The sequence below is a fragment of the Pyxicephalus adspersus genome, chromosome 2 (assembly GCF_032062135.1).
Source record: "Pyxicephalus adspersus chromosome 2, UCB_Pads_2.0, whole genome shotgun sequence".
NCBI lineage: Eukaryota > Metazoa > Chordata > Amphibia > Anura > Pyxicephalidae > Pyxicephalus > Pyxicephalus adspersus.
Genome location: NC_092859.1, coordinates 4,510,686 through 4,582,774, shown reverse-complemented (window position 1 = coordinate 4,582,774; position 72,089 = coordinate 4,510,686). Strand labels below are relative to the sequence as shown.

Below are 72,089 nucleotides of genomic sequence, written 5' to 3'. Positions count from 1 at the left end.
GGGATTGCTAATACGAGTCAACATTGATTGCATTTTTTAAGTGGCTGAGATTTATAGGAGAAAGAGTACATATCCATATAAAGTGCCATCATTTTTTAGAAAGAATAATACTTTTAATTTCATTCAATAGCATCTTCAATGGTCCAGAAAAACAGGAACCTAACAATGTCCTAAAAAAGAGTGCTTGGAGGTTACCTAGAGGACATGATGACTCTGCTCCATTGGTCTCCATTGGTCTTTAAATCAGGATAGAAACTGGGACCCAAAAAGTGGTTGCTGCTCAGCTAGAGGACACTACGACTCTGATCAATTGACTTTTAAAGCAGGATACCAAGTGGGTCCCAAGGAAAAGCTGGATGTTGCCTGGAGAAAATGAGGATTCTGCTCCATTGGCCTTATAAAAGGATATTAGCTGAATCTTAGAAAGTGGTTTGGGGCTTACCTAGAAGATACAAAGATTTTGTTGCATTGGCCTTAAAAAAGGTTCCAGCTGGGTCCCAGAGAATGCTTGGAGGTTACCTAGAGGACACAAGGACTCTTCTAAATTGGTCTTAAAAGAAGGACAACAACTAGGTCCCAGAAAGTGGTTGGAGCAAAAAAAAAAATTTTAAAAAACAAAAAAAAAAAACAACCTCTGAGCCGTGTGCCAAGTTTTCCCATGAACCAGAAATTGATAGCCCAGTCCTTGTTCTATTAAAAGTGTGGACGTACAGCAGCCACATTATCAAAAGGTCTAGTCTTTACCATTATGTTTATAGGAAAACCTGTAACATAGGAAAATGTGTAAAATGCTAACCATGTAATGCCACACCACGCCACAAATAAGCCCACTTAAAATACACCAAACAACATTAAGCTTTAAAACTTCTATAAAAAAAAGGATTTAGAGTGGTGAGTCTACATTTGAACATTATGGTACCAGCACAGGTTGTATGTTCTTTACTTTTTGTGCCCTCTCCCTGGTAAAGTGACAAGGTGGCTACTTCTAAAACTTGCCATTGAGTGACTATGCCATATAATATATATTAAGTATTAAATCTACAGTCTTACCTAAGTTCCAAAAATAATCCATAAAGTGTTATTTCAATGAGAGGGCTGTTCTGTTTGTATTTTTATCAATGAAATTTGGCTTAATTAGTAAAAAAATCTTTACAATTACCTACCCTATGATTTGATGGTAATAAATGAAAATCAACCAAGGACATCCACAGTCTACAGATCTCAACTATTTCCAATCATTTTATAGTTTAAGAGATAAATTATTACGTCCCAATGGACTATCACTGGCTCCTCTGTGTATATTATTCCTCTATGAAGCTTGGTAACTTAGGTGTATATTTATCTCTAATGATTCTTCTGTAAGAGTAAGTCTCTGAGGTAACTCAAACACAAACCTCAATAACACACAATACAATAACAATATTCCTCTGTGTATAATCTTCCTCTATGAAGCTTGGTAACATAGGTGTATATTTATCTCTAATGATTCTCCTGTAAGAGTAAGTCTCTGAGGTAACTTAAACACAAACCTCAATAACACACAATACAATATCAATTTATAATAATAATGTGTGACATTTATGTGCCGCAGATTAATTTCTTAAGGAAATGATGGGGTTCACTTATTATGGTGGTAACAAACCTATGAATACTCCGTCTATAAAGAGTTCACACAGTCTATCCATTGCACGTCATAGTTTGATCCTTTTCTGGACCACTCCACATTGTTTAATAAAACATTTGTAGATTAGAGAAGTGCTAAGGAAGTGCTGCAATGGAAATGGAACCCATTGGCTCCTGGGCCAATACTAATATGATATGCCAGGATGGGGTCCCTGAGTGGAGATATTCCTTGGGACAGATATTAGTTTATAAACCACAATCAGTGAATTATGTCAAGCAGTTTATAACCACAAACTTTTTATTCTGGCCTACTGTACAACCTAACACTAACCTCCTTGTGGTTCTATGGTGTCTTTCAATGTCTGCCAATTAATGTGGCCCCATAGCATATCCTACATGGGTCACATTTTTTAGCCAACCTATCCCCAGGCCAACATATTCTTGTCACAGGCCAATATGTCTCAGGAACAAATGAAAATATTTTACAGTTTACGCAAGACTAAACATGTGATAACTTTCCCACCTCCATTCTATCATAGGGTTCCACCATCTTCCTTCTTCTTTACTTTTCAAAGACGATCTTTGACCAGCTTGATTGGTTGTGCTGGGATGGCATAACGGATGAGGAGAAAGCATGTGGGAGCTTAGTAATTCCCAGAATGCACAAGAGAAGGAAGATTGTCTTACGCAACTCAGCAAAATTTGATGGGGGAGGAGCTATAAGTCAGGTAAGAGCAAATATTGCAGAAGGGACATCACCTGTCCCATTCTGTAATGACCACCTGACTGAATCGCCCATGTTAAAAGTGGGACTTTAGTTCCACTTGAGGAGCCAGTCAGCTCCCAAAAATGTAGCAAAATTGCTTATCACCTAACTTTATTTAGTTATATCCCATGTGAATATCAACACATACTTTCAGGATAATTGACTAAGGTGTCAACTTGCCTAGCATTGATTGAGGTGCAACTTGGAGCATTTACGGAAAGTCCAAAGACCCGAAAACCTGAAGAAAATGGCTTACTAACTGATTAGTGCTGTAAGGTTAGGCCAACAACCAATCAATAACAGGAATTCTATGTTCAGTACAATGAGAGAAACAATCGGACATTAAGGTTGAATAAGCTACATTGTAAATAGAATGTTCTTGTGTGGGTCAAGTAAAGAACAGCAAAATTTAGAGTGAACCCAATTTGGTTTTAAAAGTTACAATAGGATTTATTTCCCAAATGATTACATTGTTCCTTTCTACTATCCTGGCCTACATCCTCTTGTGAGGATGGGTGAATATAAAAAGAGATGTTTTTCCAGGCCACAAATACCAATCTCTAATCTCATCATAGCATTCAAAACATTTGAAATATCTCCAACCTGAAAATCATTCTAGTAACATCTTGCACCTTTAACGTGACACTTCCACTGCACCTAGCTAAAAACCTAAATTGAAAAATTCCTGAAAAACTGTAAGACCAAACCAGGGGGAAATTTTCCCTCTGCAAAATCTTTCAATCTCTTCACAAAAAAATTATATAAATTGATGCAAAATTTAAATTTACATATGGGGACAAACCTGGTATATTATTTTTCATGCTTCAGATCACAGCAATTGCTATTCCACACTCATTTCCATTCTCCCTGTTCCCTTCTCACTAAAGTTTTGTGAACTACTTCCCAGGGTCAACTGACCAAATACAAACAAATGAGGAGAATAAACTTGCCAAATAATAAAACATTATTGTGTAAGACCGGGGTCAGTACAAGTATTCCCCAGACACCCCCAATCTATCGCTGCAGTCTTTGCCTATAGCAGCCCCCGCTCAGCCTCAGGAGACTGGTTGCGTCTCCCAGTACTCGGACTTGGTGCGTAAGGGATGGTGTCTGAAGATAGGCCGTCAGCTGACCCGGAGCCCACTAATACAGAGTACAGAATGTCAGGAAATCCAAAAGCAAGCCGAGGTCAAAACACAGGAAATCAGTCCACCAAGCAAAGTACAAAGGGAAGGGTACAAACAGAGTCGGGGTCACAAGCAGAGGTCGGTCCAGGCAGAGTTCAACGAATAGTCAGGAACAGGCACAGGCCAGTGACAGAATACTAAAAAATCACTCCAACACAGGTAAGCCCAGCAGATGCTATAAAGTCCCAGCAGCCAATAGTAGTGCAGGATTGAGTCAGGAGCTGATCAGCCTCTGGAATCCCCTTCAGCTGTGCACAGCCTACCAATGGATGATAGGAATGCTATAAATCCATCAGGCTGCACAGCTAAAGGGAAGGAGGGGCTGCTGCTATCTTAGTTCTCCTGGCTGTTGCAAATGACATCGCTGGACAGAACAGTGTTTTATATTGCGATGGCACACATCAATGAAATGGTCCATGATTCATCAATGAAATCCGCGCTCGCTGGTCGCGCGTACTTTCGCGCTTCCAGCGAGCCGGTTTCTCCCGGTCCAAAGTCGAGTACGCTCGTACACTCGCCTCCTCACTGCCAGCCCAATCAAACAATTTGGCCACAAACACAATAACCATAGCATTAAAATTGACTTCAAAATTGCAAAATAGACATTTAAACATTCAAAGTAAAAAAAAGTAAAAAAAGAAGCTATTATGCTAAATAGTAAGCAAAGTAACAAATGCAGCAACATAGATTAGGATAACAAACAAAACAAAAGCCCCTCCAAAAAAAGAAAAAGACAAAAGGAAAAAGCAAGTTAAAACACACCCTTATATATGCACAAACTTAAGCGCACAGGTTATGGAAATTCACTTGCAATTAGCACTTGCACAATCTGTCAAAATTGGCTGTTTGTTTTTTGTTTTTGCACTGCGACATGTCATTATCATTGATTGATATGATCCTTTAGATAGGTACACCAGTAAACAGATCTTCTAATAGTTAAAAAAATAAAATAAAGTTGAGTTTGGGAGGATTTAATATTAAAAGTATTTTCTATATATATATATTTGTGTATATTGCTATATATATATATATATATATATATATGTTTGCGCTGGTTCGTGAGCTGAAAATCCAGGCGTGAGTGGTACAGAAGGTCCTGTGAAATACTTCATCTGTGAGCGGATGCGTGTATCTGGTGAGTAGAAAATCCTTATCTTTGGGGGTATATGTATTTGTGCTGCAGATGTGTACTGTATTTTTGAATACTAGGCCTGTTTAGCTGTTCGGTGTAGCCGGCAAGGTAAAGGACTGATCATCCTTTGGTAACTGATATACCCTTGTAGATCTAAAGGATAAAACCAGACATCTTTGAGGAAAAACTGTGGGTGAGATAGTTATATTTTACTCACGGGGAAAGGAAATGGCCTTTCTGTCCAATAAGAGATCCCTCTGGCCTGGATCTGTGATTCGAATAGGAATCGTTGTGTGAGGGTTGGAATTCAGTTGTGTTAAGGGGGATACACAGAGTGTTTGTGTGTCTGGAACTCCTTAGTGGACTAGAGTCCAGGTTTTAAAGTTGAAACAGCTGTTTGGTTGTCTAGCTAGTTGTGTAGTTGTATGTAGGTGTGGTTACTTTCTTGTGTGTCTTTAGGTAACTAGATAAAGTCTATTGTTAACCAACATTTAGCACTGTGTGCCTAATTAACATAACAATGGACATAGTGGCACGCTTTGTTCAGAAGTACGCCTCTACAGACTACAAGTCTCTGGCAGGAGATGCTTTAACACATCAGTTCAATGATCTTGTGGTTCAATGTAATGAGCGTAATGAATGTTTGAAGAGTAAGCCAAAATCTAAGAAAGGAAAGAAAATAAGAATGGCAAATGTGTTGAGAATGTTACTGAAAATGAAAGAGATATCAGAAGAGAAAGAGATTCAGTGGTATACGGAAAGAAATCAGTTAAGAGAACAGCTGGAGAATTGTAACAAGAATGTCTCTATAGTGGATCCAAATGGTAAGCCTAGTGAATGTGAATGTGAAGAGCTGAAGGAAGATTTTACCAGCTTGTGGAATGTAATAATGAATTGCATGATAGGTTGGATGAATGTGAAGTGAGATGCAGACTTAGAGAGCAATCTATTGCTGCCTTAGAACAGAAAGAGACTGGAAAGGAACCGGTTATTGCATCACTTAAGAAAGAGTTGGAGGATTCTAAAACCCAACTATGGCAAAAAGAGCAGGATATGTTATCCTGGAAAGCACAAACTGTTAGTCAAGTTGTGAATCAGTGCTATGATAACAGGGATGCCTGGGCCAATTTGACACAGGAGCAAAGGGACAGGATGATGATGGAACAACAACCAATATTTTCAGCTGATGGTCCGGAGGGATCACCAAACCAAAGTTCTTCTCTCTTTACTCCAGTGTCAGATAGGGTAGGCCAACGAGTAGAATCATTGAGAATGAATTCTAATAGCCATTCCACAACACTCTCTATACAAGATAAACAATATGCTTTTTCCTTACTTTTATGCCTTTTTCCCCCTCTCACCTCAACAATCTTTGGGCTATTACTACTGTATATTTAAGGACTTTTTATGACCTTATTACTTAAGTTAATTGCAGTCATGCGTCATGTCCCTTCTAAGGCATTAAGGTTATGTATTTATAGGAAGAATATTATAATGAGTCATCCCAACCAAGATGTTGGCACCCATTTGAAGCTTCAGGGCTTTTGGGCTTTTGGTCTACACAAGGTAGACTTTTACAGGTGAAAACCTTGTACGAAATAAATGAATACATATACCCTTACAGATGTATTTAACTTTTAATGGATAGCCCAGTGATAGGGTCTCTTTACTAGGGTTGATGTTTGAATTCAGGTTGTCCTTATATTCGACCCGAATATGGCTGTTCCAATTCGGATAGACCTGACCCGAAAAACACGGGATTCGACAGCAAAAATTCGGGAGAAAAAAAGTTTAAAAAAAATTAAAATTAATCTTAAATGAATTTAATTTGTATATGTTTTATTTTAACTTTTTTTTTTATTTTTTACAGGTTATCCGACAATGAAATTATGAATCATAATGTCATTGTGGGATTCCCGGACCGTGGGAACTTGCAGGTACCTTCAATTAGCTGTAACCGCAGGCAATACGAGAGCAATAGAGGTTGAATGGAGATACGTATCTCCATTCATCACCTCTACTGCTCTGTGATTGGCTGAGAAATAGGAGACCCTGATGACAGCTCAAGCATCATCAGGATTTCCCTTTCCTCAGCCAATCAGGGAGCAGAGCAATCAGCGGAGCTTTACTATGCTGACAGCTCTGCTCCCCTGATTACTCCCGCAGCCCTAGAGGAGCTGTGACATGTAAAACAGATACAGAACACATGTCACAGCTCCTTTAGGGGTGCGGGAGTGATCAGGGGAGCAGAGCTGTCAGCATAGTAAAACTCTGCTGATTGCTCCTATTTTCCTCCTATTGACTTTAATGGTGTTCGACTTTGACATTCGACCACTCGAATAATTTTGCTCTATTCGAGCGAATAGCTGACGAATCGAATAGTGAGCTAGTCGACCAACACTACTCTTTACTTTTACTTTTTGTCTTTTTATTTTTTAAAGATTTAGACCAGCTGTTCTGAGCCAAGTTTCCTCTGGGAGGAGCATGATTCTGAGGAGCAAGGAAAAGAGGCCAGTATACCTGAGCTTTTACCAGTTTTAAAGGAACCTGCCCCATGCTTAGCAGAAGAACAAGATAGGGATGATTTCATCAAGGACGTAAAAGGACGAATTAGGTAAAAAGTTGAAGACGCTCCACCGAGGTATGTATTACAAAATAATCTTTTATTGAGGGATACTGCAGAGGGTCTTGGGTTTGTTGTACCGGCCCAACATCAGAGGGATTTAGCCCGGGAGAATCATAGGTTGGCAGGACACATGGGTATTCAGGGTACCTTAAAACTTATTCTAACTAAATACTGGTGGGAAAAGATTAACAACACGGTCACACAGGTGGTACAGGAATGTTTAATCTGTGCAGAGATGAATCCTAGACCAAAAGGGCAGAAACCAGTATTGGCAAGAGTACCGTTAACCGAAGGACCCTGGGAAAATCTGCAGATAGATTTTGTGGGTCCGTTACCAAGTGCCCCTGGGGGATACAGGTACCTGTTGGTTGTAGTTGATGTATTTTCAAAATGGGTGGAAGCTCTGCCTCTAAGGAAAGACTCGGCTACAGCTACGGCTAAGGCATTCTAGACAGCGGTGCTGTCAAGATGGGGATTCCCCAAAGTCCTAGAGTCAGACAGGGGAACTCACTTTACGGGTAAGGTCCTAAAAAGAGTTTGTGAGATCCTAGGTGTAGAGCAGAGATTCCATGTACCGTACCATCCCCAATCATCGGGTATTGTGGAAAGGATGAATCGGTCACTGAAAGATAGATTGAGAAAGATGGTTTGGCAATCAGGAAAGAGTTGGCTAACCCACTTACCTTCCATTCTAATGGCCATTAGAGGTGCAACAGCCAAAGGCACATCATTACCTCCTTATCAGTTAATGACAGGGAGAAGGATGAATCTCCTCCATCCAGCCGACCCAATGCTTAGTACACCTCTGAGGGAGAGCGGGGAGAGAGATAAGTTTCAGGTCCAGCTACAGGAGCAGGTACAGAAATATTTGCACTTTGCTGCAGCTAATATGGCTCCTAGAGAGAAAGATCAACCTGATAGGCCTCCCAGTAGTTTGAAGGTTGGGGACAAGGTCATGGTAAAGAACTTTGGTCCAAAGTCTTCATTTTTTAGGGGAACAGTGACTTTTAATGCAAGCTCGCCAGTGTAAAGCTGCCGGAGATGCGCGGCTCCGGCCGCGACCTCATTCAGTTGCTGAATTGCGTGACGGCTTCCGATTTCGGATCGCGAATACGAATGCGCGAGCGAGCGTACGATTTTGCTTGATGAATTAGGGCCATTGAGTGAAACTGTCATGTCTCCCATAAGGATTTGGGATTTTCTGAAAATCAATTATTTTAATATCCCATTCTCAAACTTCCCATGGGTTCAATTGGATGCAGCAACTACACAGATGAAAATCAGTCCTCGCATTGGAACCAGCGTATCTAACTTTTATACACTGAATGCCATAACATTTCTTTTAATACACTGACCTCTCATATCTAATCTTAAAATTACTGTACAAAGGCTTTCTATCCAGTTGAGGCCTTCCCACCTCACCTTGGGTTCACCAATTTACATCTAAAGGTAAGTTAGTATGAAGATATCTCATAACTGTATCTGACACCCTCACATGGTTTTAAATGCAGATCAAAAAATATATGTTCCAGTGTTTTGAACATCTGGACTTTTAAAATGAAGTCATGTAAGCCTCTTCCTTTAGCAATCAAACCATGTAAGCCTCTTCCACCAATATTGGTATTTTGGCTAGTAAAATGTATATACATGTTTACACAAATTGTAAATCTGTTTAAAACTCTCCATCGAAAAAGCAAAGTTATGTGGCATATCATTCTCTGAATACCAAAATGCGTCAACAACCAGGATTTCTCTTTTCATTTATAATATTGCTCTAAATGAAAATGAATTTGTACCAAACTATCAGCCTTTGATATAATGATGTGAACCTTTTGACATTTTATTTACATTTTCAATTGTAACCATTTTCAATTGTAATGAGTAAATCTGGTTACAAATGAACAAACATGCATACATTAATGTGTTCAACATAACATTTTATACAAGTTCTTTTTATTTAAATCAAAACTGCAAAACATTCAAGAAAAATTGTTGAATATAGCTGAAAACATAGCACGTACTCTAACAGCTACAATAGGAAAAAAGTAATATTGTGGACTTCTGTCCTAAAGAACCTAATCAGGTTTCCCTCTATTTTGGATCTTGATCATGTTCATGAACTAAAAAACAAATACCTAGATTTGATATTTTTAGTTCAATTAACTTTCAATGTTAATATTTGTGTGGATTGTGTTTAGATATAAATACCAAATGTCATTGAAAACAAGCATCGATATGATCAACAGAACATTGGTCAGAAATTTCTGCTTCTGTGTTTTGAGGGACATCAACATACAAGAGCTGTCCTGTTTATGCTCATTCCCCTTGTTTATGTAACAACTATTTTTGGTAACCTGCTTATCATTGGATTCATTGGGACAAACCAAAATCTCCATTCTCCGATGAACGCTTTTCTTTGCAACCTTGCTGTCTCTGATATTATGTTCACCACTAATGATGTTCCCAACGTGTTGGCCATTATTCCGGAAGGGAAAAGGATGATCTTATACAATAGTTGCATCACTCATCTCTTCTTCCATGGTCTGTTGGGTTGTCATTTACTTAAGGTTATGTCTTATGATCGGTATCTTGCTATTTGCAATCCTCTGCGTTATGCCCGAATTATGGGTGTTATGCTTCCAAGATGTATTATTCTTGTGTGGCTTTACAGTTTTGTTTTAATATTTTTACCCATTGTTTTATTTCCACAACTATGTTTTTGTGGTCCCAATGTCATAGATCACTTTTTTTGTGACCTAGCTCCCCTTTTAGCACATGTTCAAACACCTTTATTGTTAAAACAGAGGCTCTTGTATTCTCAATGTATGTAATGTTTCTCTCTTTTTCTCCTTTTTCATCATATGTCCATATCCTACTTACCATCCTCTGTATCCCTTCCACCTCTGGCCAGCAGAAAACCTTCTCAACTTGTAGTGCCCACCTGTTTGTTGTATGTACATACTTCTTGTCCATTAGCAGCATTTACAGCAACCCATCAAATAATTATCCTTCCAACATCAACAAGTTACAGTCTTTGTTGTATATTATGGTGCCTCAATTGTTCAACCCAATTATATATGCTCTGAGAAATAAAGAGATTCAATCTGCACTACAAAAGTTAAAAACTACTCTCAAAACATAAACCTTTGGAGCCAATGGAGAACCAGTCTACGCTTCAAGTTTCATGGTACAGACAGGAAGGAAAATGACCAAATAAATGGACAGTCTGCCTACAAGCGGTGATTTTGATGTAGGTGAAACCCTGAAATGTTGTGTTATCCATTGCCTTGTTATATGTCTTCAGAGTAAAATCTAACAGCTATGTTCCTGTCCATCTGAAAATTTTAGAATGATTTCAGCAATGGCAGCTCCCTCATCTCTCAGTGGTTGGTCTGCTTTATGTAGTCACAGCCTAAAATTGACCACTGAGTGGTGGTGTGAAACTGATCCTATCCTAGTAAAGCAATGAACCATTGACTTAAAGTGAATATTTTACTAAGTGGTTATGTAAGCTGGCATTGTTGACCTGTTTTTAAAAAAAGACAAGCACCCATATAATGAGAAAGATAATACTTTGTGTCTGTAATAACTGTCTGAGCTTACTGTACAGGACCACAATGATGGGTCCTAAACAGGAGGTATGTTTCCCCTTTCATTAAAGGGCATGGGCAACGTAGGGTTGGACTCCTAAATGGACTCCTAAATGGGGATAAAGGTACTGAGTGGGCCTTTCCCTTCCACCTGGGTACACAGCTGAATTTAACTCCAGCGAGACAGGAGGTCTTGGCCATAAAAAGCACATTTGTACTGTTTGTTTGCATGCTGCAATTATACATTAATCATGGATGCTAAGTCTTTTGCTGAGAGCTGTATTTCTTCTGCCCTAAGGCTACTTATTGAATTGTGGACTATTGAAAATTATTTGTAAATTGGACTGTACAGGACTATGGAACTCTAAAAGCTTAAGACTCCGATTGCAAGCTGATGTATGTTAAATTTAAGTTTCTTGATCGCATTTGTAGATTGTATTGTTTTCATCCAAATAAATGAACCTGTATTTAACAAACTGTGTTCTGAGTGCTACCTGTGGTTGCCGATCCCTTCTAATATCACACTATCTAAAGGTATGTATAAACTTAAAACATTCAGAGCAGCAACTGTAGAGAAAATAAACTTTTTGGTCAAGACTGTGTAATACTCAACTTACCACAAGACATAGAGGGCAGGTGTGTATATATAATATATATATATATATATATATATATATTAATATATATATAGTGTGACAGAGTGGCACTAAGAGTGGCAGGAAAGTGCATTAAAGGCTCCATGGAAAGTAAAGGGAGAATGTTTGGATATGTTTTTTAGAAAGAAACCTTGTTCTTTAGGGCCCTGGAGCCGGCCAAGGGAGAGAAAGCGCGGGTACCTTGGCCCAACCCAATCTGTTACCATGAGAAACCCCCAGTAATATACCACAATATATATATTTATAATTACATTTACTAAAGTTTAGCTTTAATTTGTCTGTTTTGCTTTTTTTTTGTTTTTCTCAGCTTGTTATGTGACATCTCCAATTCAATGACATCTCCAATTAAAAATAACATCAATTTCTTGAAATATATTATGCCCATGAGGAATTAGGTAGCATTTGTTTCTCTTTTGGGAAAAGATCTAATTGAGCTATACCTTCTATAAATAGGGCATGTCTTGAGCATGAATGAAATCATACATCTGCAGATAAGAAATTCTCTTTGCCTGCACAGCCGGTATTGTCATGGAGGTTATGTTCTTTGGAGCATTTGTTAATGGTATTGTCATGATTTTATTTATCCAATATCTATGCTTGGCCCAACAAGATAAGAGATTATAAAATGCCAATCATGCTGCAGTGGATCAAATTTACACATACAATATTATATCTTGAGAGACTATTTTAGCATGTTAAAACTAAACTGCAGGTAGATATAAATGATATAAATTATTGCTGCTTTTCAATTAACAATACATCATTACATTTTTATATACACGTTTGTAATCCCATAAGTCGGAAGCACACAGAGCTAATTAATTGTACCCATGTGTGAACAAGAAGAATGCCAAAAAAAGCAGTGAACATAGAGACAGAGAGAAAAGTCTGCCTCTTCTCCATCGAATGTCTTGACTAGTGTTTCTCAACCATTCTAACAACCCCTTTTAGATGTCCTTCATGTTCCAGGGAACCCCTGCTATTATTACTATATACACAGCAAACAGTACCTTGGCTTGGTGGTCAGTAGGAAGATTGCTTCTTACATTGCTGGCCATTGGGAAGGCTGCCACACTCACAAATAGCCCAAAAGATCATTGCAATCTGTAAAACTGACCTGACAACCACAAACAGCTTATTGCTCAAGGAACTCCTCAGAAACCACTGGAGGAACCCTAGGGTTCCTTGGAGCCCTGATTGAGAAACACTGGTCTATCCAAAATAGACCGGAGATGGGACAAGACCTGTAAGTGTTAGTGAAGCTCAACAAATAAAAATGAGGTCTCCTAATCATGCAAACGCTGTACAAATCTCATGCCGGGGTGGACAACAACTCCCCATTTAAAATATGTAGCTAATAATATGATGTTTGTTTTGGTGTAAAGTTCAAGTGTCCACAAACCTTTGGCTATATTGCATATAATAATTTTTTGTGAGTTGCTGCTGGTTTTACAATAGAACTAAACTCATATTTACAAAGGAATAGTTTTCCTGTAGAGCGGTGCAATTAAAACCGAATAGCATTTTTATACTATATAGTACAAAAGTGATCCTTTAATTAGAGATGGGTTAATAGTAGGAGTTTGCTTCAGGCTATTCAAATTCAGACCCCTCTAACTTTGACTTGCCTGAAGGAATCCCATACAAAAAACATATCTCTAAGTGGAAAATAATTCTTGTTGGACCTAGGGGCTTGGCTTTCCTTTTCCCTTCATTTATTGTGTAATGACTGTACTCTCCATTGTCCCCTCAGTATTACCTCCATAAAACTTCTGCTTGGTTATAGTTCTCCTGCTCAGGTAAAGGAGATTGAACTGACATAGAATGAGAAGACAGTTACCTGACACTTTCAGCCGATGAGCAGCATAGCAAGTAGAAACATTGCCAAGGTCATGACTTTGACTTTTGCCCAGGTTGCCTTGTAGTTAGTCCAAACTTACCTCCACAGCCCCAAGTCCTAAAAAATTACAGCCTTGTACACAATATATACTATAAGTTATGAACTCTGCAATTATTAGACAGTAATAGAAGTTTTGTGTTGAAGGACATGTGAAACTATTTTTCCGATAAAATGAATAATCACAACCAGACAAGGATTACAGAAATTCTTCTTCTAGGCTTTCAGAACACTCGGCATCTGAAAGTATTTTTCTTTATTGTTTTCCTTCTAATATACATTGTGACGTTAACTGGGAATTTTGTGATTGTATTACTGGTGGCAGTTCACCGTCGACTCCACATCCCTATGTATTTCTTTCTTAGCCTTCTGTCTTCTTCTGAAATAATTTCCACCACCAACATTGTGCCGAAAATGTTATCCATTATTGTGAATGATGGTGACTCAATTTCCTTTGGTGGCTGTTTAACTCAGTTTTATATCTTCTCAGCTTCAACCAACTCTGAATGTTTTCTTCTTACTGCAATGTCATTTGACCGATACTTGGCCATTTGTAACCCATTGAGATACATATCCATTATGGACTTCAAACTTCAACTCAACCTGGCAATATGGTCTTGGCTGACTGGCCTTATGGTAACTTTTCTAATCACTATTCTGGTTAATAATTTGCAGTTCTGTGGACCCAATGTGATAGACCATTTTTTCTGTGATCTGGCCCCCATATTACAGCTTTCTTGCTCGGACACAACTGTAGTGAAAACTCAGGCCTTCATATTTTCAGTTCCTGTTATTGTTTTGCCATTTATATTCATTTTCTTTACCTATATTTCCATATCGTTTGCCATCTTGAGGCTATCATCACCTGACAAGCGACAGAAAGCCTTCTCCACTTGTAGTTCCCACCTGGCTGTTGTATGCATGTATTATGGGACTCTAATAAGTGTATATCTGTTTCCACAGAAAGGTGAATCTCCCAGTATGAGTAAAGTTCTTTCTTTATTATATATAATAGTGACCCCACTTTTCAATCCAATCATATACAGTTTAAGAAATCAAGAAATTCAAGCTGCTCTAAGGAGGTCTTTATGTAAATCAACGAATGACATAAATAAAGTTATGCAGTAGTTCGACTTGGTATCCAGTAAATGTTTAAAATGCAACACAACCCACTGAATAAGTATGAAACCTGAATATGAATTCCTAACCCATGGACTTGTTCTAGGTTAAGGATTCTTTGCTTTATAAATAGACTCATAAGTATGAGACCAAAACACTGATGATGTACACTTTGGATTCTCATGTTTTTTTAGACACTACCCTATAAAATGTATGTAAAGCCAAAACATTCTTTTTGTTTCCAAATGGTTATTTTTACACTTGTCACAGTGGCTACCGTCTTCAGCACAAAAGGTGATGTAAAATCCAACTTTTTGCATAATCACAAGAACATCACATAATCACAAGAACAACAGAAAAACCCATTCTGGTGACATTTGTCTAAGATGGGATGCCCTGTGGAGATTCCTCTTTGCTTACATTCACAATAAATTATTAGGGAGGTAAATTCTCCAAAATAATGGCAAGTTCTACTTCTTCTGAGTATCCCCACTGTAGGTTTTCTCTTCTTCTGTTTCTGTGATAACTCAAAAATTAGGGATTTCCCCCATGACAATGGCCCTCAGGACAAATGTTAATAAAGACAACAATTAAAATGTGAAAGGGTTCTAATCAATTCCCATGATGCTTTAACAATGATTTATATACACTTTAAAGTTACACCTCTTTATTAATTTTGGCTCTATACATACTTAGGAAACAGCCAAAAATAACTGACCATACACAAAACTTCTACACTCACTTTTTGTTTTAATTAGCCATTTGGCATTTAACCTGTATGCATATTGATATGTGATATCTCTGTCCAATGGGTAAAAAAATAGGCCTTTCAAAATTGGGGCTTAATGTAAAAATATAGAAAAATAGGACCTTTGTGCTATCGCTCTCCCTTATCAACATAGTCAATACAAGCATGTGACCCTCAGGAAAAAAGCTCATCTCTCGATAGAATCTTCTCCTGAGTCCTTCTGATCACTGCTTCTACAGACCTTTTAACAGACCAAGATTCGGATATTGAGAAACCCTTTTTGAACTCAGTTGCTAAAGTGATCATGGTAAAATTCCAAGAACTGTAAGCATCACTAAGAGGGGGAACAGACATTGCTCTGCTCCTAGTGAAGAAGAACTAGGGAGACCTCATTCTCCTCCTGTCTTGAGCTGCAAGCTTTATAAAGTCAATGACAAAGTGGCTCTAAAGCTAAAACTAGGACTCCTACACATTGTTGCCTAAAAACTCCAGGAACGTAGGGATAGACCTTTGTTTTAAAGACAGTGACCTGGAAGACTACTTACCTATTACAAAGGCACAGGTCCCATTTGCTCAGTTATTTTTATGGACAAGTTGGGGAATCCCAAGAATCATTGGAGACACAACAACTCAAGATTCCATAAACAGTGCAGAAGGCCCAATACATTGTCCTTGATACTGCAAAAGAACCATTTCCAAGTAGGCTGTTGCCCAATAATTGGACTTGGAAAAGTCAAAAATATTGTAGGCCTATTGTTTTCGGAAAAAGCTAAAATATACTGCTCTTCTCCAACAGTAAAAAAACAAAACAAGAAGCATTCCCTATTCTGAAAATATTCAACTTAGATGGTAAGAGTGAAAAGCTAATAGATTCTGTGGAGTCCACATCATATGCATCTTTCATCTCAAAATTTCTGAGACACTGCTTCTTCATACCAAGATTCATCACCCTCCTGATAAGATAAGGAATAGACATGGACAATCAATCAGCTGTGGACAGGGGTTAAAGTAAGTCTCTGTAAAATTATGGACAGCATGGTGGCTCAGTGGTTAGCACTCTGGCCTTTGTCGTACTATGTCACAAGTTAGTACCCCGGCCAGGAAACTACCTGCAAGAAGTTTGTATGTTCCCCATGTGTCTTTGTGAGTTTCCTATGCGTACTCGGGTTTCTTCCCACATTCAAAAAAACATGCAATGAGGTTAATTGGCTTTCCCTCAAAAATTGTCCTTAGACTGTGTTTATGACATATGTCTATGGTAGGGACATTAGATTGTGAGCCCCTTTGAGACCTTATTGGTGGCCCACACTTGCAGCAATTTAGTAACCTTGTTTTGTTGGAATGTTTTCCTCTACTTTAACTTTCCTCTTCTTTCTACCCTAACTTTTTCAGTTTAGGAGATCATGCTGATCTCCTAAACTGACGAGTGACAAGTAACATGACGAGTGATTGCTGCATATGGTTAGTAAGGTTAGTCATTGTGTGAATATTAAATGTGTTTTAATCTTTAGACTCAAAACCTTGCTACTTTATTAAAATTAAATAAACTGTTTAGGTTCCAAATGTAGATTTTTTTTCTAATAAAATGTTCACAATGGTAAATAGGTAAATATATTTTACATAACACAGGTATTTGTATATATATAGCTACTGTCTGCCCCAAACCTGTCTAGGAAGTATAAGAAAAATCTCTTTAAATAAATATAAAAACAATAATTATTTATTATTAGTAATTATTGGAATACTTCCTGGACTGTTATAGACAAAATACAGAGTGTGACATTTGAACTGAACAACATGATAGCCTGTCAACGGGAGCAAATATGGCGAGAATTTTAGATGTGGCAATACATCTAGCCACTTACTAGTAAATTAAAGTAAAACTAGTAAAAAACACTCTTTTTTCTTTCTAAGTTACTCATAATAGAGTTGGACACTAAGTATATTGACCGCTATTTAAACAGAGTTCACCTAAACTGTGATTGTAGGTGAGAGGTAACAATTAATTGAGAAAATAGTATTACAATAAATTCGACCACAGAGAAGTGCATTTATCTCTCTCCTGACACTTTTGCCAATAAGGCTAGTAAGGAAAAGTAGAAACCAATGTTGAGGGATATAGTAGGTGTGATGAACGCCCTCTCTGCCGGCACCCCTACACATGGACTTTCCAGCACGCTCAGCAACAGTCCATGCACCAGCAGGCAGAAGAGGGGCCGTCACGGGGCAAGGGTAACCATTCTTGTAACCCTTGCCAAACACACCATCACAGGTAGACTGCCACCACATGCTTACACGGAAGCACTCACCGTTACCCTTGACAACCGCAGTTGTGCTTCTGCTTCTTTAATGTCACCCACTACCACTCCAGACAGGGGTATCTCGGAAATCACAATGTTTATAGTAGCATTTTGGGTTAACAAGTTACACTATTTCTACTTAGAGCATTCAGAGATTCAGCTTACACTTTTTATAGTGTTTATTAAGTAAAAACATACAAAAACAAAGAGCATAAACACATTATAGAAAAATAAAGACTAATCTAAGAACAATAGCAGCAGCATAAAATAAAATGGAAAACTGTGAAATATTACTTAGGTAGAGTTGGTTTTTCTGGTCCAGCTTGCTGTGTAAAGTCCAAGTTATTAGTCACTGGGCTCCCTGCAGTGCTCAATGTGTCAGTGCCGTTGTCCCTAGCAACAAATGATGTCAGTGAGAGCTCCCTCTGCTTGGCTTACATGGCTTTTTCTAGGCCAACAAAAGAGGTGGGACTAATGCAAGAATCCAATGACAGACAAGTGGGGAGTTCACAGAGACCAAACTAGGCATGTCTGAGACTTATGGTTCACCAGGACAGGCTAACTATGGATTCCAGGCTTTCCTGAGGCCTAGGAGACTAGGTCTTGGTCTCGAAATGCTCACCATAACATTCCAGCTACAAATCAGTCAACTACTACTTTATAAAGAATGGTATTTTGGAAATACAAAGATTTTTAATAAATGTGTTTCAGAATACATCTCAGAGTTTAATCACGGTCACTCTGCTAGCCTTATCTGAGTTTTATGATACCTAGAGACACAAAACTCTTTTACAATGGGTGTCATAAACAAGAGAATGCAGGTTGTCAGATCAAGAACTATCTGATAAGGGGAAAATTATGACCCTGGTTTGTTAGAGAGACAATTTCCAACAAAGACATTTTAAAGGAGGACCATTTGTTATATTTAAAGGGAAAATCAAGACCTAATATTACAGTAGAACCTTTATTTTCTATTTGCAGATGCTCCAATTATAATCCTGGGTTCTCTTGGTCAAATGGGGAAATAGATGGATGTGCTGTGCTACGCTCAAATTACCAATAATACCATTTTCTCAATTATTTGTTACTAGGGATGAGCGAGCAAGATTTGTAAGTTCGATCTCGCGGCGAATTGGGCCTTTCTCGCTTGCTGAACATTTAAGCTAGAAAGGTCTTGTGATTCGCCATGAGGTCATGTTCTCGACGAACAAACGAGGGCAAAAGCAGGGGGCAGTAACAGTGACTATTTCCGGCGGGAATGGTGCGGCTGGGAGTGAATCATTTGTTCCCATGATGCACAGCAAGGCCCAGCAGCCCAATCAGGAGAAACCTGAGAACAGGTCAATATAAAGCGGTTGAGGGAGGGGTTAGTCGCTCAATCTTATGTTCTGTGTAAAGGATAGAAGTAGGGACAGACGTGAATTGTGACAGGGACAGGTTAGGAGCATTCCTACAGTTTTTTGATGCTACCTGTTACTATGTACCAAAGAAGCCAGATGCCAGTTACCAGTGCGGTCCCCACTCGGTCTCAGGGACTCCTGCTGTTGCTGCTCCCGCCTCCTAGTGCTCTATTCACTAAAATTGTATTACACACTTCTGGGTGGGTGGCATTGTCAATGCACTACACCCAGTTCTTTATGTCAGTTACCAATGCGAAGCCTGCTCCTTCTCAGGGCCCACCGCCTCCTCCTCCTCTTGCTGCTGCCGCCTGTCAGTAAACTATTCACTAAAATTGAACACTTCTGGGTGGCATTGATGATGCACTACACCCAGTTTTAGATGCCAAATACCAATGCGGTCCTTGCTCTGTCTCAGGGCCCACTGCCTCTACCTCCTGCTGCTGTCGCCTGTCAGTACTCCATTCACTAACAGTGAAAACTTCTGGGTGGCATTTACGAACCACTACACCCAGCTCTCCATGAATCTTACCAATGAAGTCTACCTGGCTGACCTGAGGCCACAGACTGCTACTGCTCTCGCTGACCCACGCTCCGTCTCTTGTCCTCCATCCTTTTGCCTAATGTCATTGTGCTACTTCTCCACAACTTTATGGGTGTCATTCTTAACACATCTCATCCAGGTCATGATGCAAGCTTGCAATTATTACTATTATTATTATTAATATTATTGTTAATAAACAGGACTTATATATTGTAAACAAATTATGCAGCTAAATAAATTAAATGGGGGTTCGTACATTAAATAGCAATGCATTCTTCTGCTGTTTTGACACCAGAGACTTTTGCTAGTGGGTTGCGTTCACCCTTTCTCAATGTCCTAATGTTTATGCTGCCTTCTGTAGGCTGTCCATCACGCAAAAATCCTATTTGCCTGCAATCACTTTGCCTGCCATTTTCTGGAAAACCACAACTTTATGGGTTGCATTCCTAAAACATGTCGTCCAGGTCATGATGCCAGCTAGCAATTAATATTATAATTATTATTATTATTATTATTATTAATAAACAAGATTTATATAGCGTTAACATATTATGCAGTGCTGGTTTCATTAAATAGAAATGCGTACATTAAATAGCAATGCGTTCACGTGCTGTTTTGATGGCAGAGACTGTTGCTAGTGTATTGAGTTCACCCTTTCTCAATGTCCTAATGCTTATGCTCCCTTCTGGATGCTGTCCATCACACAAAAATCGTATTTGCCTGCTGTCTCTTTGCCTGCCATTTTCTGGAAAACCACAAGGTCTTTTGTATTTTTTGGATTTTTCCCTTGTTGCCACTGTTCTCCTACACTTACCTAGCAAATTTAGAGGTTCTAACATGTATAGGGGCTTTGCTATTAATGTTTAAAGTCATCCCATTGCGAAAACGGTTCGACGAAATTTCACCGACTTATAGGAAAGTTTGGGGAAATTTTTGTGAGACTGTCAGAGGCCTTCTCGCTCATCCTTAATTGTTACCTCTCACCTACATTCAAAGTTTAGGTGAACTCTGGTCATATGGCAAGTTGGTGGCGGTTCTTACTTTCTTGCAGTAGTGTTAAATGTATTTTACTAATTTTACCAGTGGTTATACAAATCTCAGTTGTCTGATCTTGAGACAGAAACTTTTTCATAATGCTTTACTGTTACACTTGACTGATGTTACTTTTTGTTGTGTGATGTCTGAGTTCAGGAGTCATCAAGTCAACCTGAAGATTCGAACCCTGAGCAGGAACTCCACAGATACTTGGCTCATACCACTGGCAATGATTAACTGACGTGTGTACATTGCCTGGGTCAAACATTTACGCTTGTCTAACGTGTGTCCAATGGTTCGCAACATCATTTATCAATCTGCCATACTAGATGAAAATGATGATTAGGGATTGTGGGCATGCTGTGGGTTGGGTTGGAAACCAAAGAGAGAAGACAGCAAGAGATCAGGGGGCATGATACAAAAGCCAGTTGAGATCACTACTGTTTCCTTTTACAAATAGTGTTCCCATTTTTCTCCTTCTGGTGATCATTCCCTGATGGCCCTTCATTTTCATGTATCTCTCAAAAAACAGAATATTGCTCCACAAAGTTCTTTATTTGTTATAAACATACTTTAAAACAATTGTCACTCACATCCATCAGTGCAAGCAATAGAATAATCCTAAGAAATCACTGATGTGCTAATATCAATGTGCATGCATGAGGAAAGCCACTTCTGTGCAAGGCCGAGATCAGGCATGTGCAGAAGAAGCGGCCTGCAGGGGAATTTTTTTTTTACTTTATTTTAAAGAGTGAATTACTCTTTATTGAAAAAAAAAACAAAATGGGGATTGGCCTGCTTTAAGGCAGCTCAATTACTATGAAAGAGCTTCCAACATGACAGCACTGCAGTCTGTTGGCTTTCATCCATTATCATTGCCCAGCTGAAAATCAATAATAATCAATATACTACTGAACAACTAGGTGTAATCTCCAGAACTAGGTACAATCTCCAGAATATTACCCATTTTTTAATTTGTTCTCGTCTCTGAGCGAGTCTCTGAGTGAGAACTTAAAGTGGCGACAGCCAAAGCTCAGCCTGCTGCTCCTTTTGCCTGTATCCCGGGTGTAATTCTTGGTATTAGTTCCTATTCTGTATGTATAGACTCTGCACAGTACTACTTCTCTTGTCATGTACCCTGGGTGAAATTCTTGGTATCGGTTCTTTTTCTGTATGTATAGACTCTGCACAGTACTATTTCTCTTTTCCTGTATCCCAGGTGTAATTCTCGGAATAGGTTCTTATTCTGTATGTATGGGCTCTGCACAGTACCCCTTCTCTTGTCATGTACCCTGGGTGAAATTCTTGTTATCCGTTCGTATTCTGTATATATGGACTCTGCACAGTACCTCTTCTCCTTTTTACAAGTTAAGTTGGAGTTTGCCACTGCCATGGGTTCAGGGGAAATGCTGAATTAATGAAATTTCTTGTAAACTAATGCAGGTATACAGCAGAATAAACTATTTATAACCATAATGAACTCTCTACTCAGATGACTTAGAAGGGTCAATATGGAGCATTTGGATCAGCCAATTCCCTCAATATGAGGTCAAAGTCATATGAGCACATGCCACCAGTGAAACACATTTTAAAGTATATTATTTTTCCATAATAGAGTGTTTTTATGTTTATCTTTGATTTATTGTAAAACAATATGCTTTTTCCTTACTTTTATGCCTTTTTCCCCCTCTCACCTCAACAATCTTTGGGCTATTACTACTGTATATTTAAGGACTTTTTATCGACTAGTGAGCTAGTCGACCAACACTACTCTTTACTTTTACTTTTTGTCTTTTTATTTTTTAAAGATTTAGACCAGCTGTTCTGAGCCAAGTTTCCTCAGGGAGTTTCTAGGGGGTTTCTGTGGTTGATCCTGTTTGATGCCTGCAAAGTTGTGGAGCCAACACTACTTGGTAGGGCCAACTGATGATGCCAATGATGTTTTAACTTGTCTATAAAGATGGCGTACTGGCCACCACTGTTAGGGGGCACTTTTTGCATTGGCCACTAATGCACGAGGTTTTGTTTCCATAAACCCTTGCTAAAACCAGTTTCTTAAGTATCAAAGGTTTGTGCCCAAGAGTGGTTACCTCCCTTCAAACAATTATCATTTTTGGATATTGCCCACCCTTAAAGACTAAAATACATACAAAAAAGGAAATTTACTCATACTCTTCAGTTCTCCTGTCATGCATAACAATCAAGAGACGTTGTCCATTGGTGGAGTGGATAACATGATAACAATTCATGGAAATACAAAAAAATGCAGAAAGCGTTTAGCTGAAAAAGGAACCCTCAGGGGAGGTAGGTACAGATAAAGGTCACTTTGGGACAAAATATTGTAATGTTCTGTTTGCAACCCTGACATTTACCTTTCTATACCTCCCCTGAGGAAGCATAGCTTTCTCTGCTTCTATTTGAAAATCTTTAGCAAAGGTTTTATTGATACCTAAATGTTATTTCATGGGTTCCTCAGGGGTATAAAAAATTGAGAAATACTGGTGTATACCTTTCATCACTTTTCAGATGGCTGTGAGTGGGAGGTCAATGAGCTGTGACTGTGGGTGACTGACCTACCACTTGATGATGCCTTCATCCATGTTGCCATCTTAAAAGAGACCAAAACTGCTTTGTAGACCCACCTGCGTAAATCTAATGATGATTATCCTTGTCTATAAAGTTGATATTCTACCCTCGACTGTAACAAAAAGACTTTCCACTGGCCACCAATGCAAAAGTTTTTTTTTATATAACCTAATAAATTGGTTTTAACAGGAGTTCCTTGAGATGTAAAAGAAATGTCAAGGGTTCCTCAGAGGTAAAACAGTTTATAGCACCCATCATCAACCAATGTTCCACAGAACTCCAGGAATCCTGTAAAGGTTTCTAGAGGTTTCTCAAACTTTGTCTAGTTGACTTCCCTCTTGATGATGCCTGCAAAGTTCTGAGGCTAATGCCACTTTGTAGAGCCATCTGCATGACCCTAATGAAGTTTTTAGTTGTCTATAAGGGTGGTATTCTGGACACCATTGTAAGGAAGGGGGGCATTCCTTCTACTGGCAACCGATTTAGGAGGCTTTTTCCAATTAACCTCCAATAAATTGATTTTACCTGGGGTATTCTGTGACATAATATGTATTTTAAGGGTTCTCCAGAGGGAATGAGGTTGAGAAAGGCGGGTTTAGATCCATGATCATTTTTAACATTTTTAGGCAACCATCTTTAAATGATCTCAGGATTTGTGTTGTCTAAAATGATGGTATTCTAGCCAACATTGTAAATAGAGGGGGCCACCAATTTAATTGACTTTTTTTTTAAATTTACATCTCAAGAAACAACTTTGAACTCCAAAAAAAAGGTTTTAGCAGTGATTCCAAGGGTTCATTAGAGTTAAAAAAATTAATAGATGGTCTAAACCATATCTGGTCTTTTGTGTTCCCACTTGGGGATGTCTTAGATAAAAGCGGTAAAAGAGGACACTGCTAAACCATGAAATTATCATTATTTTGGCGCCATTTATATTAAAATGTATGGATAACTAAAAAGTAAATTGTTGCCCTTTAATATTCTTTAGGTAATTTAGATCTAAAAATAAATCAAGCTATTATACCTCAGGCCTTTTATTTTTTTTTTACAGTTTGGCGCTCGTCCAACACTAGGTAATGAAGGTAATATATGCACAAACACGTCTTTCCAAGTAACAGCCAATTACAGAACATTGGGCGTAACTAACTCTTTAATTCTGTCTGATCACAGTGTTGTCTGGGATAATAATACAGACAGGACAAAGGTTTCAGGAATTGTTCTAAAAAATCATTATAGATATGTCTGATATGAATTGGTAACACTTGGAAATCCTCCCAATGAGTATGAGGAAGCACAGTGTCATTCTCTGTGCATTGAGCATTGTGTGCTTGATTGGGGTAAGTCTAAATTTCAGTATATAACTTCCAATCTAATAGAACTGTTTGCTTCACTTTAGTTTATGAAATCTTATTTACCCCCAAAAAATATTTATATAATTTTAATAATTTATAAATAATATACGTTGGAATATGCTGGTAAAACTGTTCTGTCTCTAGACAGTCTTTTCTGTGTCTCTGTGTCTCAGTGACTCTGTTAGGGAGATCTCTGTGCTTAAATTTCATGTCTGTATACCTGCTGCGCTCAGTATTAGGGGTTCCCCTGTCCCTGAGTCTGTACACCTTCTGTGTGCAATATGAGGGTTCCCAACATCATCACACTGCATTTTTAGGTCTGCAGATCAATCGTGCTTGTTTTGAGGGCTTTCTGCCATCACTGCACATCCTGTTACTGGATCTGTCAGTTAGTTACAGCCAGCATTCTGTAACTGGCTCACACTGACGTTGTATTCTGTTCCTTTGATGACAATTGCTGATTTGTATTTTTACTTATGTTTATTCTGTATTATTACAATGTTGCTCGGGATAATAATACAGACAGGGGGAAGACCTTCGGGGTTTGTTCCACAATGTTGCCATGGGTCAGGTTCCTCGGTCTGTACAACAGCTATGCACAATATAAATGGTTCCCACCATCCTTGTACTGAGTTCTTGTATCTGTACACCCACTGTGCCCATTATAAAGGGTTCCAACTATTCATGCACCATGTTTCCAGGTCTTTACACGACTTGTCTATTATGAGGGGATCCCCACCTTCCCTGCACTAGGGTCCTGGGTCTTTCCCCTGTCTTTGCCTTTATGAAAGGGTCCACACCATCCCTGAACTGATTTTCTGGATCTGTATATATGCTTTACATATTATAAGAGGCTGTGCACATTTTCAGGGGTTTCCACTAACCCTGCACTGCGTTCCTAAGTCTGTATATATGCATTGCCCAAGAGATTCCCACAATCCCTAAACTGATTTCCTGGGTCTACATACATGCTTTCAGAATTTTCAGTGTCTTCTAAAATCACTGAGTGGAAAAGTCGTCTATCCAGTGGTGTCCTGCTCTCATTTGTCCCTGGCAGACTCCGTTGTCCTGCTAGAATCCTGAAAGGCACTTGAGAGGGGAGAAGGGTTGAACCCATGTGCCCTCTTTCCTGATTGGCTGAAGGACGATGAACAATTGATCCAATGAAACTTTAAACATCACAGGGATGGGTTAAGGGGTACCCCTGTACTCACTCATCAGGGTCAGGGGGTGATATCAGGGGCCCACCTATTTAAGAGCACTTTCATATTCCAAGCCCTCCACCCATAGACCCCCACAGCATTGGACGAGAGGGACTTTTTCACACAATGCGGTTCATTCTTTTTTTTATTTATTTATTTGTATTTTTCGGTCAACGACTGGTGTATTTAAAAACATTTCTGTCCTAGAATTTGTCCTAAAGTGAAACTTTCTTAAAAAAAAATATCACTTACCTTTACCTGTGAAATGCCATTGATCCCTCTACAAACCGAATCCAGCAAATCCAACAAATCACTCCACTTCCTTTTGTATCCAGTGCTCGCCCTCTGTTCAGGGTCGCCATTTTTTTTCCTCATGGTTCTTCCCACGTAACCTGAACTCGCAATGTTCCGGAGTGGGATTAGGTGTAACACCTGTAAATTTCACTTAAAGCATTGTAAGAGTAAAGAGTAAAGTAAGTCAAATGTGGTGTGGATCCCTGTCTAAATTTCAGTACATACCTTCTGTTCACAGCTATTAAAACCAGTTCATATGAGTTATTGGGGAAAAACATACCTTACATTGACAGTTGCTGGTAAAAATACCCCCATACAAACTTCAAAAAAACTTAATAGTGTCATGCTACTTGGTCTTTCAATAGATGCTGGCATACAAACTATTCAAGCATCATAAAATAGGTGGTCAATCAGCTACATCTTAAGGATCCCCAGGCAACCTCTAGTGCAGGGTCTATCAATCAGGGCTCCTTTAGAGGTTTGTAGGGGTTCCTTGAGTTCCTTGAGTAATGTGTGCCTCTGAAGTCAGTTTGCCTGACACCAACAATCTTTTAGGCTATCACTGAGCTTTCTGCATGGGTCGAGAAAGGCTGCTCTTCCACAGAACCTTGGTTGAGAATGGCTGGCCTAGTTTTTATTTTTTCTTGTGAATATACATTGACGTTCCAGCATCTTCTTTTGTGTGATATAAAGTTATCCTTTAGTACCATAATTGTAAATACTTTGGACCAGTGTTTTGACCAGTGTTACTTTTATAACATGGGGGAAACCCCTTAAAATAATGTCTAGGTCTTCAGGAAACCCCTTCTAAAATGACTATTTACACAGCTCACAGTATACTGGCTTAGTGGTCATTGGGAACAATTCCTACTACATGGATAGCTAGTAGGAAGAATTCTACCCTAACAGGTACAAAATAAAAAAAATCATAGGTGTCAGTGGTATCTGATCTGACAAAAGCACAAACTACTCATTGCTCAAGGAACCCCTAGTAACCTCTGGAGGAACCCTAGTCAGGAAACACTGCTACAGGAAACTAAAAGGTTTGACTGTTCTGGCTGCTGGTTAGTGTTCCTATTGACTTGAAGTTGTCAGGGACCCCTCCTTCCCTAATTAGAAGGGCACCCCTTCTTCCCTAAAAAACACCAGGCAATAAGTAAACTTATAATCATCTCCCTTGATAAAAGGCTTAGATCCAGTAGCCAAGGTTACTGTGGTGCGTAGGGATTAGCCCAATTAAAAAAGAATCTCGAAAGGTTTATTTTCAAAATTAGTTGTCAAGCCCCTAAACTTGCTAATGTCAATAAATTTGCTAAGCAAGCCAAGGGGACCCATGGGATTATACCATAGGTGATAATATAGCTTTAAATAAAAACATATAGGTTTCTACATAAATCAAAGTCATCACATGGCCCTTAAACTGATTTTGTTGAAAATTGAACATTGGACAAAATAGACAATCACCAACCGATTCTTAGGGATGAGTGTTTTCACTGGCTGGTGGCTGTTAGGGATCATCCCCCATTTGGCTTGAAACCCTTCAATAGCAGTGGGCAGAAGTGTTAGTGGTACTGTACATAATGGGAAGCAGCTGCCCATTGTACCCAAAATAAGTAACCATGTACTCATTTTGGGTACTAAATGTTTGAATAAACATCAGAGTTTTTGCTTCTATTGGAGTCAAAAGTCAACTATTTGTGCTAATTATTAACATTCTTTCATAAATTTTCCATTCCAGTTTCTTTCCAATATTTTATGGAGAAAATTTTTCATCCCAATGGACAGTCATCCAGTTGCATTGATAAGTACCTCCACACCAACATTTACCTTTACAAGTCTTTGCAATGAAGAGCTTAATAACCTCCTGAAGATAATTGAATGGCCTTTGGCTCCAGCTAATGTATCCTTGGAACTTTCTACCCACCCAAAGACTTCTAATTTTTTTATAATAAATCCTCAGACTACTTACATGGTTGGTGAATCACTGAGGGTTTTAATTATAGCTAAGGACCACAAGGGTCGGCTAAAGAACTATGGTGGGGATTTATTTCATGTAAAGCTTCATTCACCTAGTCTGAAAGCTGGAGTGAGTGGTTCTGTAAAGGACAATTATAATGGTTCCTATACGGCTACATTTATTTTTCAGTGGCCTGGAGAAACTATGATCTCTATACGACTAATGCATTCCAGTGAAGCCATCAGAATTTTGTATGAAAAGAGGGATGAGCGCCCAGATAAGGTAAATGTAATGGGGACGGGCAACATGTTTCCAGGAAAAAGGGAACTGACTGTTCTATGCTACTGAAAGGGGATGAATATTTTTTGTTGTTGGTAAAATTACATTCATTAAAGGTGAAAAACAAAGTACTCGCTCTGTGGACTATTCACCAAAGATTGACATTGCCTAGACAAATATAAATCTGCATATGTGCTATATGTCAATGCTATATACCAGTTTACATGCCCCTCAGCTTTGGGCATTGCTTTGCGGGCCTACAATTTTTGATGGACTCAGGAGAGTCCTCCCCCCCAAAGCCCACCCAATGTTAACGGCATGCTCAGACCCGCTTTAGGATCAAGTGATCCTGCACAATTTCCCACGGCTAGCACTTTGCCTGCTGCCCTGTCACTCACACCAGAGCATTGGCTAATATAGTTATAGTGAGCAGTGCAATCTAAAGATACTGGTACTAGTTCTGCTTACTGTCATCCCTGTTTATTCTCTTTGGAACTGCGACATGAAGCTTCTCCTGAAAGGCAGTGGTTCCCTGGCATGTGAAAGCTGTAAATTCACCGTACCCTCACCTGTGAAAACATAGCCTAAGAGGCACATGGCTGCTGGAATTTTCCTAATAGCTGGGGGAACAATTATAACCCTGGAAACACTACATTTAGGTTCAATGCTACCCATAAGCTAACCCTGTGAGTCAATGGGCAAGACTGGCAAGAACATGTTCATTTGCTGAGGTATAACTGGGGTGAAAAGTGCAGGAAAAAAAATTTTCATTTCAGATGTATGAAAAATGTGCCCAAATTTTGCTTAGGTAAGTCTGAGATTTAGTTTTTGTTGGGTAAATTTAGTTGAAAATAGACAAAATCACATTTTAAAGAGGGAGTGCTGGAAGCAAATCTGGGTCAGAAAATATGGCTGAACCTCTGAATCAGCCAGCACGAAAGATTGACCCCCAATCAAATGTTTTTTCTATTTTTCCTGGAAATTCACATTATTTTATTTGCGGTTAATTTTGACCCACAGGTTTTCTTTAAAGGCTACTTTGAGAAAAATGGCACTCGTGAAGTGGTGGAATGCAATTTTGATCTGCCTGGGCAGGACGTTTGTGAATATTATGATCAGCGCAATGAAGAAAAGTGGGTGTGTCAACGGCCAAAGAGGCTTCCTTGTCACTCATATCGAGATCACTCATCTGGAGGAAATCGCAAAATCCTAACCCAAGAGGAGGAACAGTTTTTCTCAATGTAATTTTTTGTTCTATCTATTTTTACTTTGTTCCTGAATCAATATGTGGTTGTGCCCACTATATAAGAATATTTTTATAAAACCCACTGCTTTGATGTCTCTGTGTTCCTCATGGATGCCAATTTTGGCATTTAACCCTGGGCCTCCATTCTGGAGACTTTCATTGTTGTTACCTTCCTCCCCTTTTTTGTACCCTATGGGATTAAGGTGGAGCATTTTTTGGCATTTTAGCCCTGAGTACCATCACTTTTTCTACATTGATATTTTGGGAGATGCTTATTTCCTGGCCTGTTTATTATATAGGGCAAGTTCCATTATAATGTTTGGAACAGACAGGCAGCAATGATATCAAAACTTTTCTACGTGATATACAAAGATTTACAATTAAGATTTTATCAAATGATTGAATTTACTTGATTGTAATATGTGTTTCATACAGCTTTATGTTCTTTGGTCTGATGAAGCAGACTTTTGCTCAACGAAACACATCACGATTAGATACTGTTAATACTGTTAACCGTTCATGAATATATATAACTACATGGATGTCTGTTTTCATTCTTGTTGTGTATGTTTTTGGTTTAATTAGTTGTAGTTGATTGTAGTTTTTAACTGATGTGAATTACCGTATATATATTTAAAAATGATCCGCTTTTTGGTGCCAAAATCATTTACTATTTAATAAAATCCAACTACAATGAATCCTTGGTGGTAGTCCTGCACTCTCACCATGTCTTAAGAATGTCGGATCTTACCCTTTCCCAACAAAAATGTGGTTGTTTTCAGCCAAAGAGGTAAAGTCTGCAATTAGCCAAGCAGGCATGACCAAAAACCATGATTTCTAGGTGCTTGTGGTGGTAGGCATGCACTCACCATGGCTAAAGAATTACTCTTTACCAACAATTATGTACTTAGTCATGGCTGCTCATGCTAAAGCTCTTTGGCTGGGAACATAAAAACAAATAGGAATTTTACAGTATCAGTAAACTCACACATAGATGTCACTTGTACATTGAGCACCATTAGTGACCAAAACAATTGACTTCTGTCTTCATGTCTTCTTCATGCCATCATTTCAGCTTCTGACCCTTATTTGATTTGGCCTTGGCAGGTCACTGATTGACAAAGAAATCCCATCAAGCATTGGGCCACTTAATGTTTTACCTCTGAAGAATGCCACGAATGGTAGGTGTTTTTAATCCAAACTATTTTTTTTTTCTAATGCAGGTTATTAGCTTAGCTATATGAGGCCATATTTCCACTCTTATAGCTGAATCCTGTAGTTTTTTTGAACAACCTACCTAGTAAAATATGTTTAGGTCGTCACTGAAAACTGATATTTTTATCCTCTAGATATAAAAGTTGCGTGTATCCCTGGACTTACAAGCCCAATCCCCGCAGGATTTTATTATCAAGATGTGTGGAAGTCTCTGGTCTGCTCCAATGAACCATTTGATGATCATACTAAAGCAGCAAAATGTCTTGCTGGAAAGATGGTCTATATGTTCGGAGACTCGACCTTGAGACAGTGGTGGGAATACCTAGTGAATTTTATACCAGGTATGTAACACATAAAAACTTTTATATGTCTTCTAAGTTTTGTGGTAACTTTCCCCTTCCATTTCTGTTCTAGTGACTATAATGAATTTGTGCACGTAAATACGGTCAAATCTCCAATAGGAGTAAGCAATAAAAAGTTAACGTTGGTATCAGCCCTCCTGCACACTGCAAGTGTTTTCTAAATATTCCCTAGATATACATTTAACCTTAATTTTAATTTTCGTTTTACTTCCAAAATTTAGCTCTGAAGGAAATCAATCTTCATGTGGTTCACAATCCAGGCCCACTTTTAGCCTCGGATGCAGAATTAAATTATTTGGTCCAGTGGAGGGCCCACCAGAAACCTTTACGCATGGAGCGTACAGGAGTACATGAACTTCACTACATTGCTTCAGAGTTGGATGGCCTAGGGAGCCGAAAAGGAATGATCATTGTGTTAACCTGCTGGAGCCATTTCCTTACTTACCCTGTTGGCCTGTATATCCGAAGGCTACATCATATTCGAGAAGCTGTAGTTCGACTTTTAGAACGCAGCCCTGAAACAAAGATCCTCATCAAATCTGCCAACACTGGCTATAGGTTTGACCATGGGAGTGACTGGTTATCATTACAGCTGGACACTTTGATGAGGGCTATGTTCTCTAAGCTGCCAGTCACTATTCTTGATGTCTGGCAGATGACTACTTGCCACCGAGAGCCTGAAAATCTCCATCCACCAAAGATCATTATCAAAAATGAGGTAGACTTGATGCTTTCATTTATATGTCCTCAATAAGACTCAAACGCATACTTTAAGTATAAACTTTCGATATATTTTTCACTGGAAAATTCGAGTTTTAGTAACATATTCAGAAGGCAATAAATGTGACAGCTTGCTAGGCTTGCAGATAAACAAAGCTGCCGGAAAACCGGAGATATGAAGGAGAAATTAAAATAGGCCAACCATAACTAGATTGGACTGGACTTTTTATTTATTTCTGTAAATTCTGATGGTTTACTTAATTAAGTTATGTATTTACATTTACTTTACATAAATCAGATGAAAGAACATTTATTTTGCATATTGTCCTTTCCTGCAGCCCACTTTACCTTTTCTTCACTAGTGCAGCAATCTTTTCTTTTACAAGGCTTTTTGCAATGTGCGGCTCCATTTTTTTCTGTTTGTAAGCCTTATTCCAAAGGACAACTGCAGGCCTCCATTTGTATGCCTACCCATAGGAATAAATGGAACCTCTTTGCACATTCACAGGAAGAGGAGCAAGCCAGGACCATGTCAGAGAAAAGATTAAGCCCGGTCCCTGACTCAACACTTGTCACCCTGCCACAAGCACCCCCATTGGGACTTCCAGTGACTCAGGCATGTTTCACTGTTATCACTATCAGGAAATCTGCCCTGATAAATTGCACTTACCTGTGAATGGTGGGTAAATGTACAACCTGGAGAGTTATTACTGTTTTGCACATACTGAATAGTTTATGTTATTCATACTATTCATGTTAATTTATTGTATTCTAGTGGAAGTGAAGTTTTCCTTGGCCCCAAGGGATGCCAGGAGGAGGGAGGTAGAAGAATATTAATATTGCTCAAGAAAATTACTAAATATAAAACTGATTAATATGGCAGACATTGTTAACTATTACCAATCATATAAACAACAGTGGTAATACTGTCCATTGCTGCCTTCTAAATAAAATAACTCATATTAGGAATACACTATACCATTTTTCTTAATGGTATTTTCCATCAATATTACAAGTGCAATTACAATCTATTTAAATTGATTGCGATCATGTGCAAGTATTCAATATATATTGCACTGCTTTTATCAGTATTGCTATTACTTATATTTGTCAGCATATGAAATATCATTCGTAACACAGAAAAGTGGATACAAGTTCACTACAATGGCTAACCAATTGCCAAAAAAGTCTTGTCCTATCAATGTTTGACATTCTGTCCAAAAATTTAGTTTTGATTGATTTATCTGCTATACACCATCGTATAATGTATGCCAAACTTTAGGCAGTTAAGCTACAGTTATGTAAGTTGAAACTGAAAGAGACGAGGCAGTGTGGGTCCAAAGGAAGCTCTACCGCTCTTCCAGTTCTAGACATTCCCAACAACATTTACCATTGTATTGGCGTGAAGCAGGCGGGCATGCCTCAACAGGCCGCGGGAGGAGGGGGGGTATGGTAGAGTCTCCTTGGATAGCTCACAAATGAACCCACTAGCATTAGCTCTGCCCTCTTATCTTCAGGTAGATACAGTAGCATGATGGTTAAACAAAGGGGGGCAAATTAACCTGGGAAATCATCTGAAAGAACCGGTGCAACATTCTGAGGATACAGTGTTTTCAAGTGCAAACACAAAGCACCAAAACATGTCCTTTCAGCACTCCACAACTTGATATTTCAGGTGCTTCCTGTCATACACCTGTCTGAATCCACACCCATCCTTTCTCTCATTCCTTTCCTCTCAGATGAGCTAATCGCTTATGATATTTGTTCATCTAAGGAGACCAGGGTTCCTCCGAAAGTTGCTAGGGGTTCCTTGAGCAATGAGCAATTCGTGACTCCTGGGTCAGTTTACCTTACACCAATGATATTTTGGGCTATCGGTAAAGCTACGTACACACTTCCAATTATTATCGTTGGAAAACGAACGACGAACGATCGTATAGCACCGATCCTGCACATAGAGATAACAACACGATCGTTCGTAGATATTGTACACACAATAGATACGATCGTTTGAGCGATAGAGGAACTATGTGCACGACAGGAAAGTGAACGAACGTTCGTTCATTACGCATGCTCAGATCATGGACGATCAACGAACGACCGTACACACGAACGATGTTCAACGATCGTCGTCCAATCCGATCCGCCGGTCCGGTCGTTCGTTTCCAACAACCTTCCTCGTTCGTCGGCGTCGTTGGTTACTTTTTTTACGAACGATTTTTGCCCAATCGATCGTTCGTCGTTCGTTTTGAACGATAAAAATTGGAAGTGTGTACGCACCTTAAGGGTGGCAGCCTTCCCACTGACCAGCAATGTAAGAGGCAATCTTCCTAGCACCACTACATTAATGTACTGGGGGTGTGGATATACTAATTGTAGCAGGGGATGCCTCAAGACCTGAAGGTTCTTTCAGGTCTCTCATGTTAAAAAGGTCAAGGAACACTGATCTAAGCTTTTTGTAGATAAAGCTAGAGTGAACAGTGAAAAGGACATCTACCACCAAAACTCTGCATCTGTTAATGGTCAAACTGTATTAAAGGTGTGCCACCTTCTAAGGTCGCCCTCAGCCCTGAATAATTAGTAAACTGTCCTCATGGAAACCTTAAAATTGGCCATAAAACAGTAAAAATGTGCACAGATTCATGCTACACCTTAGGATGGCTCATGATTTTCCATTTTTGTGACAGCAGATTTTAATTACACAGACAGGTTAAATAGCTTTCCCAACAAAACAGCCAATGTTTACTTACTGAATAAACAAGGATTTGTGTGTACATAGCTTGGTGATGAGATCTGTATTTACATGTCCTAAAACGTTTATATTGTATTTAATATTTAATATTGTTGAGCTCCAAAGAGCTCCAGTGTTTATTAGTAAAGGTAAAACCACCTGTGGCTTGTTTTCATGGACTGGTTTGGGTAAAGGTGGGTGAGTGGATTTTATGGATATTTATTAAACCAGATCTTGCTATTCTTATTACATTGGTAACTAATGGCACTGTATTGCTCATTCTCAGGTGCATTTGTCTTTGGTGAATGTCAAAGACTCATAAAAGCTGTCGATCAATATTTACAATCCAGATAAATTTATAAGAAGATTTTCAATTTCCCAGGTGTTTTTTTTTTTTTTATTTCTAATACTGCATGCTCTTTAAAATATTGCCAACATGCCTAAGGGGGCTAAGGAATTGTAAAAGAGGGAAACAGGGCTCCCATTGAGTCTGTGCATTGACATTGATTGTATTGTTGTAGTGAGAGGTAATTTATACTACAACTCCATCTCTGAACTCCATTGTTATTATTAAATTAAAAAAAACAAAACAAAGGGCTTGAATGGTGTGTACATAAACTACCTCAAATTATGTCACTAGTCCATGTAACCCTCCCTCATTTTCTCAGATAAGATAAAAGATAGGCATACAGCAGTTAGGCCTATTATCTATGATTATCATGATTAAAGCTGTCCTGCTTCTGGAAAGTTTTATACTATTATATCTTTTGCAGTAACCCCCTCCTGTGCACTTTGTCGCAAGAAAATTTTGTCTGGGTCTGGCTAAAAAATGTCCTGATACCTGTCAATGTTACACTACTGTTTATTCTGTGGTCTTTTAATTCTTGTTGTAAAACCCCAACCTACTAGTAAATTCTGCTTTATTAAAAATGTCCTGTTTTTGACCAATTTTACACCTTATTTTTGCACCATAAAGACGAGTGATAGCCACAAAAAAACTACTGGCTATATTCATGTTTACTGGTTACATTGCTGCTGTAAGGAACTTACCTATCCTGCGAGCCCGCAGCGTCCCTGGGGATCCCAGCCGCAGAGGGAGACGCCCCCTGCAGCAGGCAGCATCGCCGAGGCTGCTGCCCTGCTCGAAGCGTGTCTCTCTTTGCAGGCGGAGGGATCCGTCCTTGCCAAACTACTGTTCATGTTCAGCCAGGCGGCATCCCTTGCATCTCTATGGACGTGATTACAGAAAGTCCTGTTCTCAGAACTCCTTTGGATGTGCAAAAATAGTGCACTTCCCAGAGGTGCTGTAGGAAGAGGTGCGCGCGCTACCATGCGTGCCTCTTGTACCCCCCGGTGGCGTGGGACTCGGCTGCCTCGCCATGGGGCAGGACATAGTTAGTTTGAATTCTCTGCGGCCAATGCGGCCAATAAGCCTCTGTGTACACAGTGTGCTTGGGTGCGTTCTTTGTGTTGGTTAAGGTTTCTCTAATTGTCATTATATTAGCGACCCGGTCTGATACCTGACTCTTGCCTGAACCCTGCCTGTCCTGACCTCAGATTGTTTGTGACCTTTCTTGTCTGCTGCCTGCCCTGACCTCGGATTGTTCCTGACCTGCCTTTGCCTTACCCCCCTGTACTACACTTCGGACTTGATTTCTGTAAATACCCAGTCTTGTTTTATGACTACAATAAAACTCGATAAAAGGACATTTGGAGTTGGTTGTGGTTTGTGTGCCCAGGCGCATTACAGCTGCCCTATCACTGAAACTGTCTGTGAAAATCTTACTGTTCTGTAACACGGTATATAGATTTAGGAGTAAGGGCTGGTTTTAAATTCATGGGTGGAAACAAACTGGCAATGGTCCACAACCTTTACCTTCCTAAAGGTCTCAACTGATAGATTGAAAAGTTTGGAGGGAGTGGAAATGCTGTGCATTTGGGGTCCCCACTTCACTTCATTACCCAAGACCCCATTTTGTCTAAACCTATCGTCATTAGAACTTATATTAGGTTTAACACTCCATGTCCCAACCTTTATCAGTTTAGAAATGACCCTCCTGACAGACGAATGGGTAAATAAGTTTGGCCTTATACTACTTTGGCAGAGGTTAACAAAGAAATATCCTGAAGGAGTCATGGTTTGAAATGAAAAACCTTGGAAAAGAATGAGCAACCCAATCTTAATCTGACAACCCAATCTTACTATGAGACAACCAACAATCCATGTATTATGAAATATGAATGCTACAAGACCATCAATTGTTTGGATGATTTGTTTACTCCATAACTTACTGTTAACTCTGAGGAGTGAAGTCATACCAAATATATGCTTTATACAGGAATCCTAAGAACAAAAATGATGTCATCATATAAGATTTGTGCTGGTGCCTTTATTAAGGTCTCTGTGTAGGCTGGGATAAGTATGTTGGATCGATAAGGATTTTTTTGAAGAAAAAAGGAGAGCGATATAGGAACACATTCTCTTTTTCACTTTCTGACTTTTTTTTCCTTTCTTTCATCTTTCTCATTTATCTGTCTTTCTTTTTTTTTATCCTTTGTTCCTCTTTATCTTTTTCTTCTATCTTTCCTTCCTTCTCACCCTCTTTCTCCCCCTTTGTATGCAATGCCTTTATATAAGCCTGAATATAGCTTTGCTATAACCACAATGGAGTAAAACCTGAAAATATAATTAGGTGAGTAAGAAAGAAATGATCACACATAACATAATTATTGGTTTTCCTAGGTAAAAAGATAAGCATGAGCTGCTGCTGGAAACCTTCCCAGAATGCTTTGTGTGTAGCAAAGTATGCAAATCGATGAATACTGATATCAATACTTTTATTGACTCAAAAGTGTGAAGAAAGTGAAGTTATAAAGTTAGCATGTCAGACATGTCAGGAATTGTTTTCCCCAGATAAGCAGGGTGTCAGACCTGTTTAGCAGAACTTTCCTCCAGATTCCAGATTTAAAACCTTAAATGTGCAGACAATTAAATTCTACATAATGTCACACTGATCAGATAACCTGCCAACAATGTAATGTCTATGGTTATATGTAGGCACATTTTTGACTTTTATTGCCTTATTATTTTTTTTAGTACCATCTCCATTATATCTGAATTTAATAATGAATAAAATAAAACTAAAGTTTCTCTCATGTAAAACCTAAATGCTTCTTGCACTGTTAAACATAAAACTTGCATTCTTTGAAATTCATTGGTATTGATTTACTACACAGAATTTTTACTTTGCAAGTTGATTGTTTACAAATTTTCTGGGATATGCATTCAATTCAATCATCCAATCATGTGCAAGCAATACTGATTTTTTTCAATACATGTCTCTGTTCGGTTTTGAAGCGATTTAACATGATGTACACAATGAGCACCATCTACCTGCTGTGAACATTGTTACTAATTGTCATTTCTATTCTTTGTAAAGAGCGTGATATTTTATTCCTGGAAATAAATTATTTTTCTACAATATAACTATTGAGAAATTTAAAACTGAATTGTCTTTATCACAAAAGATATGTGTTATAATCATTTTCTACTGCGGTGTGAACAATGAACAGGACAGAAATCATTGAAATTATACTCCTTGGATTTAAAAACCTTCAGGACTTCAAGTATTTTGTTTTCTTTTGGTTCCTAATCATCTATGTGGTGACTGTTACTGGTAACGTTCTCATCATTTTATTGGTGTTGACCAGTTATCGTCTTCCTTCGCCAATGTTTTTCTTTCTTGGCCATTTGTCCTTTTCTGATGTATTGCTGACTTCCAATATAGGTCCAAACATGCTCCATATAATATTATCTGATGGTGGTATCGTGTCCTTTGGAGGATGTATTACTCAATTTTTCTTGTATGGTTCTTCAGCAACCACGGAGTGTCTTCTGCTCTCGGCCATGTCCTATGACCGCTACCTCGCCATATGTAAGCCGTTACATTACACAACAATTATGGACCTTAAATACTGTTTTTGTCTGGTTTTAGTTTGCTGGTCACTAGGATTTGCCATAACCCTCATTCCTGTATTCCTAATTCGGACTTTGTGGTTCTGTGGCCCCAATGTGATTGACCACTTTTTTTGTGACCTTGGCCCCCTCCTTGAATTATCTTGTTCTGATGTTTCCATAGTAAAATATGAAGTGTTTGTATTTTCTAGTCTCTTGACAATTTTACCATTTGTGTTCATCACCATCACCTATGTGTATATTTTTCTGACCATCCTGAGGATAACCTCAGCTTCTGGGAGACAGAAGACCTTCTCCACCTGTAGTTCCCATCTGGCTGTTGTATGCACTTACTACGGGGCCCTGTTTGTCATGTATGTGGTTCCTTCTAGAGGACAGTCTTTGAACATGAACAAGGTGGTTTCTTTGATGTATACTGTGGTCACTCCATTGTTTAACCCAATAATCTACAGATTGAGGAACCAAGAAATTAAAGCGGTCATACAGAAAAACATATTTATGTGCAAAACATGTAAATAAATCTTTAAAACAGTTTTAACCTCTTGATTCTCTGATTTTTGCTTACATAATACATGTAATTTTGCTATTTTTTGTGCTTGGCGATTGACTCCATCATAAGTGGAGGCAAATTTGACATTATTTGACTCATTTGTTTTCACCTGGCTGAGTTACTCAGTTAACCAGTATGTCACTATTGATACATGTCATTTTCAGGTCAGTGATTTGCTAGAAAATGAAACCAGTAACAATATGTCACCTAAACTTCCAAAACTAGGTCATAACATGGCAATATTATATTCCTTTTACCTTGTTTTTGTAGTCGAAAAATAGCTTTTTTCCGTTGTATATAATATGGTCTACTGTTATTAAATGGGCCTTGATCTAAAAACCCAGCAGATGTGTGTATTTGAGGTACTTAACTGCACAGCTTTTTACATTTCCCTCCATATCAAGATCCCAGGGAACGTTGAGAAACCTAAATTTCACAAAGAAGATGATTTTTATCTGTGCTAGAATGTCATCTTTAAAGATTTGTGCTACACTGTATTCTCCGGGATTTTTTCAGAAGCATAGGGATGTCACCCTTACAATATGGGGAAGGAAGTTGCAGAGGAAGGAAAAGTGGGTTACCGAATTTAGAGAGTATTTGGCATCATGGCGCACAATTTCTGCTGGTAAAAGTATTACAGGGCTTGTAGGACTATTGGCCTACCTATTTCTTCCAGGACACCCTGGGCCTGGATGCCAAAAGTCCTGCAAATATACAGCAATATAATTCAATCCCTTTTTCCAGGTCAAAAAATAGTCATAACTCTGGAGAACCTGGCCATTGATTAAAGGTCTGGGTTTTTGAGACTGGAGGAAGTTGCAACCTAAGGCCAGGTGGTGAAGAGGCTGTGTAGCCTCTATGGGAGATCCCAGGAGGTTTTCCAAAGTGTATTTCTTTAGGACCCACAGAAAGAGCCAGGAGGCTAAAATTTGTGTTTTTGTTGTCATGCTGTGGATAACACTGATCCTCTGTGAGGAAAAACTCTGGATTTTGCCAATTTGTGGTAATGGTTTTTTAAATAAAAGTAGGTTAAGCACTCTGAAAATGATCTGGAGCCTGAATTGCCTCTCTGGGGGAAAAGTTTGACGCTGACAAACACCCTCTTGCATAGTTTTTCCCATTTAGGATAACATTTTTAAAAAGTTTGATTGAATTGACTTTTAAGGTGCACATGAAATATATATATATTGTACTTGTAAGCATGATCTGTTTCCACTATATAGTTATCAACCAGGCTGCACAGCCCACATGGGGCTGGTTTCTTTTGGTTTGAAGGTAGGGAAAAACTATATCACCCTTTGAAAAGAATTCAACAATGTTTAATTTACCACATACACCTTTACTCATTCCTTGGGTTTAGGAACAGAAATTTTCCCAACGAAGATTTCAATAACCTCCCCCAAACCCCCACAACTATTTGTAGCACAGATTGTAGGGATGATGCCCCTTGGCTATGAGCTACTGTTTAAAAAAAGGCAATGGCCTGGTATGTACATGAAGAAGTACTACATGCCTTTTACCCCCACCCCCTCATTCCTTTTCTAGTCAGCAAGATTCCGGGGTGCTGCCATCATGTCCCTTACATAACCAGTTTAGCCATTATGTCCATCATATTGCAGCTGCAGATATCATCTTCCTTATATCGCAAGCACAGGTAATATGTCTACTGCAAACACTAAACCACCTCACCTAATTAGAATTGATATTGTGTTCAGAATTGGACTAGCCTACAAAGAGCCCCATGTAGTTGCGAACTTTGCTAGTGATATTTCAACATCAAGGACTGTTTCTAGACTATTTGCTGCCTCAGGCAAACATTGAAGATGCTAATTATGGAGGAAAATAAAGGCAGTTACCTGCCAGTGAGTGACTTCCATTAACAGAAATCAGTGACAGGCCTCCATTAAAGACCTCAATGACCGACTCCAAATGCAGATGCCAAGAAAAAACACCCCAGCACAGATCTCCATACAGTCCCCTAGCATACCTACTAACAGACCCCCAGGCAAACCTCAACACAGACCCCCAGTCACAGACATCAGTACAGAACCTTGGTGCAGACCTTTAAGAAAAAGCGGATCTACAGGCAGCTTCCCAGGCATAACTACAGGCAGCTTCCCAGACAATACACACCCTCTGTACAGACCCCTAGGTAGATATCAGTAATGAATCCATTTTCAAACCCTGAGTGACAGGTAAATGAAATGATGTCTGACTCTGGGGGCCTGTACCAACGTTGTGCGCTGAGGGTTAGTACGAAGGTACACCTCGGGGGTCTGCAGGGAAAATCTGTGACCTATGCTGGTGCTGCTGCACTCCCATCTGTGACAGATAATCTGCTGTTCTACGACAGATGTTAGTATAAAATCCCAGTGACAGACCTTAGTATATGAACCTCCAGTAACAGTAGGTCAATTTGGATCCCTAGTGGCAGAGATCAGTAAAGACACCCAGTGATGCCTCAGTGCAGACCCCCAGTGACAGACCTTAGCAGAGATCCCAAGGCAGAAAAGAGAGCAACGGTACCTATATGAAGTCTGACTCTTTCTGAAATTTTTCAACAGAATTACAAAACAGGTAACAGTGGATCTTGACCATGGACACATTAGTACACTATACACTACAGAAAAATCTACAACAAAATTTATGAAATACATACATACAGTAGAATGAGTGCAAATTTCCTGAGAACCAAACTAAAAGAACAAAAGGGAACGGGGAAAGGGGAGGAGGAAGGAGTGTGACTACAGCCTAAGTCAGTAAGACTCTGGGTATCAACTGGACAATCGAGCATAATATTGGTCCCAGCCTTCCCACGTTTTTTCATAATTATCCATGGTGATTTCTGACTCTTTCTGACTCTTCCTGCTGCCAGGAATTTTCAGGGTCTGTCAGTCAGGATATCATTCCGTTCACAGACTTTGCATAGAGAAGCTGAGAGCAGGAACTACTGTTCCTCCATTTGGGTGTGTTATTAGTCAATAGGAGATGCCAAAACAAATAACTAATCAAAGTACCTTGTGCATGCCAACCAGTTGCTATTTGTGATGACCTTTCTGATTAAGTGTTAGGGGCTTCAGTGTAAAAATACCAGCCCTTAAACTGCCACTATTTTAACATTACCAGTCTGTCACCACTATTGTGGCAGATCAGTGGGACAGGCAACATATACAACAGGTAAAAGCTGTGGAGCAGAACTAAAACATCCCGGTGGGCTGGGTGTGGCCCATGGTCAATGGTCTGGGGTTTCTTGCTTTAGGAGAACAGTCTTTATCAGATATACCATCTTGTTCATGTTCAAACACTGTGGTCTCCTCATAAAAAGCTACAATAAACAGATTAAATGACCAAAGATCAATGCTGGCCATCCTGACTTTTTTTTTAACCAGGTCCAGATTTCAGAGGTCATGTGGTATCTGCCCTAATAAGTTTAATTCAAAAGGCTTGGTTGTACCTTTTTTACCTTTTACCTTGTAAATGCACAAACATGCAGGGCAATATTACAAAAAAGCAGTGTATAATAATTCTAAAAGGAGCTGGGTAAAAATCATCTAAAAAGAATTTGTATGTGCATTGTAAATGTATACAGCAGTCAATGTTTCTCTTGGCTGTCTGCCCTATACAATTAAAAAGTTTGTCAAGGAAAACTTTGGTTTATATTCAGTTTTCCAAATCTATATTATGAGCAACACTAGTAGCCATTGAATTGGTTCCATTGTCTTTTTTGCACATCAAATTAATAATTATTTAACTGGCCAATTCTAATGTAATCATGGAATGTAGACCGAAAAGCTAGAATGAGTTAAATACAGTAAATTATATTTCCACTGGCACACACTATTTTCTAGGGTCTACCTATCCTAGCAAGATATTCTATAATAGTAAATTCTCAAGGCTGTACGCATTACATAAATCAGTGCATAAACAAATTATTCACATTATATATAGGTCTATCTTACGCTCATATTTTTGTCTCTCTCCTTCGGTTTAATATTAGAAAATATTAACCTCCTTAACATGATTTGGGATTTCCCTCACTGGGTGTGGAACTCACTAAACCACTTGTATACTTTTGATAACCAACATTATTTTTCCCACAAAAGTTGTCCCCTTCTGATCACTCTATGCCATTGATTGTCCCCTTCTGTTCACTTACCGGTAATTAAGTGTAGGGATCTCCGTTAGGACAGGCATCTCTGTTAGGCAGGGATCAGCAGCTTGCTTCCTGGTGCGGAATGCCGGCTTGTTACTTTCAGTTTCATTCTGCACTGCAGCCAGGAGCAGACACGTGCTGCAGCCAGCATCAAGGAGACACACACACAGGAGAGGAGCACACAGGAGAGGAACACGGTAAGAATTTTTTTTTTTTTTAACAGCATATGTGTAGGCTGTATTTGGACCATAAGACGCAGGGACTTTTTTCCCCCACTTCTGGGGGGAGAAAGTGTGTCTTTTGGTCCGAAAAATACGGTATTTGTGTGCACGAAAAGCTGAAATTTGAATATATTTTTCTTTTTTAGAATGATGCGGCAAGCAAATTGTTTTATGTTGGTTGCATGTATTAGACCAATAATTACCATCCTGACATATTTACCTTGCCTGGATCAAAAAGGCAATATGGTGTCCTAATGTCTGTATCAGTGGTGTCCATATATGCCCCTATATGCCGGTTTTTCACCACTGCCTGGCACCACTGGCGGCAGATGCAGTCATGGAAATCAACAGATGCGCTGGATGAAATGACTGATTTCTAAAACTGCAGATTCTATAACAAGTTATAATAAATCTTTTTAAGATTTTTTTTTGTTTTTGGCTGTTTAAACAAAATAGACTACGTACTTAGAAAACATGTACAGTATGTTAAGGACACTTTATGCACATTTACAGAGGAAGGCAAAAAAACTCAAAAAGCTTGACCAAGTGCACTCCTAATTCTCTACAGCAATCAACATTTCATGAATTTGTGTAAGTTATAAATAACACCAATTCCTTTCCTCTAAGCTGTGGCTCGCTGCATACCCAGGTGAAAGTACAGTATAATTATTACATGAGAGAAGGATAAAGATAGGGTATTTTTGAATGCAGCAATATATTCATCCATATGGATAAAGCATGTACAATGTTACAATTCACAATAGTACATGTATCAATTATACATAAATAAAATGTTGCCACTTAATTTTCAGTGGAGTAAAATGTAAAGACTAGACATTGACTCCTAGGTGCACATGAGCTGAATGGGAAGGGCAAGTAGATATCGTGCCCCAACGCATTTCGCCCTATATGGCTTCCCCAGGGGACTTGTGGACATCGAAGTGCAACTGTATTCAAATGACAATCCATGTATTAACATTTACCTTGATTATACAAGGCAGGCAAACATACAATTGTATCACAATATTGAAACATGCATACATTTTCAAACAATTCTTTTTGAGAGAGTACAGTATCAATTGTCCAATAGATCTATACAAGTAAATTGTGTTAGTGATTTTTGTGTGTAGCTCGTAATAAGGCAATCATATTGGATCCCATAGGCTATACTGCATTGTTATGTGTTATAGACTGTCCGATAAATAAATACACTTGAAAGTGTAATGTCTTTTGCTAGTAAGACAGTCATATTAGTTCTGATTATACAACGGTATTATACGGTTGCAATTTTGTATGGTAATAGTATGTTAGGTAAATGATAGTCAAATGATTGTATTTTTGGTATTTTTAGCAAATAAGGATATAGATAACAGGTACTATTAGAAGCTTATGCAAAGAGATCGCAAAGGAATCAGTGGTGCGACTCATCAATCCAAATACTGGAAATTGTAAATTGGAGTGTATATATAACTTGCTAAAGGGACGTTATTAGATTGTATAGGGTTGTATAGGGTAGAGGTATAGATGAAGAAGCAGGTGAGTGATGGGTGTAGTTATACTGGATAAAACAGGTGATGATGGTAGTTTGAGGATTAGGGAGGTAATCTTAGTAAGGAGAAAATGGAATTAGTTGAAATTAGCTCAGTTTCTGAAAAGCGGTGTTTGGTAATTACCTGGGGTAGATAAACGGTAAAATCCTGGAGGCGCGGGGCCAGATGGTGGTGCTGTTGTAGAGGAGCAGCAGCAACAAGAGGTTTGCTGTGTTGGCTCTTTAAAAACTGCCTGGTGTTCGTGCAGACATAGTGGAGGGTTGTGTATGTCCTCCAGCCGCCGGATGTGTGGCGCAAGGTTATCATTGATGTGCCTGCACGAAAGTTCTCGCAAACACACTGGGGGAATTGGCTTAGATAAAGCCCACACTGTGTACTTGGTGATAGATCAAGTTGTGCATTCACCTGCTCGATAGTTCGCTCAAGCACGATGGGGGTTGGGTAATTAAAGGATAAAATCTTTAAAAAATCTAGAGGATGAGGATGAATAGCTCTGAATAAGATAAGTCAAATGATTCTTATGATAACATACCAAAATTATAAATAATATATTCAGTTGTAATCGTTTTGGTACTTACAGTCATATTGTTCCATAGTTATCATTAATGACCATAATTTTGTATGTTAAATTATATGCCATAAATAGTGGCAAAATATTGATCTATAATTAGGATACAAGTGAGTACTTTGTATTATCATAATAATGAGTGTATGCTATACGTCACTCAGGAGATTAAACATGTGATGTGTGATGATAAGATGTACTGTCTGTGATGCAAGCGGGTGTGGACCCACTGTGCCACTGACTGACCATACACAAAATCCGAGGTTAGGGTCAGGCGGCAAACAGGCAAAGTCCAGGGGTTTGATAAGCAAGGTCTGGTACACAGAAAGGCAGCACAGAAGAAGCACCTTTGCACTTGGAGTTAGATAAACTAAGACCGTGAGATTGCTCAGGACACTTCCTGTAGTGGGAAGTGCCTTTAAATACTAGCAGAGCCATATGGCATAGACTGTAGAAACAGAGGGCGTATATGTGTTGCCTCATGGATGAAGAGAGACACACCCACACCAGCTCAAACACCAGTGCAAGTCTCCAGCAGGAAGGAAACTCTGGCATGGAACACACTGGGTTTACTCTACCTGAAAGATAGGACCTGGCGCCCGTGCTTGCAATTAGGAGCAGTGGCGCCGGAACGACCTGGAGGGCTAACAGTACCCCCCCTTACGCCCCCTCCCCTCAGGCCTGGTCCTGGACAAGAATTTTTTCAAAAGACGGGGCTCATTGATGTTCTCTCTGGGTTCCCAAGATCTCTCCTCAGGGCCAAACCCCTTCCAATCAACCAGAAACAGGGTTCTCCCTCTACTCTTCTTCATTCCCAGAATGGCCTTTACCTCATATACGTTCTCATCACTGACCGCTACGGGAGCTGAGACAGGTCTCTTGACAAAATGATTCAGGATGACGGGCTTCAGCAGGGAGACATGGAAGGAATTCAGTACCCGGAGTGAGGCTGGCAGCTTAAGTTTGTAGGAAACGTCATTGATTTGTTCCAGAATTTCAAAAGGACCGATGACGCTTGGACCCAATTTGTAAGAAAGTATTTTGAGCCAGATGTATTTTGAGGCGAGCCAGACTTTATCACCAGGACGAAACTTAGGAGAAACTCTACATCTCTTATCTGCGGATTTCTTCATGTGGACAGAAGCTTCCTTAAGAGCTTCGCTAGTCACCTCCCAGATTTCAGAGAACTCTCTTGTGGTAGCATCTGCGGCAGGGATACCGTAAGAAGAGGACACCGGGAGTGGGATATTTGGTTGTTGCCCATAAACAATAAAAAATGGCGATTTCTTGAAAGATTCGCTGACATGATTATTGTACGAAAACTCAAGCCCAAGGTAATAACTCAACCCAGTTATCATGATGGAGGTTGATGAAATGTCGTAGAAAACTGGTCAGGATTTGGTTGACACGTTCCACTTGACCGTTAGACTGTGGGTGATAAGCTGAAGAAAAGTCCAGAGACACATTTAAGAGATTACAAAGAGCTCTCCAAACTTAGACGTGAACTGTACACCTCTATCTGACACAATACGGTGGGGAAAACTATGGAGATGAAAAATATGTTCAAAAATTTCTTTTGCCAGCTGAGGGGCAGAAGGAAGACCAGGCTGAGGAACGAAGTGCACCATTTTGGAGAAACGATCCACCACTACCCAGATCACAGAACACCCAGAGGACAAGGGTAGATCAGTAATAAAATCCATGGCTATCCGTTGCCAATGAGCCTCAGGAATGGGCAGGGGAAGCAAAAGGCCCGCAGGACGTTGCTTGGAGGTTTTTTACTGTGCGCATGACAGACAAGCAGTGACAAACTCTTGAATGTCTTGCCGCATGGGTGGCCACCAGTAACGTTGAGAAATAAGTTTGAAAGTCTTTCGTTGTTCGGCATGACCTGCAATTTTCGAGGAATGACCCCAGACTAGAATTCGCTTCCTGAGGTTCCGTGCAACAAAAGTCTTTCCGGGTGGAATCTCAGAAAACTTGACAGTGCATACAGCAATTTTTGCGGGATCAATGATGTGTTGAGGTTCCTCCTCTTGATCAGTAGTATCAAAGGACCTTGAGAGAGCATCTGCTTTGATATTCTTCTCTGTGGCACGAAAATGGGAACAAAATCAAAACGTCCAAAGAATAAGGACCATCTAGCTTGACGAGGATTCAGTCTTTGCGAAGACTCCAAAAAACTCAAATTTTTGTGGTCGGTGTAGATCACCCCCTCGAGAAGGTAATGCCATTCCTCTAGTGCCATTTTTATGGCCAATAACTCCCTGACTTCAATTGATTAGTTACGCTGACAGCTTCTCAGGATCCATCTGCAGACCAGTGTCGGATATTATATATCCTAGGAATGGAATAGAAGATTTCTCAAAGGAACATTTCTCGAACTTGGCGTACAGACGATTTTGCCTTAACATTACACTACACTACAAGTCAGCTGCTGGTCACTAGGATTCACCATAACACTTGTCACACTTTTCCTAATGCAGACTTTGAGGTTCTGTGGGCAGAATGGGATTAACCACTTTTTCCTTGAATTGTCTTGTTCTGATGTTCCCATAGTAAAATATGAAGTGTTTATATTTTTCTGACTATTCTGAGGATAACCTCAGCCTCCAAGAGACAGAAGACCTTCTCCACCTGTAGTTCCCAAATGGCTGTCATATGCACTCATTATGGGGCACAGTTTGTCATGTATGTGGTTCCTTCAAGAGGACAGTCTTTGAACATAAACAAGGTGGTATCTCTGATGTATACTGTGGTCAGACCATTATTCAACCCAATAATCTACAGTTTGAGGAACCAAGAAACACAATCATACAGAAATATCTACCGTATTTTTCGGACCATAAGACGCACCGGACCATAAGACGCACCAGTTTTTAGAGAAGGGAAATGAAGAAAAACAAGATTCTGAAACAAATAGTGTCCTAAAATATTTTATGTGCATTAAAAACCAAGTCATAAAACAAGGCAAAGGTCATTCACAGAAGATCAGTCCAATAGGCGTGATACACATGGATAAGGCAAAGGCAGGTCAGGAACAATCAGAGGTCAGGGCAGGCAGCAGGCAAGAGTGGTCAGAAACAATCTAAGGTCAGGGAAGGCAGAGTTCAGGCACAATCAGATATCAGACCGGGTCTCTTTTGGTAATGACACAACAGAGGTTAATATTAACCAACACACAAAGAACCCCCCCAAGCACCCTGTACACACAGAGGCTTATAGTGGGCAACGGTGTTCAGGACAGGTTCTCCTTAAATGGCCAGAGTGCCCAATGACCTTGCACCACCTGGCACCATTTGATTGGAGGATGACTTAATCCCCTGCAGCTGATTGGCCGCAGGGAATTCAAACTAACTAATGTCCCGCACCGCAGGGAGGCAGCCGAGTGCCCTACTTTGCACGTCTGCAGGAGTGCTGAGAACAAGAACATCTCTTTTCACGTCCATAGGGATGCTGGTGAACGCCGCTTGGCCAAACAGTAGTTCGGCCAGAACGGATCCCTCCGCTGGCAGGAAAAGACGCGCTGCGAGCAGGGCAGCAGCCTCGATGCCTGTGATCCCTAAGGACGCCGCGGGCTGGCTAGACAGATAAGTTCCTTACAGCTGTCTTCTTTTGGTTTCTAGCCATCTACTTGATCACCATAGCTGGTAATGCACTCTTCATTTTGTTGGTGTTGACCAGTTATCGTCTTTAATCCCCCGTCTTTTATCTTCTTTCTTGGTCACTTGTCTTTTTCAGATGTGATGCTGACTTCAATTATTGTTCCAAACATGCTTTGTATAATACTATTGGAGGGCACTATTGTGCTTCTTGGAAGCTGCATTACACAATTTTACCTGTATGGTTCTATGGTTACCACGGAGTGTCTTCTCCTCCTGATCATGTCCTATGACCGCTACCTTGTCATATGTACATATGTCTCTACATTACACTACACTACAAGTCAGCTGCTGGTCACTAGGATTCACCATAACACTTGTCACACTTTTCCTAATGCAGACTTTGAGGTTCTGTGGGCCGAATGTGATAAACCACTTTTTCCTTGAACTGTCTTGTTCTGATGTTTCCATAGTAAAATATGAAGTTTATATTTTCTAGTTTCTTGACAGTTTTACTATTTGTATTCATTGCCATCACCAATGTGTATATTTTTCTGACTATTCTGAGGATAACCTCAGCCTCCAAGAGACAGAAGACCTTCTCCACCTGTAGTTCCCATCTGGCTGTCATATGCACTCATTATGGGGCACAGTTTGTCATATATGTGGTTCCTTCAAGAGGACAGTCTTTGAACATAAACAAGGTGGTATCTCTGATGTATACTGTGGTCAGACCATTATTCAACCCAATAATCCACAGTTTGAGGAACCAAGAAATACAATCATACAGAAATATCTATTTGTGTGCACGAAAAGCTGAAATTTGAAAATATTTTTTAAAATGATGCGGCAAGCAATTTGTTTTATGTTGGTTGCATGTATTAGACCAATAATTACCATCCTGACATATTTACCTTGCCTGGATCACAAAGGCAATATGGTGTCCTAATGTCTGTATCAGTGGTGTCCATATATGCCCCTATATGCCGGTTTTTCACCACTGCCTGGCACCACTGGCGGCAGATGCAGTCATGGAAATCAACAGATGCGCTGGATGAAATGACTGATTTCTAAAACTGCAGATTCTATAACAAGTTATAATAAATCTTTTTAAGATTTTTTTTTGTTTTTGGCTGTTTAAACAAAATAGACTACGTACTTAGAAAACATGTACAGTATGTTAAGGACACTTTATGCACATTTACAGAGGAAGGCAAAAAAACTCAAAAAGCTTGACCAAGTGCACTCCTAATTCTCTACAGCAATCAACATTTCATGAATTTGTGTAAGTTATAAATAACACCAATTCCTTTCCTCTAAGCTGTGGCTCGCTGCATACCCAGGTGAAAGTACAGTATAATTATTACATGAGAGAAGGATAAAGATAGGGTATTTTTGAATGCAGCAATATATTCATCCATATGGATAAAGCATGTACAATGTTACAATTCACAATAGTACATGTATCAATTATACATAAATAAAATGTTGCCACTTAATTTTCAGTGGAGTAAAATGTAAAGACTAGACATTGACTCCTAGGTGCACATGAGCTGAATGGGAAGGGCAAGTAGATATCGTGCCCCAACGCATTTCGCCCTATATGGCTTCCCCAGGGGACTTGTGGACATCGAAGTGCAACTGTATTCAAATGACAATCCATGTATTAACATTTACCTTGATTATACAAGGCAGGCAAACATACAATTGTATCACAATATTGAAACATGCATACATTTTCAAACAATTCTTTTTGGGAGAGTACAGTATCAATTGTCCAATAGATCTATACAAGTAAATTGTGTTAGTGATTTTTGTGTGTAGCTCGTAATAAGGCAATCATATTGGATCTCATAGGCTATACTGCATTGTTATGTGTTATAGACTGTCCGATAAATAAATACACTTGAAAGTGTAATGTCTTTTGCTAGTAAGACAGTCATATTAGTTCTGATTATACAACGGTATTATACGGTTGCAATTTTGTATGGTAATAGTATGTTAGGTAAATGATAGTCAAATGATTGTATTTTTGGTATTTTTAGCAAATAAGGATATAGATAACAGGTACTATTAGAAGCTTATGCAAAGAGATCGCAAAGGAATCAGTGGTGCGACTCATCAATCCAAATACTGGAAATTGTAAATTGGAGTGTATATATAACTTGCTAAAGGGACGTTATTAGATTGTATAGGGTTGTATAGGGTAGAGGTATAGATGAAGAAGCAGGTGAGTGATGGGTGTAGTTATACTGGATAAAACAGGTGATGATGGTAGTTTGAGGATTAGGGAGGTAATCTTAGTAAGGAGAAAATGGAATTAGTTGAAATTAGCTCAGTTTCTGAAAAGCGGTGTTTGGTAATTACCTGGGGTAGATAAACGGTAAAATCCTGGAGGCGCGGGGCCAGATGGTGGTGCTGTTGTAGAGGAGCAGCAGCAACAAGAGGTTTGCTGTGTTGGCTCTTTAAAAACTGCCTGGTGTTCGTGCAGACATAGTGGAGGGTTGTGTATGTCCTCCAGCCGCCGGATGTGTGGCGCAAGGTTATCATTGATGTGCCTGCACGAAAGTTCTCGCAAACACACTGGGGGAATTGGCTTAGATAAAGCCCACACTGTGTACTTGGTGATAGATCAAGTTGTGCATTCACCTGCTCGATAGTTCGCTCAAGCACGATGGGGGTTGGGTAATTAAAGGATAAAATCTTTAAAAAATCTAGAGGATGAGGATGAATAGCTCTGAATAAGATAAGTCAAATGATTCTTATGATAACATACCAAAATTATAAATAATATATTCAGTTGTAATCGTTTTGGTACTTACAGTCATATTGTTCCATAGTTATCATTAATGACCATAATTTTGTATGTTAAATTATATGCCATAAATAGTGGCAAAATATTGATCTATAATTAGGATACAAGTGAGTACTTTGTATTATCATAATAATGAGTGTATGCTATACGTCACTCAGGAGATTAAACATGTGATGTGTGATGATAAGATGTACTGTCTGTAATGCAAGCGGGTGTGGACCCACTGTGCCACTGACTGACCATACACAAAATCCGAGGTTAGGGTCAGGTGGCAAACAGGCAAAGTCCAAGGGTTTGATAAGCAAGGTCTGATACACAGAAAGGCAGCACAGAAGAAGCACCTTTGCACTTGGAGTTAGATAAACTAAGACCATGAGATTGCTCAGGACACTTCCTGTTTTTGGAAGTGCCTTTGAATACTAGCAGAGCCATAGACTGTAGAAACAGAGGGCGTATATGTGTTGCCTCATGGATGAAGAGAGACACACCCACGCCAGCTCAAACACCAGTGCAAGTCTCCAGCAGGAAGGAAAGCATGGAACACATGTACTGGGGTTACTCTACCTGAAAGATAGGACCCGGCACCCGTGCCTGCAGTTAGGAGCAGCGGCGCCGGCACGTCCTGCAGTGATAACAGTACCCCCCCTTAGGCCCCCTCTCCTCAGGCCTGGTCCTGAACAAGAATTTTTGCAAAAAAGGGGGCGCATTGATGTTCTCTCTGGGTTCCCAAGATCTCTCCTCGGGGCCAAACCCCTTCCAATCAACCAGAAACAGGGTTCACCCTCTACTCTTCTTCATCCCCAGAATGGCCTTTACCTCATATACATTCTCATCACTGACCGCTACGGGAGCTGAGACAGGTCTCTTGACAAAATGATTCAGTATGACGGGCTTCAGCAGGGAGACATGGAAGGAATTCGGTGAGGCTGGCAGCTTAAGTTTGTAGGAAACGTCATTGACTTGTTCCAGAATTTCAGGACCGACGAAGCGTGGACCCAATTTGTAAGAGGCTATTTTGAGCCAGATGTATTTGGAAGCGAGCCAGACTTTATCACCAGGACGAAACTTAGGAGAAACTCTGTCTCTTATCTGCAGATTTCTTCATGCGGACAGAAGCTTCCTTAAGAGCTCCCCTAGTCTCCTCCCAGATTTCAGAGAATTCTCTTGTGGTAGCATCTGCGGCAGGAATACCAGAAGAAGAGGACACCGGGAGTGGGATATTTGGTTGTTGGCCATAAACAATAAAACCTGCACCAGCCGGAGAGGAAGATTTGCGGATAAATCCTCTGTCAAGGTTCTCTTTGATATACTCGGACATGGCTTGAGTCTCTGCTGGTGAAAGGGGGGAGATTCGCCCACGAGGAGGCGAGGAGCCCGGGACCAAGTCAATAGGACAGTCATACGGCCTGCGAGGGGGTAGCGTTTCAGCCTCCTTTTTTTAAAGACATCCATATAAGCATGATATGCTGCCGGCAGACCCTGGAGATTGGGTGGTACCTAAGTTGACCGAGGAGGCTGGACAGAAAGGAAATATTTTTCATGACAGGATGTTCCCCAACGCAGCACCTCTCTGGACCTCCAGTCAAGGACAGGTTCATGAACACGTAGCCACGGAAGTCCCAAGAGGAGAGGATGCGACAGACTTGACAGAACCAGGAACACAATTTCTTCAGAATGAAGTGTTCCCACCTGTAATTTTACAGGTTCCGTGATGAAGTGTATGGACTCAGACAGAGCCTTTCCATTGACGGACGATATAGTCAGAGGCCTCTGTAGGCGTTGAACGGGTGTCTGATAACGATCCACTAGGCATTGTTGCAGGAAGTTCCCTGCTGCTCCGGAATCCAGAAGCGCCATCTCAGTAAATTGAACATTCCTAATGACAAGGTTACTGGCAGAGTCAGGGTAGGAGAGGAATTACCTACACCTAGGACTGCCTCTCCCACGGACCCTAGGCTCGGAAGGTTCCCGGCTTCAGGGGACAAGTGCGGAGCACATGATCAGAACTACCACAATAGAAACAAAGTCCTTTAGCATGGCGGTGATTGCGCTCCTGTTCAGACAGCCTAACCCGATCGACCTGCATGGGTTCAGGGACTATTGACACCATGGGAGGTGGTGGGTTAGAAGCTTGTGGAGGTGAAAATGCCAGATGACAGGGACCCGCTTCACGTGCCACCTCTCAGGCACGTTCCTGGAACCGTAAATCAATTCGAGTAGCCAGGGAGATGAAGTCATCCAGGGAGGAGGGAACGTCCCGGCCGGCCAATTCATCTTTAATTCTCCCACAGAGCCCCTCCCAAAAAGTGGCCACAAGTGCCTCATTATTCCAACCGCGTTCTGAAGCTAACGTACGGAACTGGACTGCGTACCGGCCCACGGATTGCTTTCCTTGATGCAACCGCAGCAGGGAGGATGTGGCAGAAGCAGTGCGACCGGGCTCATCAAACACCCTGCGGAAGGTCTCTAGGAAAGCTTGTAGATCCATTATAACTGGGTCATTCCTTTCCGAGAGGGGATTGATCCAGGCCAGCGCCTCCCCAGTAAGGTGTGACATCAAAAAAGCTACTTTGGCTCGATCAGAGGCAAATTGGTGAGGTAAAAGTTCAAAATGAAGAGTACATTGATTTATGAAACGCCGACACTGTTTAGGGTCACCATTGAAACGTGGAGGAGCTGTAAGATGGGGTCCAGAACCTAATACATAGGAAGGTGGCGGGGCAGGAACTAAATTAGTTGGAGCAGAGAAGCTTGATGGCGCTGGGTTGGCAGATGTCAAATCATTCAGGCGCATATTCACATTGCGTAGATAGGACAGTATTTGATCCTGATGCTCACGCTGCTGAGCCAACTCCTGGCATAACTTGATGGTACTGGGAATATTGGGATCAGCGGAGTCCATGGCCTGAGCAAACTCTAATGCAAGCGGGTGTGGACCCACTGTGCCACTGACTGGGTATGCTCCAGAGGGCGTGACTAAGCCGCTACAAGGTCTTCACTAGAGCCTCTGATGGTGAGGATAGGCTTGGGCCGCAGGGTAGCTGCCAGGTGCCACACCAGAGCAATCCCAGAGTCAGTGGCAGCTGACCACAGGAGTCAGGGTACTCGGTGCAAGCACCGAGGGGCTTGCTTGGCCAAGAAGGTATAGGAGAGATAGTAATTAAACAAAGTCCATGAACAAGATCCAAGGTCAAAGTCAGGCAGCAATCAGGCAGAAGTCCATACACAAAATCCGAGGTCAGGGTCAGGCGGCAAACAGGCAAAGTCCAAGGGTTTGATAAGCAAAGTCCGGTACACAGAAAGGCAGACAGAAGAAGCACCTTTGCACACCCACGCCAGCTCAAACACCAGTGCAAGTCTCCAGCAGGAAGGAAACTCTGGCATGGAACACATGTACTGGGGTTACTCTACCTGAAACATAGGACCCGGCGCCCATGCCTGCAATTAGGAGCAGCGGCTCCGGCACGACCTGCAGGGCTAACACTGTCTTGTTATCAGAAATAACAAAAATTAGGTTATATTGCAATCATAGTCATAGTCATATCATACATATATAATATTATACGTAATGTTATGTAATTTACATTGATCACGATTACAATTGCTCTTGATTAACATATCTAAATAATGGGGGTTGTAGTTGTGGAATAATATACCATAAATATAATTATGTGTGAAAATGACTGATATAGTGGTAAATAATTGGTGTAGGTGGTCAAGTTTAGGAAATATGTGGTGATATGGTACTTAAGCACATGAAATGAATGTTACATGAGGTTTGGCGCGTAAGATATAATTATATGTATTGATGAATACATACTTAGCTACTCAAAAGTTTGGGTACATAGTTAAGAGGGCTGGGGGCCTGTTCAAGGAGCTATAATTGTGTACCCATAATGTGTGTTATAGTTTTGTTAGGAGAAATGGCTGGAAACTAATCTGTTTTTAAGCGATGGAGTTTTTCTGTGACCATTGATGGTTTTGGTCATAGAAACTAGGCTGCTGTCGGATCAGATCTGAGGATATGCCAATGTTTTGAGCAGATGTCTGGGATGGACTTTTGTTGTTGGCTGTAGGTTGTGATGATTCTGGTCACTGGGGTTGTTTTCTGTGGTGGTTTGTGAATATTGGATAGAAGATCATCTCTTGATAGATTCCAGGCTCTCTGAAATGCTTTTTTGAGTTTTTTTTTCGAGTAGCCTCGTTGGGAGAGCTTTTCTTGTAGGGCTTTTGCCTCTTTATGGAAGGATGAGTTGTTAGAACAGTTACGTCTCAAATGTAAATATTGACTGTAGGGGATGCTTTTCACTAGAGGTCTGGGATGGAAACTTTTGGCATGTAATATTGTGTTGCCGGCCATAGGTTTTCTTAACAGGGTGGTTGAGATTTTTAGATCCGGATTTATGCATAGTTGGACATCCAAAACTGGAAGGCTGGTTTTGCTGTATTCAAAAGTTAACTTGAGGTTGTAACTCTTTGTCTGAATGACTTGAATGAATTGCTCAATTAGGTGGGTAGGACCCGTCCAAAACATGAGAATATCGTTGATATATCTTTGTCATGAGAGGATGTGAGAACTAAGATAGGTGTCTAGGTTGGTGAATATTACCCTCCCATTTGCCTAGATAAAGATTTGCGTATCAGGGGGCACATTTAGTGCCCATGGACACACCTTTATATTTGACGGAACCACCTACCTTCAAACCCAAGAAGTTTCGTTTTAGATGTATCGGAGCAGTTGTATAATGAAATTATTTTGTTTCTCCGCGGTGGGTCGATGTCTGTGAAGGCATTTAGCAATTGTGGCGATGCCTTTCTTGTGTGGTTTACTCGAATAGTCTATAACACATAACAATGATGTATAGCCTATCCGATCCAAAATTATTGCCTTATTACAATAATCTATTGGACAATTGATACAGTACACACACAAAAAAAAAAAATAAGTTAAATGTCAATACATGGATTGTCTTTTGTATACAGTTGCATATGGATGTCTACAAGTTCCCTGAGGAAGCCATATGGGGTGAAACGCGTTGGGGCACGATATCTACTTGCCCTTCCCATTCAGCTCATGTGTACCTAGGAATCAATGTCTAGTATTTGCACTTTACTCCACTGAAAATTAAGTGGCATAATTTTATTCATGTATATTTTATACGTGTACTATTGTAAATTGTAACATTGTACATGCTTTATCCATACGGATCAATATATTGCTGCATTCAAAAATACCCCATCTTTGTCCTTCTCTCGTTTTTAATTTCATGGATTTACCTTCTTTGTCTAAGGCCCTGGTCCAGTGCCAATGCCAACCAGATGCCAATCAAACTCCTTACTTATAACTAGCCCCTCCCTAGCCTTGGGCTATTTTTCAGACTCACCCGTGCAGGTAGAAGGGACTCACTGTTTTAACAGGCTATTGTTTTATTTTCAAACAAAAGCTCTACTATGTGTTTTTTTTCCAACTCTAGAAGTTAAACTTCTTGTATACAGTTACTTGTTAATAATAGGAATTATAATAACAATAATAATATTATTAATCATAAACAGTATTTACTTAGAGTCAATATATTACACAGCGTTGTACATTAAACAGGGGTTGCAAATGACAGACAGATACAGACAGTGACACAGGAGTAAGAGAGGACCCTGACCCGAAGAGCTTACAATCTAAGAGATGGGGGAAGCAGCACACAGAAGAAGACAGGTAGACAAGTTTGAAAAAAGGGGTGTTAAAGGATATTTTTTAAATGTGCATAAAGTAGAAAAGTCGAAAGAGAAGCCAAATAGGACAAGAAAGAGAGTTCCAGATAGTTGGAGAGTTTGGTGGTCTCTGGGGAAAGGTAGGAGCAGATTTTGGAGATGTTGCACAGATGACAGTACAGGACCGGTAAATGTTCTGAATGTGGGGGTAAAGAAGAGGGCAGAATCAAAGGTTAGGCCAAGACAATGTGCCTGAGGGGAGGGTTGAATAATAGTGTAATTTATAGTTAGTAATTATAATATCCCCCTCCCCCACACACACACAGACACACATTCCAAATCTTACCTGACTTATTTCTGTTTTATCCAGGTTGAGTTTTGGAAACAACAAGATGGCTGACAGACAGCATGAAACATGAGGGAGAAAGATTGGTTTACAGTATAATCTGCATGCTGATAACACTTAAATCTAAGGAGGATATGAGACTACTGAGTGAGGAGGTGTACAGAGAAAAGAGAACCGGTGCAAGGACTGACCCTTGAGGTTGAGGTACACCAACAGAGAGTGGAATAGCAGGCGAGGTCACTTGATTTCTATAACAGAAAGCACTGTTTTTTTGACAGTTGGGCTAAAGAACACTGGCAAGGTAAGTATTAAAGGGCCGGGTTATGGATGAGCCTTACAAGGAACTAGAAATTTTCATTACATAAACAAAGCCTCCTTACACTGCCAAGACAGTCATTTATTGAGAATAACTGCTGGGAAAATTAGAGACTCCATTCCTTATATGATGACTGTTTATTCAACAAGTTTTAAAATATTCTAAATATCTCCCAATGAGAATTCTCAATAGAATATATAAGGCTCCAATCAATTCATAAATCACTGCATGAAAAACCTCAGTCCATAAAAATGAATGGACCCCCATAAGTAGTAATACTTAGATAACAGAACTTATTCTATCAATGACTTTGCAGCATAGAGCAGAATCCAAATGCTGAACATTGGCAATGTTGTAATAACATGCCAAATACAGACAAACTATATTAGTCCAAACAATAATAATGCTAGGACTACAGCCCCGGAGCAAGTGACTTGGAATTACCTTCACAGGAGCCCCATCTTTGAAGTATTGATGGCTGAGTAATGGGTAGGTGACCCTAGTGGTCACCGGACTACTTTACCACAGGGAGAACACCGTGTCACAGCCCCTCTCCTTACCAGAGGTGAGGGGGTAAGAGCTTCGATGTAAGGACAGCTAGTGATCAGGCACCTAGGTCAGGCAGATAGCAGACAATAACTGTAGTCACATTGAGCCACAGTCAGGGCAAGCAGCTAATAATAATCATAGTTAGGATAGACTGAGGTCGGGCAAGGTGGCAGGCTATAATTGTAGCCAGCACGGGCTCTAATTGAGGCCAGGACGGGCTCTAACTTTTCCTATACTCTGTTTCTCCATTGCTGGTTACAGCATTGTAGAAGCAGAAAGATGTCAGGATCAAGTCAGGGTCAGTATCCAATAAATTAACCGGCAGGTAGCCAAAAAGGTGAGGATTCAGCAACCAAAACCTGGAGTTGGGGAGGTTTAACTAGAGTTAGCAGCCTATAGCAGGACAGGATTAAATCCTGGGACCAATCTGTTCTAATTCTAAAATGTCTTATCGCTGTGTGCAGCCTCAGTGTCTGTGCCGGGGATGCCTGGAGAGATGTAACATCACGGCTAAAAAGAATCTGGTGATGCAACAGGTTGCTAAACAGAAAATCTGTGGGTGGAGTGGTAATAAATATACACCTGGCAGTATCAGGAACACAAAATGGTGTATAATATAAAGCCATAAAAGACGCATACCTACGGTATATAGTATATATAGTAATATACACATAGCAGTAACTAGAAACATGTAGTAACAAACAGTATTATAAAATCATTCAGAAGTTATAAAATAATACATATTCATAAACTATCTTTATTAGTTTTAGAGATTTATGAAGCAATCTTTCAATGGGGTATTGACCTTGCCCAATAAAAGATTAAATAAAAGATTAATTTTATTTTTAAATACATCATTGAGATACATACATTGGGCTGACCATGTTGGGTTGTTCAAAACAACACAACAGTTCTTAATTATTTTAAATAATAAATAAAATACACAGTAATTGGCAATCTCTGTAGATTTGCAGATTTGTATGCCAGTGTCTTTTGTATATAAATAGTAGCACATTATTTCCTCAGCAAAATGCTAATATCCTTATATAATAATACCAATGGGGACACGAACAACAGGATTAGGTAACAAATATATTATAAGGCCAACTATTTTACATGTTTTACAAAATGTCCCTGTTGTCCCTGAAAACTAATTTTTATTAGGTTTTGAAAACTGATTTTTATAGCAAAACATTCATTATTTTAATTTGATCCATGTTTCTAACAAAAGAAGAAACAGTATGTTTCAATAGCCCTTCAGCCTTCTCAGCATGTGAAATAACTTCATTTTTTAAGGTGACCTCCAGGCAAACAGCTAAACATAAAGATGAATTACATTTAGGATATCTTTTTTACTTTATATTCTGTATTTTTTGATCTATAGTTACGAGCTCTATCATACTTTAAATACTTTTAAAGCGCCGGAAAGAATAAGCAGGACGCGTTATACTGCGGTAGCACACAGCTCAGGATTGCGAGCAAGATAAGCGTCTTCTAACGGTACATAAGTAATACAGTTGAAAGTCTCATGTCCCGACACGTTTTTCACCACCGGATGAGATGCCCCCTCGAGAAGGTAACGCCATTCCTCTAGTGCCATTTTTATGGCCAATAACTCCCTGTCTCCAATTGAGTAGTTACGCTCGGGAGCTGAGAAGGCCCTGGAGAAGAAGCCACAGGGCACCATCTTACCAGAAGAAGATTTTTGTGAAAGCACCGCCCCCACTCCAAGAGACGATGCATCCACCTCCAAGAAGAATTGCTTGTTAGCATCAGGGCGATGGAGAACCGGAGCCGCAGAGAAGGCCTGTTTCAAAGTTTAGAAGGCTGATTCAGCCTCTGCTGTCCAATTCTTAAGGTTTGCTCCCTTACGGGTCAAAGCGGAGATGGGAGCAGTCAAGGACCAGAAGTGCGGTATGAACTGGCGATAGTAGTTGGCGAATCCCAGGAATCGCTGGATTGCTTTTAAACCTGAAGGACGAGGCCACTTTAAAATTGCTGACAGCTTCTCAGGATCCATCTGCAGACCAGTGTCGGATATTATATATCCTAGGAATGGAATAGAAGATTTCTCAAAGGAACATTTCTCGAACTTGGCGTACAGACGATTTTACCTTAATCTTTGAAGGACCAAACAAACCTGCTTCCGGTGAGTAGCCAGGTCTGGAGAAAAAACAAGAATATCATCAAGATACACTACAACACAGGAATATAGCACGTCTCTGAAGATGTCGTTAACAAACTCCTGGAATACTGCAGGTGCATTGCTTAGTCCAAAGGGCATTACCAGGTATTCATAGTGACCGTCGCGGGTATTGAAGGCGGTCTTCCACTCATCCCCTTGGCGAATCCTAATCAGATTGTAGGCCTAATAGGTAGGTCTAATTTGGAAAAAACCTTAGCTCCCCAAATCAGGGCTTAGGGGAAGCGAGTACTTATTCTTTACTGTTATCTTGTTAAGACCCCTGTAGTCGATGCAAGGACATAGGGAGCCATCTTTCTTCTTTACAAAGAAGAAACCTGCACCAGCCGGAGAGGAAGATTTGCGGATAAATCCTCTGTCAAGGTTCTCTTTCATATACTCGGACATGGCTTGAGTCTCTGCTGGTGAAAGGGGGTACATACGCCCACGAGGAGGCTTGGAGCCCGGGACCAAGTCAATAGGACAGTCATACGGCCTGTGAGGGGGTAGCATTTCAGCCTCCTTTTTTTAAAGACATCCATATAAGCATGATAAGCTGCCGGCAGACCCTGGAGATTGGGTGGTACCTGCATTGACCGAGGAGGCTGGACAGAAAGGAGATATTTTTCATGACAGGATGGTCCCCAATGCAGCACCTCTCCCGACCTCCAGTCAAGGACAGGTTCATGAGCACGTAGACCCAAGAGTAGAGGATGCGTCATACTTTGCAGAACAAGGAACATAATTTCTTCAAAATGAAGTGTTTCCACCTGCAATTTTACAGGTTCCGTAATGAAGTGTATGGACTCAGACAGAGCCTTTCCATCGACGGATGATATAGTCAGAGGCCTGTAGGCGTTGAACGGGTATCTGATAACGTTCCACTAGGAATTGTTGCAGGAAGTTCCCTGCTGCTCAGGGACTATTGACACCATGGGAGGTGGTGGGTTAGAAGCTTGTGGAGGTGAAAATGCCAGATGACAGGGACCCGCTTCACGTGCCACCTCTCTGGCCCGTTCCTGAAACCGTAAATCAATTCGAGTAGCCAGGGAGATGAGGTCATCCAGGGAGGAGGGAACGTCTCGGCTTTAATTCTCCCACAGAGCCCCTTCCAAAAAGTAGCCACAAGTGCCTCATTATTCCAGTCGAGTTCCGAAGCTAACGTACGGAACTGGACTGCGTACCAGCCCACGGATTGCTTTGCAGAAGCAATGTGGCAATGTGGCAGATGTAGAAGCAGTGCGACCGGGCTCATCAAACACCCTGCGGAAGGTCTCTAGGAAAGCTTGTAGATCCATTATAACTGGGTCGTTCCTTTCCCAGAGGGGATTGATCCAGGCCAGCGCCTCCCCAGTAAGGTGTGACATAAAAAAAGCTACTTTGGCTCGGTCAGAGGCAAATTGGTGAGGTAAAAGTTCAAAATGAAGAGTACATGACGAAGAGTTCCAGATAGTTGGAGAGTTTGGTGGTCACTGGGGAAAGGTAGGAGCAGATTTTGGAGATGTTGCACAGATGACAGTGGAGGACCCGTAAATGTTCTGAATTTGAGGGTAAAGAGGAGGGAAGAATCAAAGGTTAGGCCAAGACAATGTGCCTGAGGGGAGGGTTGAATAATAATGTTATTTACAGTTAGTAATTATAATATCCCCCCCACACACACACAGACACACACATTCCAAATCTTACCTGATTTATTTCTGTTTTATCCAGGTTGAGTTTTGGAAACGACAAGCTTGCTGACAAACAGCATGAAACATGAGGCAGAAAGATTGGTTTACAGTATAATCTGCATGCTGATAACACTTAAACCTAAGGAGGATATGAGACTACTGAGTGAGGAGGTGTACAGAGAAAAGAGAACCGGTGCAAGGACTGACCCTTGAGGTTGAGGTACACCAACAGATAGTAGAATAGCAGGGTAGGTCACTTGATTTCTATAACAGAAAGCACTGTTTTTTTGACAGTTGGGCTACACAACACTGGCAAGGTAAGTATTAAAAGGCCGTGGTATGGATGAGCTTTACAAGAAAATAGAAATTTTCATTACATAAACAAAGCCTCTTGCCAAGACAGTCATTTATTGAGAATAACTGCTGGGAAAATTGGAGACTCCATTCCTTATATGATGAGTTTATATTCAACTAGTTTTAAAATATTCTCAATATCTCCCAATAATAATTCTCAATAGTATAAATAAGGGTCCAATCAATTCATCAATCACTGCATGAAAAACCTCAGTCTATGAAAATGAATGGACCCCCATAAGTAGTAATACTTAGATAACATAATTTATTCTACCAATGACTTTGCAGCATACAACAGAATCCAAATGCTGAACATTGGCAATGTTGTAATAACATACCAAATACAAGCAAACTATATTAGTCCAAACAGTAATAATGCTAGGACTACAGCCCTGTAGCAAGTGACATGGAATTACCTTCACATGAGGCCCATCTTTGAAGTATTGATGGCTGAGTAATGGGTAGGTGACCCTAGTGGTCACCGGACTACTTTACCACAGGGAGAACACCATGTCACAGCCCCTCTCCTTACCAGAGGTGAGGGGGTAAGAGCTTCGATGTAAGGACAGCTAGTGATCAGGCACCTAGGTCAGGCAGATAGCAGACAATAACTGTAGTCACATTGAGCCACAGTCAGGGCAAGCAGCTAATAAGAATCATAGTTAGGATAGACTGAGGTCGGGCAAGGTGGCAGGCTATAATTGTAGCCAGCACGGGCTCTAATTGAGGCCAGGACGGGCTCTAACTTTTCCTATACTCTGTTTCTCCATTGCTGGTTACAGCATTGTAGAAGCAGAAAGATGTCAGGATCAAGTCAGGGTCAGTATCCAATAAATTAACCGGCAGGTAGCCAAAAAGGTGAGGATTCAGCAACCAAAACCTGGAGTTGGGGAGGTTTAACTAGAGTTAGCAGCCTATAGCAGGACAGGATTAAATCCTGGGACCAATCTGTTCTAATTCTAAAATGTCTTATCGCTGTGTGCAGCCTCAGTGTCTGTGCCGGGGATGCCTGGAGAGATGTAACATCACGGCTAAAAAGAATCTGGTGATGCAACAGGTTGCTAAACAGAAAATCTGTGGGTGGAGTGGTAATAAATATACACCTGGCAGTATCAGGAACACAAAATGGTGTATAATATAAAGCCATAAAAGACGCATACCTACGGTATATAGTATATATAGTAATATACACATAGCAGTAACTAGAAACATGTAGTAACAAACAGTATTATAAAATCATTCAGAAGTTATAAAATAATACATATTCATAAACTATCTTTATTAGTTTTAGAGATTTATGAAGCAATCTTTCAATGGGGTATTGACCTTGCCCAATAAAAGATTAAATAAAAGATTAATTTTATTTTTAAATACATCATTGAGATACATACATTGGGCTGACCATGTTGGGTTGTTCAAAACAACACAACAGTTCTTAATTATTTTAAATAATAAATAAAATACACAGTAATTGGCAATCTCTGTAGATTTGCAGATTTGTATGCCAGTGTCTTTTGTATATAAATAGTAGCACATTATTTCCTCAGCAAAATGCTAATATCCTTATATAATAATACCAATGGGGACACGAACAACAGGATTAGGTAACAAATATATTATAAGGCCAACTATTTTACATGTTTTACAAAATGTCCCTGTTATCTCTTATTTATAAAGTTTTGAAAATTTTTATTAGGTTTTGAAAACTGATTTTTATAGCAAAACATTCATTATTTTAATTTGATCCATGTTTCTAACAAAAGAAGAAACAGTATGTTTCAATAGCCCTTCAGCCTTCTCAGCATGTGAAATAACTTCATTTTTTAAGGTGACCTCCAGGCAAACAGCTAAACATAAAGATGAATTACATTTAGGATATCTTTTTTACTTTATATTCTGTATTTTTTGATCTATAGTTACGAGCTCTATCATACTTTAAATACTTTTAAAGCGCCGGAAAGAATAAGCAGGACGCGTTATACTGCGGTAGCACACAGCTCAGGATTGCGAGCAAGATAAGCGTCTTCTAACGGTACATAAGTAATACAGTTGAAAGTCTCATGTCCCGACACGTTTTTCCTGTATAGGCTTCTTCAAGGGAGTTGATATTGATGTTATGCACAAGTATCCAGTTATCGGGATGTCGCGTAACGTACAATGAAAGCATATGATGACAACAAATATGAGCAGGATTCACAGCCCTGATTTTAAAAGTGCTAACTCGATGGTTGAATGTTGCAGAAAGGATTAAGGAATCTTGTTGCTTTTAGGGTTTAAAAGCCATTAATTATGCCTCTCAGTTGCCTCCATTCTTCCTAGGCTTTCATTCTCTTTCAGTACTCTTTCATTACTCTTTCAGTAATATTAATCTTCCCCACCTACCTCTCCCCCTCTCTCCTTATTCCTTGTTCTAATACAAACACTAGTTTCCACAAAATGTGAGTGCATAATCACTTCCAATTACCTGTGAAGGTGCAAGGCCCTGGTCCAGCAACAGTACTCCCCAGACACCAGTCCCCCAATCTAACGCTGCACTTTTCTCTTATAGCAAGCTCCCATTCCGCTTCAGGAGACTGGTTGTGTTTCCCAGCACATGGTCGCCCCCCGGACTTCTGTGCTTAAGGGATGGTGCCTGGTGAAGGACTGGCAGAGGACTAGGGGCCAATAGATAATGCAGTAGCAAGATTAAAACAGAGACAAGTCCAGAATAAAGAGCAAGTGGCCATACACAGGTAATCTGCCCACCAGGCAATTACACAAGGGCAAGTCACAAGCAGAGTCAGGGTCACAGGCAAAAGGTGAGTCCAGGCAGCATAAATTTACAGGTCAGTAACAATAGATCAGCCGAATACACACCAGCAGCAAATCAGCTAAACTCTACAACAGGCATTGGTAACTATGAACAGAGAGGCTATAAAGTAGCTAATAACTGTGCTAAACAGAGTCAGGAAATATTCTGCCTCTAAATCCCTTTCAGTGGTGCACAGCCTCACAGTGTGTGCTGGGGATGCCGATAAAATACATCAGGCTGCAAAGCTAAAGGGAAGCCGGGGCTGCTGCTATTTCTTAGTGCTCCTTGCTACTGCAAATGACATCCCTGGACAGAATAAACAGTGTTTGATATTGTGATGATGCACAGCATGGGCTATTTAATGTACAGCGCTGCATAATATGTTGGCGCTATATAAATCCTGTTTAATAATATTATTTAAATGGGTTCGACGTACAGATAAGAATCTCCTAACAGATTGTTTATCTTCTGAAATTTATTTGACCAGATAGTAAGTTTCCAATTAAGTAGACCTATGTATTTTTCCTTATGGGTACTTCTGTTAAGACGTGTACCTCTATTTCTTGGCATGAACCATATACTTGTGTTCCTTATTTTGATTGTTGCTGTTATTGTTTCAAAACTCTATAAAAATTTTTACAAAAAATATTTTTTTTACATTACCATGCAATATTTCCTGGCCTTACAGATGAATAGTTCATCATCTATGGGGTTTGTTCTTTTGGGATTCCAAGAGATTGATGGTCTACAAGACTATTTCTTCACCTTTTTATTTTTGATTTATTTAATGACCTTATGTGGAAATCTTTTGATCATCTTGCTGGTGGTTAACACCAAGAACCTCCAAACTCCCATGTATTTCTTCCTTACCCTACTTTCTGTTTCTGATATTATACTAAGTACGGACATTGTTCCCAAAATGCTTGATGTTGTGGTCAATCTGGGGACAAATATATCTTTTGTTGGCTGTATGGCTCAGTTCTATGTCTTCTCCTTTTCAGAATGCTCAGAATGTCTTCTGCTAACGGTCATGTCTTACGATCGCTATTTGGCCATCTGTTACCCCTTAAATTATATTTTAATAATGAATAGTAGATTTTGCAAGAAAATTATTGCAGCCTATTGGATGTTGAGTATTTCCATATCGTTTATCAATGCTCTCTCTCTCGGGTTACTACAGTTTTGTGGCACTAATATCATCTACCATTTTTTCTGTGATTACTCCCCATTGATAAAGTTATCATGTTCCGACACTTCTGTCGTTCAATTAGAGGTTACCCTACTTAGTTTTCCAGTAATTGTTTTTCCTTTTATGATTATTATATTCTCTTATATTCATATTATCAATATCATCCTAAAGATTCCATCAAATACTGGGAGGCAAAAAGCCTTCTCTACCTGCAGCTCCCACCTCACTGTTGTATCTATCTATTACGTGACTTTGATCTCTATGTATGGCTTCCCAATCAAAGATCAATCCCTCAAAATAGGCAAAGTCTTATCTTTGTTATACACTGTGGGGACTCCATTAATAAATCCAATTATATACAGCTTGAGAAACAAAGATATTAAAAATGCCTTTAGAAAGAATTATCAAATGTTTTGTAGAATTTGGCCTTAGAGTATATTACCTGTGCAGCTTCACACAAAACAAAAATAACTTTCATAGTGTTCTGTAGTAGTGTACTGTAGTCAAGGCCTTAATAAAAGTAAAGAAATTATGCTGATATCTGTTTTATCTTGAATGGCATTCCGATACTCTGAGTCTAATTTATTAAAGGAGTTTAGGATGTTCACCAGCCAAGGAGAATTGCCTCCTTGCAAGGGGTAATTCACTTACCTTAGTGAATGTGGTGATAATTCACTTTACAGGGAATACCGTGTGGAGGGAGATCTTTAAAATAGAACTTTACCTTGGACAGGATTGGATGGTTGAAGTCAGCAAAGCTTCAACTCATTTATTAAGTTAAGTGAATACCTTGAATACCCAATACATAGTAATCCAGCTCACATGTACTGCAGCTGCTTACAATCCACAATAACTTGCTATCATGTTTGACTTTGACAGCTCTGATCTGCATAACAAGAACAAAATGAGTTTCAGGACACTCTACTAGGTGTTACCAAGTATAATCGGATACTCTTTTTTCCTATTTTGAGGGCAAATAAATCTAGGTTTATATCTGAATATTTATAACATTATATATTCTATGCTTTCAAAGAACGTTTGTTATGTGGGGGTTTATATGTGAGTATATTTAGCATTTTATATATTCTATGCTTTCAAAGAACAGGAGAGAGTGAAAAGGTAAATAAAAACCAGACAGATGTTCTATTACTTACTTTGGTGATCAAGAATGATTCACCTTAGATGGCATGTATATGACAGTCAGATGTGGAAGATCAGAAGTAATCTCTAAAATTATAGGAAAAGTCTCAGCAAGGAGGCGTTTTCTGAATGCAAATGGTGTAAAAAGTTTGTGCGAGAGGCCATAGCATGGCGCACTTACTGTTAGAGGAAACATTGGTGGTACAACATATATTACCTATTAAAGTAGTCAATGGTATATTACCTAATAAAGTAGTCATTGTTATATTACCTATTAAAGTAGTCAAAGGTATAATCGGTAAATAAATGTAAATAGTCAATATCTGGTATAATGAAGACTGTGTAATGTTGTACTGTAGGTCAGACCTTGGTGTGGATTTATTAAAAAGGAAAAAGAAGGGAGATGGAATAAGGTTATACCAATGGGTAAAATTAGTAATAATAGTTAAAGAGTGTTAGATTTCAATCTGGATTAAAAATATAGGTAAATGAAAAAAATGGGGGGGGGTGGGGGGTTAGGTTCAAAGGAATTCCAATAGGTAAACTTGTAGTATGGAGTTCATTCCTGCCAACCTTACCTGCGCAGGCAATATCGCTAAGAGGTATCTCGCAGGTACTGGGCCAAAAACAAAGGTTTGGGGCCCAAACTGAATGAATATGCCAGGATTGATAATTAATGCATGCCTGGTCTCCTATGGCTTACATATGATGCATTTTCAAGAATGAGCCTAAAAGAAGCTTATACAGAGAGCACTTAATAGACTAAATCTTCATATTCTCTCAAAGCCCTGAGAGCTTCAAGTTAAGAGGTACCTTCAATAGGCAGATATCTTCAAAATGTATAAGTATACCTGTCTTCCAAAACCTTTTTGTTTAGTGCCTTAAATGAATTACAGTGAAAAATTGTTATGATTGAGAAACAATTGGGCAAAATTAAAGTTAACAAAGCACCTGAACCCTGATGGATTACATCCACCTGTCCTCAAAGAGCTGAGCTCGGTTATTTCAAAACCATTATTTCTAACTTTTCGAGACTCTCTAATCACTGGCATGATACGAATGGATTGATGTAAGGCCAATGTGGTTCCTATATGCCAAAAGGGAGCAAAGTCATTACCAGGTAACTAAAGGCCGGTTAGTTTAACGTCCATGGTTGTAAAGGTCCTAGAGGGTTTGATAAGGAACCATATAAAGGAGTTTCTGTCAGAAAATAATATTATAAGTATGGATAAGCGTGTGAGATTTGTAATTTCGATCTTGTAGCGAATCGGGCCTTTCTCACTTACCGAACATGTAAGAGGTCGTGTTCTTGCCAAACGAATGAGGGAAAAGGCAGGAGGCGGTAACAGCAAGAATTTTCAGTGGAAATTGCGACTGGGAGAGAATTATTTGCTCTCAGTATGCACAGCAAGGCCCAGCAGCCAATCAGAAGAGATCTGAGTAAAGGCGATTATATACAGGGAAGGAGGGAGGGGTTAGTCAATCCATCTTGTGTACTGTGTATAGGATAGATACAAGGAGGGACGCGTATTGTGACAGGGACAGTGTGGGGGCTTCTTAGTTACTTGTTAGCTGCATTGTTCTGTGTTTTATAGGGCATACAGTAGGTAGGACTGTTTAGTATAGGATATTATCTTTGTAGAATAGGTTAGGCAGACATCTTTACTTTTACATGAGCTACTAGCTAGTCAGTTTTGTTAAATTGTCAGCAGTAAGCACAACATTATATTGTGTGTATTATACTCTTAGGTATTGTTCCCTGACTGCACATGCACTGAAGGTACAACTGTGGTTGCAGCTACTTGTAGTGCCACGCATAGTTAGTCAGTTTTGGTAAATTGTCACCAGTCAGCACATTTAGTGTAATCTATATTGTGTATTAGTGAAGACACTGTTAGTCATCTTTTTTTCACACTGTACATTTACTAAAGCTAAAAAAAATAAATTGCAGTTCCTATTTACCAAAGAAGACTGTTTGGTACAGTTAAATTTCTATCCTACTCTAAAATAAATACAGATATTTCAGTGTTTGACACTAGGGATGAGCCTCTGGCATTCTCGCAAAAATTAAGTCCATACAGGATGTCAATAATCTACAAGCAGACCTGGATGTACTGTGTGATTGGGCAGCCAAGTGGCAAATGACAATTGATATAGATACATTTAAAGGTATGCACTGGGGGGCTAACAACATGCATGCTTCATACTGTCTAGGGGGAATACATTTGGGGGAGTCAGGAATAGGGGCAGGGGACTATAATCATTTTAACCTCTGTGACTGTTTCATTTCATTAGAAAGCTGAGGTCCACATTCAGCATGTCATTGCTTGTGTTAAAATAAAAACAAAAAACTTAGAAAAAATTATTTCAAAGTGGTCAGGTTCTTAAAAATGATAAGCCACTGGTGTGCAGAAATCATGTTTCTTATGTTCCTTTATGATGTTTCTGTGTAGTACTTTTTTACCTTTTTCCAATACACAGTTAATAAATGATTTGATGAAAGAATTTAAAAAAACTGAGCACAATTACTTGACATAAAAAATAATGAGCCCCATGAAAATATCACTAAAAGCTAGTTCCCAGGGATTGCATGTAATTCCATTGACTTCCATATAAATCAACACTATTCTGTATAATAAATCATTCTAGCTACAAAGAGAAAATACCTATTACTGCACTAAATTGTTTTGATCAACTGATTTTTTCAATGCTGTAAGTAGAAATACATGTATATCAATGAAAAAGAAGGTTATACTGCCCCCATTGCCCTCTTTTTTAAAGCGGACCTATCACCACATTTTTACTTTATATAAAAGGGTTCTCTACACTTTAAAATAGTTTTTTTTTTCTAAATATTTTGTTTTTAAAAAGAAGGGGAGGCCCCTGTCCTTCTGTCTTTACTGCTTCGGCCCAAATATGTATCCTAGGAGGCTTTGGGCTGCTCCTTTCTATGCATATGAGATCAGCACTTTTTTACATTTATAGGAGGAAACAAAGGAGGACTCAAGCCTGCACAGTTCAGGATCTGGTGAGATAGGCACAGGCCAGAAGAAGAGGAAAGAAGAAGATACCAGCGCCCCGTAGTTTCTCCACACAGGGACAAAGAAAGAATCCAGGATGGCATGAGACAGAATAGAAGCCAGTCACGGAGGGAATGACAGCTCTGCAAAAGTAAAGGGAAGTGTATAGGTTCTGCTTTAGTATTATGGTATATATAAAAAAAACAGTCAGTGTATTTGCCTTTAACATTTCAGTTCCTTGGGTCATGACCATAAACTTACAAGCATCTCAGTGTCAGAGGTAAGTGTTTGCTGTTTTTTTTTCCAATTTTGCAAGTATTAAAAAAAATCTATATATAATAAATTTGGAATCTATATTTATTTTAGCTTTTTATTGAAGATAGACAGGAGGAGTGCAGGTAGACCGTCATTCAGTTTTCAGTTTAAGGTTAACTTCATTATAATATTACATTTGTTAATAAAAAAAAAATTTTTGTAACTTTTTGGAATGAATTTTCATTCTTTTTCTTAAATGCATCAAGCATTGTGTTTTTTATTTATTTTTTTGCTTTTATATTAAAGACCAAAAATGTTCTGGGGACGATTTATTGATTGGAGAAATGCTAACATGACCAAGGTCTTCTCATCTCAGCCTGTAGAGATTCTTCTTCACTCTGCCTGTAGAGATGTTCTTTATAGTTACAGAGATCCACAGAACCCACCCTAAAATATTGTGGGAAGCCATTCTTAAAAGAATGGTGACTACTATAACGACAAAGAAAGGGGGGGGGGGGGGAGGCAACTCCAAATGAACTATTTGCAAGGTTTTACTAAGGGGAGGAGCAGGGAGC

The 72,089-nt window shown here is 39.7% G+C and overlaps 4 protein-coding genes across 5 annotated transcripts; all 4 read left to right on the top strand.

Moving 5' to 3' along the window:
• The first annotated feature begins 13,651 nt into the window (after positions 1-13,651).
• On the top strand, positions 13,652-14,605 carry LOC140322237 (olfactory receptor 10A7-like). The gene has a single exon (XM_072398823.1). The coding sequence runs from the start codon at positions 13,652-13,654 to the stop codon at positions 14,603-14,605; it is 954 nt and encodes a 317-aa protein (XP_072254924.1).
• Positions 14,606-24,428: 9,823 nt separating this feature from the next.
• LOC140324908 (NXPE family member 3-like) lies at positions 24,429-34,129 on the top strand. 2 transcript variants are annotated; one of them, XM_072403034.1, is made up of 6 exons: positions 24,429-24,543; positions 28,201-28,293; positions 29,311-29,531; positions 30,644-30,717; positions 30,886-31,092; positions 31,335-34,129. In XM_072403034.1, exons 1-6 carry the CDS (start codon positions 24,484-24,486, stop codon positions 31,865-31,867), a joined length of 1,188 nt encoding a protein of 395 aa, XP_072259135.1. In that variant the 5' UTR covers positions 24,429-24,483; the 3' UTR covers positions 31,868-34,129. The 2 variants fall into 2 exon arrangements, with proteins under 2 accessions (XP_072259135.1, XP_072259134.1); XM_072403033.1 differs by having other exon boundaries at positions 24,456-24,543; positions 27,793-28,293.
• Positions 34,130-37,013: 2,884 nt separating this feature from the next.
• LOC140322234 (olfactory receptor 5G9-like) lies at positions 37,014-39,059 on the top strand. The gene has a single exon (XM_072398821.1). It carries the CDS (start codon positions 38,130-38,132, stop codon positions 39,057-39,059), a length of 930 nt encoding a protein of 309 aa, XP_072254922.1. The 5' UTR covers positions 37,014-38,129.
• Positions 39,060-66,185: 27,126 nt separating this feature from the next.
• LOC140324907 (olfactory receptor 6B2-like) lies at positions 66,186-67,659 on the top strand. Its single transcript, XM_072403032.1, has one exon. It carries the CDS (start codon positions 66,425-66,427, stop codon positions 67,529-67,531), a length of 1,107 nt encoding a protein of 368 aa, XP_072259133.1. The 5' UTR covers positions 66,186-66,424; the 3' UTR covers positions 67,532-67,659.
• The last annotated feature ends 4,430 nt before the right edge of the window (positions 67,660-72,089 follow it).

Bases quoted from the DNA above. Each gene is read 5' to 3' on its own strand.
- LOC140322237 (XM_072398823.1), top strand. From the start codon at position 13,652: ATGAATAATCACAACCAGACAAGGATTACAGAAATTCTTCTTCTAGGC.
- LOC140324908 (XM_072403033.1), top strand. From the start codon at position 24,484: ATGAGTATGAGGAAGCACAGTGTCATTCTCTGTGCATTGAGCATTGTG. The intron at 28,294-29,310 runs GTAAATGTAATG...TTTGACCCACAG, and splicing joins GGGATGAGCGCCCAGATAAG to GTTTTCTTTAAAGGCTACTT. The intron at 30,718-30,885 runs GTAGGTGTTTTT...TTTATCCTCTAG, and splicing joins TCTGAAGAATGCCACGAATG to ATATAAAAGTTGCGTGTATC.
- LOC140322234 (XM_072398821.1), top strand. From the start codon at position 38,130: ATGAACAGGACAGAAATCATTGAAATTATACTCCTTGGATTTAAAAAC.
- LOC140324907 (XM_072403032.1), top strand. From the start codon at position 66,425: ATGTATTTTTCCTTATGGGTACTTCTGTTAAGACGTGTACCTCTATTT.